Below are 72,089 nucleotides of genomic sequence, written 5' to 3'. Positions count from 1 at the left end.
CAACATTTACATACCATTCAAAAGAGACAACAGAAAAGCCAAAAGACCAGAACACCTCCTCGCCAGCAATCAACACCCAGATATGCAAAGATTAACACCATGATTAACACCAGATGAACAATCAAACAGTACATTATACCTTAATCAAGGAACTATTAACTCAGGCAATCAACCAAGCAGCAAACAACAGCCCAATCAAAGAACTCCCAAGGAGAGAACAACATCCCTGCCAACAAGCCATGGTATATACACTGAGAGCAGGGCCCACTCCCTCTTTGCATTGAAGATGTTGCCTAGTCTGGCAATGAAATGTCTGCAAGAAAACAACAAGGCTCAGAGAGCACCAAGGACTCCACAAACTCCTTTTTCTAAGCGGATGCTGATGAATCACTGTTCTCATCCATTCTTGGGTCTCTGGCCTGATTACTTTTTCTGTTGTCTCTTGTCTTGTTGGATGGCATTCATTCAGAACGTTACACATTTTTAAAAATTATCCCTAGTTCTTCCATTATCAGCATTTGCTGGAGCAAACATGATTATATAAATTCCTACTTTCATATGCACTGTCTACAACCTAAGTGCCACCAATTCATAATTTCTGACATACATTTTTGGGCCAAAGCATATCATCTAGAAGCACATAATTTTTAGCAAATAACTAAACAAATTCACACAAGCACAACAGATGAAACTGGAAGACGATATATCCAGCAGCTACAGCAATTTCATTTATTCATGATGCAGACTTTGGTTACTCATGAATTCTGAGGATGTGGCCAACGCTGGCACCTAACATCAATAAACACATATCGCTTTGAGTCTATAAGAAGACAATAACCAGCAAAGAAAATAATAACAGAGTCGTAGTGAATGAGCAGCCTGCCTGACAGCCCCTTATGCCAGCTGGGAAGCTGCCAGCTCAGACATTGGAATACACGTCTCCTCCAGCTGAAGAACATGGGGTATGGCACATATGCAACAAGCAGAGCCCTCCAACCCCCCCCCCTTTTTTTTTTCTTCTTCTAGAGATGAAAATGCTTTGCCTGTTTTAAAAAAAATCAAGCAAAAGTTGAAAGGCTGCAAACCAGTCAGATTTTTTCCATCTTCCCTCAGACTCAGATTTAGGCTGGAATTTGTAAGGAGAAGGATTTTCCAGGTAGCAGAATTGGCACAGATATAATATCTATGCTGAGAGTTGTTTACTCATTTGCAGAATAGAGAATCTGCTAAGGTTTTGTGTGTCCACTAGTTCATATTTTACTGTCTTTGGTGACTATTGTCTCTATACAATCAATCAATCAGTCAATCTTTATTTTACAGCCAACAGGCCCAAAACCAAGTTACAAATATAATCTAAACTTGACATTAAATAAAACAATTTAACAGATAAAATGTTTAATAAATATTACATGATACACTTAAAAGCCCAACATTGATTTGTTACTAAAAATCTTGTTTTTATAGCCCTAGTTAAAAAACTGGCTGTTGCCACTGTGATCTCAAGATTTTCATCCAGAAGTAAAAATTTTACATACTCAGAAGTATCCCTTCCTGGTTTAGATTTTAAAATAGGCCAGATAACTACCTGCTGAAGACTCTTATAAAATTCACAGTACAATAAAATATGATCCACTGTTTCAGGATCAGAATCACGACAGGGACAAAATCTTTGAGAGATGGGAATTTTTTGAAATCTACCATATAACATACTTGATGGCAATACATTTAATCTGGCTTTCCACTGGAAGGCAAGTGACAAGAGGAATGGCTTCCAAGCTATTACACTGCAAGTCCCAACTTGGCTATGTCATCAGGCCTGGGGACCCCAAGGGAACAATGAATTGTTGAGGTGGCTCCACTGTTGTTAATATCTATTGCTCTTTCCTTGCCTTTTAATTATAATATTTCTATTTTTAACTGTTGATTGTTTTAATATAAATGCTTTTAATGATTTATTGCACACTACCCAGAGTCATGTTTTGTGAGATGGGTGGCTATATAAATATGATGAATAAACCAACAAACAATGGCAGGAGGCAAAGCTTGGGTGTAGACCCAGAGGGCTTCTGGGAGAGGAGGTTTGAGATCTCCAGCCTTTCACCTTTGTGCTTAGCCTGGCTGCCACAAGAGGCATTCTGGTGCATTATAAAATTCTTAAGTCCCAAGGAAACTCAAAACAGAACAAAAACAAATTCAATCCCTTCTTCCCCTGAGGAAAGAGGCTGACAATAAGCCAATAGATTTTTGTCATTTTTTTTTTTTTTTGGAGAAGTTATTTATATTGCTGCACTTTCAAATGATGGTTCTGAGCCACCCCCCACCCCCACCCCCACCCAGTCTCCAAGCTGACACTGAAGAAATGGGGAAAGGATGATCCAGATAGAATTGTGCTGTGAATCTCCCAAGCTATAGGCAGTACTAGGCAAGGGTCAGAGTTAGGGTGAAAGCATTAGATGAGGGTTAATGCCCTCTGCCCCACACGCTGCCCAGCTGCCATCCCACTTTCCCATCCACGTTATTTCCTGCTGGTGTCTCACTTTCTGTCCTGCCACCACCTTTGCCTCTCATTTGCCACTGCTCTCTCTACAGGCCCCGCATCAGTCCTCCCAGGGGACTGATCTTACGACCCATTTCTTACAAGGAAGAACAGATGGGGCTTTTTAGTTAAGCTTAGTAAGCCACCTACAGCCTGACTGATTCAGGAGGGGCCAAATAAAATACGCTTTCATGTAACATTTATTTCTGGAATGTGTTGACGTAAGAAGCTGTGATGACCAGCAACATTGATGTAGCAACTTTAAGTCAGATTTGTCCAGTTCATGGAGGGTACCCCCCTCAGCAACTCTTCAACTCAATAACTAAACAAAACCTCTGCCTTCCCAGGCAGTATATCATTTTCTATAGATTTAGAAGAGAAAGCCTATTATATTTCATGGCTTGCATGTCTGCTACTCTGTGGTTAGCTATCCTTGGGAACCCCAGATTGTCAGACTGGATGGACATTTTGTTCTGTGTTCTTACCTGAAGTTGGAACCATTTTTCTATGTAACTTTACCCAGCCCAACTGTTCCAGGGCAGATCTGCAAGCCAAATGATGCTGTGCAGGAACAACAGAATAGCCCTGGGTTATCAGCCTATCAGTTCCAGACAAACAATTAAGACAAATCAACCACGGTGTCCTCACTGGGCCATTACAGCTATAGTCTGGGGAGAATTAAGAATGATAGGTTTTATATAAGAGGCAAGATGCTACAATCTTACTGTATCGTTTTTCATATAGATTGCTACAAAAAGCTGTGATGCAAAATACTGCTGGTTACTGCACTATGGTCAACAGTAGTGAACCACAGCAAAATTCAGTGGCTGAATGCATTTTGCAGCAAAGGATGCAAAAACACAGATCCAGTAAGAAACTGTAAAGGTGTTATTCCATCTAGCCTACTGGCCTGGTTAAAGGCTGTACATGTTATCTGGCAATAAACCTGACTGATCTTGATTTGAGCTGGCTTCTACATAAATATGTACTGTATAGGTTTGGCCTGGATGTCTCTAACAAGCTATAGAACATATATTCCATTCTTGGTTAATTTTGACAAAAGAACGTATCTTTTTTGTGGCTGCTTGTTTTTAATTCCAGAAAATGTATATTGGCTTTCCACTACAACTTTCCCCAACAGATGTTCTTAAGTATTCCTTGCTCAATAAGGGTATACAAGTAGTAGCTCCTATACAATTGAGAATCCTAGGAACTCAAGAATCTAAATAGGCCAGAGGAATCTCTAAGATGAAGATGCCTGCTTGGAGTCCCCAGAAGCCTCCAAACTTATCACTAAATGTAACTGTAATGTGACAGCAGGATAAAATATTAAATATATGACTGTAGAGTAATGATCATATAGCCTACATTTACTGCTCATTACATGTACCTCTGTGTTATTTTTTTACCAGGGCAAGAATGGGGTGGGGAGGTGTGGGAGAGGAATATCAAAGGGATAGAGGTGGATCACCCTTTACTTCCTCAGAAGAGCTTTGACCCAATCTGCCCACTGCAGATTTATTTTAGGTCTTTAACGGAAGAAAGTGTGGGGAAAGAAAGTATCAGCTAGGCAGGCACCAAAAGTGCCAGCCAAGATGGTTGCTATCCAGTAAATCAGGATTAGTCCTGAGTTGTGGCCATCTGGGACCAGACAGATGCATAAATAATTGACCCATGGTTTGCAGCAAAACATGCCCTTATTTCTTCGAACCCTGCAGCTATTACACTTACCAAGAATTATTTATGAAGTTTGAACACTTGCAAGCCAATCACAAGCCATAGTTGCATACAGATATGAGTACTGGGTCTGTACTATATGATCCTCACTAGTTAAAATACTTTTGTTTGTCATATCAGATTCAGACGATTTCCCTGCTAGTCACTTACAGCATCTTCCAGAACCGCTCAATTATCATTCCGCTGAGATAGCAATAGCCAATATAGCATCAGTAATGAAGACAGGCTTTATATGGCCCATCCATGACAGGGTGACACTAGAAGAGTTTATCAGTCACTAGATGGGAAATGGCCCTAGAGCACTTACTCTTGAGGGCAAGGATTGCACTGCCTTGCTGGTTTGCTCAAGTCTCAGATAAAGTGTTTCTCATGGATGGAGCCAAAAGCTCCATTGTGGTTCTGCACTACAGTTTTGAAGAAAAGATGTGGTTATGAAAGAGAGGAAGAGGGTGAGGTTTCCTGTTATAATGACCTTGGCTATATTTGGATAAACTAAGCAACAGTGGGAATTCAGACATGCATGTGTTCAATGCACAAAAATACCACAATAGCAGCTCCAGACATGCAGCCCTAAACATTGGAGGGATCTTTACAACACCGATCACTGGGCAACCAAAACCTGGCACGCTGAGGCTTAAGGAGATTTGGAGATTAAAGACATAGTCACTTAAGCAAGGATTATTTTACTGAAAGAAATTAAAATTTACATTCAAAAGGTCAGGCTAAGGCTTATGATTTAAAAGAAGAAGGAGCCAAACAGACATTTCTAATGCTAAAATTCATTCACATAAAACTTTCTGCAATGCTGAGAGCCAGTTTTCTGTAGCTGGACTAGAAATAGGGCCTTTGTCTGTATTCCTGATATATTTGTACATTGGAAGCCTTATGATTCTATCTGCTTTAACCACACAGTTAGTTGGACTACCAGAAAACATAATGAATGATGTGAATTAATGTTGAATAGTGATTTTTGGATCTACATTCTCATGAGGTCAGAACAGTAACCATTAGAAAAAATCCTTTAATAAGCAGTACATTACTTAAAAATACGACTAGAGCTGCAGAAAGCCTCAGGGACAGAAACGGTGTGCCAGTTTTCAAGTGGCTTCCCATATTTGTATGTAATAACAGCTTCTAGCTACCTTCTTGAAAGATGATGCTGTCAAGGTGATGCTGTCAAGGTAATGCATGCTATATGCCAGCAAATTTGGAAAACACAGGAATGGCTATCAGATTGGAAAAAATCAACTTATATCCCCATACCAAAAAAGGGAAACACTGAAGAATGTTCAAACTATCGAACAGTGGCACTCATTTCACATGCCAGTAAGGTAATGCTCAAGATCCTGCAAGGTAGACTTCAGCAACTCATGGAGCGAGAATTGCCAGATGTACAAGCTGGGTTTAGAAAAGGCAGAGGAACTAGGGACCAAATTGCCAATATCCGCTGGATAATGAAAAAAGCCAGGGAGTTTCAGAAAAACATCTATTTCTGTTTTATTGACTATTCTAAAGCCTTTGACTGTGTGGACCATAACAAATTGTGGCAAGTTCTTAGCGGTATGGGGATACCAAGTCATCTTGTCTGCCTCCTGAAGAATCTGTATAACGACCAAGTAGCAACAGTAAGAACAGACCACGAAACAATGGGCTGGTTTAAGATTGGGAAAGGAGTACGGCAGGGCTGTATACTCTCACCCTACCTATTCAACTTGTACGCAGAACACATCATGCGACATGCTGGGCTTGAGGAATCCAAGGCTAGGGTTAAAATCGCTGGAAGAAACATTAACAATCTCAGATATGCAGATGATACCACTTTGATGGCTGAAAGCGAAGAGGAACTGAGGAGCCTTATGATGAAGGTGAAAGAAGAAAGTGCAAAAGCTGGCTTGCAGCTAAACCTCAAAAAAACCAAGATTATGGCAACCAGCTTGATTGATAACTGGCAAATAGAGGGAGAAAATGTAGAAGCAGTGAAAGACTTTGTATTTCTAGGTGCGAAGATTACTGCAGATGCTGACTGCAGTCAGGAAATCAGAAGACGCTTAATCCTTGGGAGAAGAGCAATGACAATTCTTGATAAAATAGTTAAGAGCAGAGACCAGTCCCTCCTCCAGGAAATAAAGCCAGACTGCTCACTTGAGGGAATGATATTAAAGGCAAAACTGAAATACTTTGGCCACATAATGAGAAGACAGGACACCCTGGAGAAGATGCTGATGCTAGGGAGAGTGGAAGGCAAAAGGAAGAGGGGCCGACCAAGGGCAAGATGGATGGATGATATTCTAGAGGTGACGGACTCGTCCCTGGGGGAGCTCGGGGTGTTGACGACTGACAGGAAGCTCTGGCGTGGGCTGGTCCATGAAGTCATGAAGAGTTGGAAGCGACTAAACAAATAAACAACAACAAAAAGAGACATCACACTGACAACAAAGGTCCGCATAGTTAAAGCAATGCTGTTCCCCGTAGTAACATATGGCTGCAAGAGCTGGACCATAAGGAAGGCTGAGAGAAGGATGATTGATGCTTTTGAACTGTGGTGTTGGAGGAAAATTCTGAGAGTGCCTTGGACTGCAAGAAGATTAAACCAGTCCATCCTCCAGGAAATAAAGCCAGACTGCTCACTTGAGGGAATGATATTAAAGACAAAACTGAAATACTTTGGCCACATAATGAGAAGACAGGACACCCTGGAGAAGATGCTGATGCTAGGGAGAGTGGAAGGCAAAAGGAAGAGGGGCCGACCAATGGCAAGGTGGATGGATGATATTCTAGAGGTGACGGACCCATCTCTGGGGGAGCTGGGGGTGTTGACGACTGACAGGAAGCTCTGGCGTGGGCTGGTCCATGAAGTCACGAAGAGTCAGAAGCAACTAAACGAATGAAGAACAAGAGAGAAAGCTACCTTCTGAGTGGAAGCTGTAGATAGGATCAGCCCAAGGTAAGCTGACTGATAGCACGGGCAAAACCCAGCTGGACTGGTAATTGAGGTTCATTTTATTGAAACTATGGTCACTGGTCTAAGGGATGCAGAGGGATGATGTGGGATGCAAAGTAGTACTAGGAAGAATGCCTGCTGTGGCTGACTTACTCCTTCATTCCTCCAGATTTCAAAATTTCCCTGCTCTCCTGGCCAAAGCTGAGAATTTCTGAAAATTGGGCAACCCATTTAAAAGCCCCCCCAGATGGGGGAGACAAATTCCTGGTATATGGAGCAAGGGCCACAACTAGGGGGAGGCAAGCGGGGCATGTGCCCTGGGTGCTGCGCTGGGGGGGTGCCAAAATGAGCACTGGGGGGTGCCAAAATGAGTGCTGGGTGGGCGCCAAAATGAGTGCTGGGGAGGCGCCAAAATGAGCAGTGGGGGGGAACCAAAATGAGCGCTGGGGAGGGGCCAAAATGAGCACTGGGGAGGGGCCAAAATGAGCACTGGGGAGGCGCCAAAATGAGCACTGGGGAGGGGCCAAAATGAGCACTGGGGGGCACCAAAATGAGCGCTGGGGAGGGGCCAAAAAGAGCACTGGGGGGGAACCAAAATAAGCGCTGGGGAGGGGCCAAAATGAGCACTGGGGAGGGGCCAAAATGAGCACTGGGGAGGCGCCAAAATGAGCACTGGGGGGGCACCAAAATGAGCACTGGGGGGCACCAAAATGAGCGCTGGGGAGGGGCTAAAATTAGCACTGGGGAGGGGTCAAAAAGAGCACTGGGGGGGAACCAAAATGAGCACTGGGGAGGCGCCAAAATGAGTGCTGGGGGGGCACCAAAATGGGCGCAGAATCCATGTTTACCCCGGGTGACAGAGACCCTAGTTGTGGGCCTGTACGGAGCAACAAATGCAGCAACGGTGTGTACCATACGAGTAATGCACCCAGGCACACTGTGTCTTCTTACTACTCAACAAAGTTCCTGCAATATTGTCTGATGTTCAAGGCATGGCAACCAGCAGATCAGACCAGATTAGAGCAAAGAATCTCAGAGGGGAACACAGCTCTGGTTAAGGCCAAGGAAAGGGTTACAAGGATGGTCCTTGAGTACCTGTTTTACATTTGGCAGGTATAAAATAGTTCTATGTTTGGAAAAAGAAACCTCTAAAAATATTCTCCCCCACAAAATCAGATAAAATCCTGTGCTGAATAGTTTGTTTATTAGACTTGCCTACTTTTGAATCTGGAACAACTCAACAATTCACAGCATAAATAACACCAAGTGGGTATACAATTAGAACTGTCCACGAGGAAAAACATTAAACCCGACAATCAATAAAAATAACCACCATGGGCAGTAACTGTAGTGAAGAGAGGGATTTCCTTCTTCATTACATCACAATTAATGCCCCGCCTTAGCTCTTCTGCCTTGGGATCAGTTCTGGACTCAGTGCCACAGTATAAAAATAGTGGCCATCATTTTATCCCTAGGCTGTTTCAGGAGATAAACTCTTTATAACTAAAGACGCAAGCACACATATAGAGTTCTGTTAACTTGACTGGAAGTGCAATGAAGTCTGGTGACATTCTAAAATTCCAGATTTACTTTAAACTAAAGCTGAGCAATGTGTTTGGAAACTTTTTCAGCTGGGACCCAAGATTTAGAGAGGCAGGGCTGATGTACCATGAAACTGCCCTGTTGTCCACAGCATCAATATAAAGGGAAGGTCTCTTCTACACACAGAGGTTGCTGGAGATCTTCTGCGGCTGATGCTCCAGAATCAACCCTCCACTGTAGCATTACATTGTTGCCTTTGGAGCATTGAGGCTGATGGCTTCCCACTGGAAGGAGCTCCAGCTTTATCCAGTCATCTGGTTCCTCAGAACTGCTGAAGGACCACAGCATCTCACCACCATTTTCCCATGTTTTGATGCCCCTGCTCCTCGTTGACTTTTTTCCTTGTTCTTTCCAATACAAAGAAATCTGGTATGGCAAGAATGAGGAAGGGGGCTGGGCACTAGCTCATGGCTAATTTTTGGACCCACCATTATCATCTGGACAGAGCCCTGAATAGTGAGAAGGGTGGCAAGGCCAGCAGCAGCAAGGACGTTAGCAGACTGCATAGAGGTACATAAGGGGATTTGGGGGTGAAACAGGTAGCTGGCCAATAGCATCTTAAATCAGAGAAAGGGCAAAAATATGGAACAATGATAGAATAAAACTGTGAAATTAACCTTATTATTCAAGAATATATATCCAGTCACCACCCACAGTAATTATTTCCAAATAATTATGAACAGGGCACAAATCCAGTTAAAACTATAAAGGTAGAGAAGACTGAAGCAGAAACAAATTAGTGTTTAAATTGTACTTCAAATGCCCCAGAAAAAGGGGATTTGGGGAGAATACAGTAAGCCAATAAGAGATGGAGTGCAAAATTCCTTTCCACAAATATGAATACTGCTATTTAGCTTTGTTTTTTTTAATAAAGCATTTATATTCCACCTACCTTTAAAGTGGCTCTCAACATCAATAACGATACAGGATTTTAGATAACACCTGATTATATTACCTGAGGAACTGTCTCATCCCAATTACACTGACAGTCCCACCTGGTCTGGCAGGAGCGGCATGTTATGAACCCCATCAGCTAAAGAATTCCGAATGGTGGGGTCCAGGAGGAGAGCCTTTTCTGCCGTTGCCCCCACCCTGTGGAACATCTTGCCCCCTGAGGTGAGGTTGGCCCCCACTCTTCTGGCCTTCTGGAAGAGCGTTAAGACCTGGCTCTGCCATCTAGCATGGGGGTCCAATAGTGATAGGAAGCCCTGGGGGTGGTTGGTGGGTTGTGTTGGTATTTGGTTGTTTTGCAAAGAGCAAGCCACTAAGTTACTATGGTGACAAATCACTCTGGCAGAGTCAGAAGGTCAAACTTAAGTATCCTCAGGTTTGGGTGTGAAAAGAATTACCAAATAAGATAAAGCTGCTCGTTGCCTAAGGGGAAGCTTGCCACCAGAAAGGTTTTTTTGTTTGTTTGTTTTCTGTTTAGCCCAGCAGCAGCAGCAGCTCGTTCTCCCAGCTCATTTCTACTCAGAGAGCATGTCCGTGTATGAGCTTGTAAAGCTTTTGTGCCTATCCAGGATATCTGGATATGAAACTGTTTATGTTTTTATGCTTTCTGTAAATACATTTATTTTTATAGAAATACCTGGTGTGTTTTTTCTGATCTCTCAGGCCAAACACTTTCTAGCAATCTGTCACAGGTTGAGTATTTCCCAATCTTTTTAACTTAATATATATATTTTTGTAAGATTTTTTATTCTCTTCTTTACTTGTAAGCCGCCTAGGGTCACTTATACAGTACACTTATACAGGGCGGTGTATAAATGTAATAAATAAATAAATAAAAACAGAATGATAAAACAGCCAACTTTAGAATTATAAAACACTAGAACAACAATTTTAAAATGTTTAAGTCTTAAGACAGCAGCTTAATTTATAAAATGTTTTTTGAAATTAGCAACAATATTACACATGGGTGCCAAGATGCGTAACAAACCCAGGTTGGGGTGGGGAAGGGCATCTTTGAACAGAAGATGTGACTGCATGCAAAAACAAAGCACACTTGAATCAATTAATGAGGGTCATGTGAGCTGTGCAGGAAGGCTTGATTTATGAAGAGTCTTTTAAATAGGAAATTATAATTGTAACAAATGAAAAAAACTCTGAAATTTTGAGAGGCCCCTTCAGACTACGTGGCCCTAAGCTTATGCCTGAACCTAGCTCCAATCTCAGGAATTGTTGAGATACATCAGAACTTTCAAGCTCATTACTGCCAGAAAGTTAAAATGCTAAGCAAGTCATGGGAATTAAAGGAGAAGGGCTAAAAGTGGAGAAAGAATTCAATACCTCACTCAAACATGAAGATCGACCAACAGGCACTGGAAAAAACCTTTGGGCCTTGCAAATGGGCTTTACCAACTTGCTAATACATTCCATGGCCTGGCAATGCAATGAGAGTTATCACCTCTAATATCTAGTTGCTGTTAAAAACATAGCCTAGACATTGATAATCAAAGTTGGGAGCCTTATCTGCAAACTGTGCCTGGCACCGCATGAAGTAAAAGCAAATTTCAGCCTTCCCAGACTGGCTTTCTGTGGTGTATAGGACTACAACACCCAAAACACCAGACAGAATTTGGGAGTTCTGCAAATTACAATCTTAAACAACTGAAGAACACCAGACTGGGAAAAGCTAGTTTGTTCTGTAGCAAATTCATATTTTTTTATTTTATTTTATATATATATATACATATATATATATATATATATATATATATATACACACACACACACACACACACACACATACATACACACACACACATACACACACATACATACACACACACACACACATGTGCCACCCCTCTGACAATTTGGACTTTGGACTGTGTACAAAAATTTAAAAAATCCTTTGGTGCCAGAGCTGTACTATATTCAGTAGCATGTGGTAAGCCAAGAGTTGAGCACCAGCAGCCATGGGACCAGCCAAGACCAAAAGCAGACAAGATCACATAAAAGCCCAGGAGGAACTTCTTGCTCAGGTCAGGATTTGCTGGTGCAGAAACCCCTCTTAGGCTTCTTCCTGTCCAAGGGGACTTACTGGTCTTCCCTGGATGGATGGAGTCAGTCTATTGCCTGGGACACATTTCAGAGACAACAAGGTGCAGTTCTGTTCCACACCACATGGGGATGCTGCACAAATAATCAAATACTCCCTTTCATATCCAGCAGTTGCAGGCATCAAACAGAGCACTGAATGTAGTAATTGTGTCATTTCGCAAGTTATTTTTGTTTTTAAAAATCTGCTTTTTAAATGGATTGTTAAAATGTACATTAGCCTGATGAAACTAAACATTGATGATGAAAAGATGCCTGAGAACTGCTTCTCACGCAACAAAGTTTTCATGCCTCATTCTACCTTTTGACAGACCACACCTAACAACCTGATGGAGGAAATCTGGGAATTCTGATTAATCCACCATGTCACAGGGCAGATCAGGGGTGAAATTATGTTGGTACATTCCTTTTTTGTTACTGTCATGTTTTCAGAGACCGATGAGGTTTCTTGGCCGTGTCTCTGCAACCCTAATTTCCTTTCTAAAAGCTTAGAATTTGGCTTAGAACTAGTGAGAAAAGTTCACTTTCTTTTGTCCCATTGAGGAATATTAGCCAATCTCTGGATGCAAACAGGGAAACAGCATTTCTGTGTGTCCTGCAAATCACCGTTTCCATTGCCCAATACTTGTGCTGTATGTAGTTTCTGAAAACAAATCTGTTTTCTTTTACCATCCCTTTGGATGAATTGTTCATGGAGGCCCAGCAACAGGAGCCTGTTCCTTTATATCATTCTTACCAAATCCTGTTATGCTTGTAAGGCAAAAAAAATCCTGGTCAACTCCATTATGCGCATTACTCTCCGGCAAGAGGTGGCCCTGCCCGTGGGAAAACTGGATGACTTTTTGCTGTTTCCCAGCAATGCCCATCATGTAGTACTCTGCAGGAAGCTGCTCTTGTGGGTATGTTGTTCTATGATTTTAGGCATATTTTCCTGCCTGTGACAGTGGATTCTCAGAACACCACCTTCTTTGAAAGGCAGCAGAGCAATAATGCAGCCCTTGAAAATTCTCATTCTGCCCACTCCTTCTTTGACTCACATATGCAAAAACCAACCAGCCAACCCATTGGCTGCTTTGATAAGCGGTGTGGGGGAGAAGTGGGAGGGGAGAAGGAACCGAATTGGAGGGAGCTACCACTCTGGCTATCGCCCCGTGAATTTCCTTCTCTGCTCGTAGAAATTCAGCAGCATGCTGAAAGAGGCAGAACTTAGAAAGAGCACCGCCAAAGAGAGAGAGAGAGAGTAGCCCTCCTGACTATTATTTGCATCTGGTTTTCCCCCCCTTCTCTTCTCTGCACAGGTAATGAGATGCTTTTCCCCTCTCTCCAATCGATGCATGCCTTTTTTTTTCCTTTTCTGAATAGGGAACAAAGCAGGGAGTTAACTTCTTTGGCTCACTCTTGCATTTTGCTTGTCACTTAAGGGGTAAATAGTACAGCAGATCCTTTCAGAAAGAGCCATTTCCTCAAGCTGCCTGGGACTATATCCCGCCTGTCCTAATGGGGAAACGGCTGACCAGCAAAGTTCCCAGGGTCAAAAGTTACAGTTTAGACAGGAGAAAACTATTTTGTTCCACAGCCAAATGGGAAGGAAGGAAGGAAGGAAGGAGGCAAGCTAAGATTTACCGCTTTATTTTAATTATTGAAGAATCACACCATCTGTCTGGAAGCCCCTTCCTCTTGCACACAGCAAATGTTGCTCTAAGGAATCCCTAAGCAAATAGTGTTCCTTGGAAAGCACCAACTGTGCATCTGCAGGTATGTGTTACAAATTAAGGGAAATATTTTGGATTCCTAAGAAGAGCTCACAGACTACCTTGCTGTGGATTATTGGGAAGTACATCATCTGTTATAGTAGTTGGTACAAGCTTGCAGCAATGAAGATGCACACGTTCAGAGAATTTGCTGGCATCGTGTACTTGAACTTGGTCACAGTGTTGATTCCAATATGGAGCATAATGGATCTGTTCAGTAAGTTGCATCCATATTTTCTATTGCCATCTTCCTTCCATGGCAGAAAGTAGAAGGAATAATGAGAATGCACTTTGAAAATTAGGGACAAGGTAAGAGAGGGGATAGTGCACTCCAGAAATTTGACAGCTTTCACCTAATGTTATCTGATAGCTGATTTATTCTGAATCTCCTTGTTTTACTTTTGAGCAAGCAGATCTGGAACTATCACAAGTAGATCTCTGAGTGATGTGCAACAGACCTGCAAGAACTTCTGATTCCCAATTCTTTAACACGAGGTGCAACAAAATGATTCTATTCTTGCTGTAAATTACACTGCTAATAGAAAGCTTGGGATAAACAGACATGTATTTTTCAGCCGAAAGCTTATGAGCTCCAATCTATTCTGGTATTCAAGACAAATTTCCAATCTCAGAATTCACTCTAAAGTGAGAATTGAAAAGTAAAAGAAGCAGGTATGAGTTTCCTAATATTGTATGATGGAAGGAACAGCTTCAGAAATGAATTCACTTACATTCTTTCCATCATTTCAAAAGCATCTAAAAATATACATCTTACTGTCAAGCATGCTTCTTTTACAAATGCTTGCTAATTTCGCTTGAGCCACAAACTCATAAGTGACTGCTTTTTGCAGTGAAAAGAAATAATTTTGACAACATCTCTTAAACTTTTATAATCTTAATATATATTTGTGATAGATGTATTTACCATCATCTTGCTATGTTGTCTTAATTCTATGTGGATGTCAAAGATATAGAGGTTAAAACTATTTTCTGTGAGAATGTACAATACTAGGTGTTGTTGAAACATGAATATTTAGGCTGGCTGTAGAAGAGGGATGATGAAAAGTAGGATTATCTAAATGAGAAGTTATTTCAGCTGGAGGACAAGCACTGGTTGCCAAAGGCAACTTTCTTATTCCCATTAGTTATTGCGGTCTGGAACCATGCTGATTTACAAAGGAACTACACACACTAACTACTGAAAGATAATGCAATCCTACTTAAAGTTGGATGATAGTAGGAAGGAAATCACATGCGAGAGCAAGGAAGAGAGACATCTTCTAAGGAAGAAATCATAGATAAGAGAGAGAGAAAAAATAAAATGCTCATAGTTGGAATATAGAAATACACTGACAAACCCAATCAATCAGCTAACTAATCCTATTTAAAACTATTTTTTTCTTCAGAAGTTGCCCTACCGTGTTTTATTAGTTGCAAAGTGCTTTTGAAAAATTTGAACTGAATGACAGTGTAGAAATGTTTTAGACAAATAAATATTCTGGAATATCTTAAGCTCACTCCTACAGAGACTTTTTCAATCGTCTGTCTGTACCGAAATCAAATCAAGCTTTTTAGGGGGAAAAAATCAAAGTGGTTTTTCTCTAGATCACCGATGTATCAGAATTGCAGAGGTCTTAGAACCTTTTGTGCAACAGCGGGAATAAATTTCAGTCCAGTCTATTTCAGTGTCAGAGATTCATATATTATTCAATTCTGCCAAAAATTTTGCAATTAAAATAAGAAAAACTATCAGAAGATGCACATTTGTTATGGTTTGTAACTTTTCTGATGTATACTGGGGGCAACTTTTTCCAATATTTGGATCTTGTAGAAAACCTGCCTAATGTACAGAAAGTAATTTTCTCTAACAGACATTCTGCATGCATTTTCGACATACCATTTTCAAATATGGGCATCTTGGTGCAAGTGTTTGAGTAGCCAATTACAACCCTCCCTGTCTATGCTACAATAGTCCATCTTGGCAGATCTCTCCAAGTAAGTGCACACATTGAAATCTATGGTAGATTTGCTTTTATACCCCAGTGGAGCCAAGCTTAAAAGCCATGGGAGACTAATACTGGTAGTATTTTCCCACTGTATCTGTCACTGAAGTCACTCATAGGTTTGTTGAACATCTGCTGATGAAAGGTCTCTTCATTTATTAAACAGTGGCAAAGAAGACCCATTTGAGTCTATTGATGGGAGAGGTGGGACAAGAACTGACAAGGTCCATTTGTGTTCCATGTCACCCATCCCAAACTAGATTTTCCAGCTTTTACCGTGGTTGGGAGGCTGTGGGAAAGATTCAGAGTAACATGCACATGCAGAAAGAATTTGCCCATCTATATAACTCATATGGATGAAGCAGCAGATTGCCTCCCTGCTTATTAACAAATTAGCCTTGAATTGCATTATGTTATGTGAAGGGAAATGGGAGAAATGGGGGAGAAGAGATTGACTTGTGATGTAAGAAGCATAGCTAATGTGATTCATTTCAACCCCTACCTTTTTCCTGGATGGTTTGCAATGGTCAATAAATTGACGCTAGTTTGATGGTTTTAAAAGAAGATTGCAGAATGTATGAAAGGTGAAAGGTATATGCACACTTTTGTGCATATTATCCAATAAGGACAGTTAAACACAACTTTTATGTTCAGAGTCAGTGCATATGAAAATGATGGGAGTGAAGGCAAAAGTAAATTAGTCACTCAGCTCCAGTGAGAGGAGAGATGGGCATCCTGGAGGTGCTTTGGATGTGAGATGCAGGCTGGAGAGGAGGAGACCTCTACATCCTGCATTATTGAGGAAAATCATCCATGAAGCTGATTTCTGGGGGAGGTGTGTGGGAGAAGCATAGACTCACTTGTTCCCAAACACAGTTCAAATGGGCACTTGCAGTGTCTTTTTTCTGCTAGGTCTTCAGGCAATGAGTAAGACAGGCTTAAGGTACCTTTGGGTGTACCGTGGTAACATACTATTTCCCCCTTACTCTATCACCATCCAAGAGCAGCTTCAGCATCTGTTAGGCTTTGTCACTTGTTATTTTGAGCCAAGTCAGGTGACTGCAGTTCCTAGAAATGGAGGCCACTCAGGCAGGCTAGGGATGGGCAATGGGGAGAGCCACTTGCAGGACAGTAATGTGTTCAGTCAACTCCAGGTGAGGGCTCTGTAACTTGCTATTGGGGGAAGGTCCTTGATATACACAGCCTGTTGTGCTTGAACAGGCTTTGATTTTTATCACACGGATGCACAGAGCAAAGGGAAAATGAAGCAGAAACACTGAAATAAAAACCGCTTAGTGTGTAGGCATGTGTTAATGTTTGTGTGGCAGTTGCAAACAGCAGGATCACAATCCCTTCACTTTACATCATTCTACAGTCTCTCTTTCACACACACATACACATAAATAACACAAAAGCATGTCAGGATCCTGTCAGAGTAGGCTAGGAAGCGGTTGGCCCAGGAGATCAGAAAAATCACACACCAGGCATTTCTATAAAAATTTATTTACAGAAAACACAAAAACATATTTACAGGCTTGTGCATGCACACATGCTCTCAGAGAGGAGCGAGCTGCTTACTCCAGCTGCAAGGCTAAAAACTAAGCAACAGTCCTTCAAGCTGCCTTCCCCTCAGGCAATGCAACTATTAACACCTAAACTGAGGACAATTAAATTCAACCTCTTCAATGCTTAAGGAAGTACTTAATTACTATGGTAGCCAAGAGCAGAAAAAAAATGCCAACACTCCCCCTTTTTTTATGCTAACGAGTAAGACACAAACCAATTTTCTTTGTCAACTCTGTATGTCTTGGTAGAGCAAGAGGTTTGGTTAAAATATCAGCAATCATGTCTTTTGATTCACAATATTTTAACATTATTTCCCCTTTGGCTATCATGTCTTTGATATAGTGATATCTAATATCTACATGTTTTGTCCGATTCTTGCAGGCTTCAGATTTTGCCATAGCAATGCAAGCTTGATTATCCTCATAAACAGTTATAGGCTGGTTCACTTCCATGCCTATGTCTTTTAACAACTGTTTAAACCATACAGCCTTGTTACAGGTTTGTGCTAGAGAATAAAACTCTGCTTCTGCAGTGGAAAGAGCAACAAGTGTTTGCTTTCTAGAATGCCAGCCTAAGCTTGACCCAGCAAATTGAATTAAAATCCCAGAAGTGGATTTCCTGTCACTGACATTTGCTCCCCAGTCCTAATCGGCAAAAGCCTGCAATTTCTCAGTTCCAGAGGCATTTAGCTTCAGGCAATAATTCTTTGTGCCTTGCCTTAATAATAAGGTTAATACCTTATTAACCTCTTCAATGCTGCTTTTCCAGTAGATGTAGGCTTCTCTACCTGTCTACTTAAAATGGCCACAGAATTTGAGATATCTGGGCGAGAATGATTTGCAATGTACAGTAAACTTCCAATTGCAGATCTATATTTCTCTGCCTCACTTAACTGAGTTTCTCCTATATATTTCTGAAAATCTGTTATCATCGGAGTAGAGACTGGTTTACAGTCTTGCATATTAAAATCCTCTAGGAGCTTTTGAATTTTACTACGTTGGCTTAACAGAAAGCTACCATCCTTCTCCCTGTGTATTTCCAAGCCTAGGTAATTTGTTACTGTTCCAAGGCTTGTTAATGTGAAATGGCTTTTCATGCAGGCTTCAAAATCAAGCCTTTGTTTTTCTGTTGATGTGAACAGCAGCAAATCATCAACATAAATGCACAGATACATACAGCCTTGTTTGTCTTTCTTCACATATACACATGGATCTGCTTTTCCTTTTACAAAACCAAAATTCTGCAGTTTTTCATCTAATTTTTGGTTTCAGGATCTAGCAGCCTGTTTTAACTCATAGATTGACTTTTGCAGTTCACAGACCAGATTCTTCCCTTTTTCATAGCCAGGGGGTTGCTGCATGTATAATTTGTGGTCTAAATCATCATAGAAAAATGCAGTCTGAATGTCATAGTGATGAACTGACATTCCTTTGAGTGCAGCAATTTTTAACAGTAATCTAATTGATTCACCTTTAGTAACTGGTGCAAAAGTCTTGTCAAAGTCTAAATCTTTCCTTTGAGTGAACCCTTTTGCAACCAACCTTGCTTTATATTTTTGGATTTTGCCATCAGCATCTCTTTTCAGTTTAAAAACCCACCTACAACCTAAACAGCGTTCATTGGGAGGTAGATTTACCAGTTTCCAAGTTTTATTTTCTTTCAAGGATGCTAATTCCTGTTGCATGGCAGAATGCCAATTTTGTGCAATCTCAGGTGGTAAAGCATTCACTTGTTCTAAGGACTCAGGTTCTGTGAATATGTGAAAAGCCTTTACTGTTTCAGCCTGAAAACGTGATGGAGGAACGCCTTTATTACTCCTCTGAGATCTGTGAGGTAATACAGGGCTTAAATTTTGACTCCTATCATTTTCCTGAGAAGCATCTGTCTCATCAGACAGATCTTCAGTTTGCTTTTCTGGCTTAATGTCCTCATCAAGCAAAAGATCACTATCAGCAAGTCCTTGCTGTTCTGTTGTAGATAGATCAACTGGAGAGCTAGAATTTAATCTCCCCCAGTTTTGTTCAGCAAAAGAAGCACTTTTGCTAATTATTAATTTCTCTCCCACTATGAACCTGTAGCTCCTTTGGCTTTGTTCATAGCCAACAAAGATGGCTTTCCTTTCCTTCTCTGTTGTTTTGGAATATGAACCCATGCAGTACTACCAAACACTCTAAGATGGTTTACCTTTGGTTTCACACCATAAAACAAATGGAATGGAGTGTCCTGAATCACAGAGTTATACAGTCTGTTTTGTACATAACAGGCAGTAGATATTGATTCTGCCCAAAACCTGAATGATAACCTGGAATCTTTAACCATGCATTTCATCACATTTTGCAAAGTTCTGCCCTTTCTTTTAGCAACACCATTTTGCGGAGGGGTGTAAGGGTTAGAAAGAATTTGTTCTATCTCCTTTTCCGCTAGGAACCTTTTGAATTTGTGAGAAAGGTACTCTCCTCCTCTATCACATTGGAGTGCAGATACAGGCCTAGGGAATTTTCCATTTGTCCATGTCACAAAACTTTTAAATTTCTCAAATGCCTCATCTTTATGTTTTAAGATGTAGATAAATGTGTATCTTGAGAAATCATCAATGATGGTCATTGCATACCTTGCTTGTCCAAGACTTGGAGCAAAAGGACCAATGTCAGAGTGTACAATTTCCAAAGGTCTAGTTGTAACTCTGTCACTGTGCTTACTCACAGGAGCTTTTAGTGTTTTGCATTCTTTGCAAACTACACAGTCTAAGTATTTATCACAGGGTTTTATCTTTAGGTCAGCACACAGCTGTGGCATTTGTGCTATATACTTGAAATTAGCATGACCAAATCTCCTGTGCATCAGGTGTACACATTGGTCATGATATGGAGTGTTGCCAACTGCAGCCTTGCAGCTTGGCTTCCTTGCATTTTGCACAATGTACAAGGAGTCTTTTAAAATACCGGTAGCACACAATTTTCCATTTTTACGTATCTCACAACCATTTTTCTTAAATGTTATGACATACCCTGTTGCAGCCAATTGTGCCACAGATAAAAGGTTTGATTGTAAATTTGGCACATACAACACACCTTTCACAGTTTCTCCCAAGCAGGATAAATAAAAGTCACCTTGTCCCATAATTTTGGTCACAGACCCATCAGCCAAAGATACACTTTGTCTTTCAGTTTTAGACAGTGACACAAAAGAGCTTTTACAATTACATAAATGACAATTGGCCCCAGAATCTAACACCCATACATCAGAATTACCCTTCTCAGCAACCTGTGCAATTTGGGTTGTCTGAAGAGCCTTCTTCTGTGTTGCCCTTGTGTTCTTCTTCTCTGTCTTTCTACTCTTGGGTCTCAAGGCACAGCCTTTCTGCAAATGTCCAGCTGAACCACAAGTGAAGTACAGCTTTTTTATCAGGGTAACTTTACTCCCTGCTGTTGCCTTTATATACCAGTCTCTCAAAGCGTCCCAAAGTTGCTTGGCAGACTGCATCCCATGCACTAGCTGATTGTCTTCAACTCCCAGGATAATGGTGGCTCTAGCCCACTCATCCTGTCTCAGCCATTCAGCACTGGGATTTTGGGGGGTTTGCTCACCAGTTGGCAGCCAAAGATTCTTTCTGTGAAGATACATCTCCATCTTCACACCCCAATTCAAGTAGTTGGTCTCTGATAGGCGCTCCAGAGGCATCGCTGAGGGCTGGGAGGTAGCCATGGCTTCTTCCTTCTTTTGCAAGTCACCTCAGCTAGCTTCTTTGTCCTGTAGACCGGCAGTAGCTGGAAAAACTCCAGGCGGCTCCAAAGAAAAATCTTCACAGGTCTTTGCTACCTGCCTTTAAAAATGTGCATGAGGTGTGGAGCTGATCTCTCTGCTTTCTCTGGGGTTTTACTGGGCTGCTTTACTGGGCCCATAACCTGTCAGAGTAGGCTAGGAAGCGGTTGGCCCAAGAGATCAGAAAAATCACACACCAGGCATTTCTATAAAAATTTATTTACAGAAAGCACAAAAACATATTTACAGGCTTGTGCATGCACACACGCTCTCAGAGAGGAGTGAGCTGCTTACTTGGGTGCAAGGCTAAAAACTAAACAAAAATCCTGCAAGCTGCCTTCCCCTCAGGCAATGCAACTATTAACAGCTAAACTGAGGACAATTAAATTCGACCTCTTCACCTGGCCAATGCTTAAGGAAGTACTTAATTACCATTGTAGCCAAGAGCAGAAAAAAAATGCCAACAGATCCATCCTTCCTATCGAGGCTAGCCATGCAGCAGTATAGCCCAGAACGGTTGACAGTAACAGTGGCTCCTCGGATGAGTTTAAGGCAAACCTTATTCTAGGCAAACCTGAAGATAGCAGCAATTGGACCAGGGCCATCCTTTTGCATACGAAGTATGTTTTCCACCAGCAAGCGAGGTAACAGCCTGTCCTTTCTAAATTGTTAATATATAATGGGCCTTCGTGCCTCACCTTTTTCTAGCTTAGAAGCAGAAACCTCCAGGTTTTTACTAAGTAGAACTCCTTGCATCTGCCTCCCCTTGCTCATTGGTATGACAAGAGTTCTTGTTCAGCAACAACTGGGGCACAAGGTGTCCACCTCTCTTCATAGGACCTTTCTCTTACTTGCAGCACTTCCCAAAGCATGTTTAAGGTAAAGGTAAAGGTTTCCCTTGACATTAAGTCCAGTCGTGTCTGACTCTAGGGGGCGGTGCTCATCTCCGTTTCAAAACCGAAGAGCCGGCATTTGTCCGTAGATATTTCCGTGGTCATGTGGCCGGCATGACTGAATGGAACGCCGTTACCTGCCCGCCGAAGCGGTACCTATTAATCTACTCACATTTGCATGTTTTTGAACTGCTAGGTTGGCAGGAGCTGGGACTAGCAACGGGAGCTCACCCCGTCACGCGGATTCAAACCGCTGACCTTCCGCTCAGCAAGCTCAGCAGCTCAGCGGTTTAACCCGCAGCGCCACTGCGTCCCTTGTAAAAAGTAAAAAGCATGTTTACTCACAAGTAAATTCTGTATTGGAGAAGTGAAAAAAGAGGGTGGTATGAAATTTGACTGTAAAACGGCTGTGGTTGATTTTTAGAAAACAATGTCTGATTCATGTTTTTTTGGAGTGAGGCAAAGGGGCTATTCCATCTCCAAGCAGTGCTCTGAGGTCACTTTTCTCTTAGGTTTTTCAACAGTGATAACCTGGGACCCAGCACAAGGACCTCATCTAGACTGATTAGAAACAAAGGCTCTTGTGGCACCTTTAAGCCTAACACACTTAGTTTGGAACAAACTTTCCTGGATGAGAGTCTGCTTCATCAGAGGCATGAAGTGTAATATTCAGTTAGTAGATATATTATACGGAGCGGTGGGGAGGAGAAAAAAAATAGGAGAATCAGACGCCAATGAAATGAAAAAAAGAACTGATGATAATACAATTACAGTTTAAATGCACACAAAATAAAGATGGTGACAATCCAGAATAACAGTTGCCAGAAGAAAGCTGTGTTAGTCCACTGAAACAAAAACAACAAGCGTGGTGATACCTGAAAACCAATACTGTAGATTCACTGTGGTATATTCTTTTTATTGAGGCATGAAGATTTTTGTAGAACGTGCCTCTCATGAGGTATAGGCCGTGAACTTTTTAAGGTGCCTCAGGGCTCATGATGGTTTTTGTAATAACGATGACTAGTGCTCCTAACACAATCATCATTCCACAACCTGGAAAACTCCTGACTTTGTCTGCGGCCCATGGAGCCCCAAGCCTGCCATTTTTGGCAATGACCAAGCATCAGCTGGGCCAAAGGAACAGATTACTGATAGCAGCAGGAAAAAACAGTCTTCAACAGAATAATAGGGCAAGGTTATGCTCCACCCACTTCACCCCCACAATCAGCATCTCGACATAATTGGAGAAGCAGCCTCCCCAAAATGAAGAGAATGTGTGCATGAATGAAATAGACAGAGACCTACAGAGAGAACAGGCATGCATGAATAGGTATGTGAGTCTCCTGAAAAGTTCCTTCAGTGCCAACGTGCCTCCATCTCTAACATATTGTTCACAGGCATACAACGACCTAACAGAGACTGCCCTTTTCCTGCGTGGTGCTGCCCTCAGTAACTGGAAAGATCAGGCTGGTAGTTTTCAAACATTATTCATTAACTTGCTTATCAAGACATCAGGCAGTGCTTTTTGCCAGGTTAAAACAGAGAAACAGATGAATTTGGTAAATATTTCCTCTCCCATTACAAGTTAGATTGTGCAAACAGTTAATAGAACCATGGTGTCTGGTGCTCGGCCACATCCAGAGATCTCCAGAGCAATCCCACTGTGGATACTTTAGGGTACTAATTCAATGTAGCTAGGGGGACCTTCTGTCCCATGCAATTGCTGCTTTCAGAAACCAAAATTATTTTACAAACCATGTTCTTGCTTAGGAATGCTTGAGGGATTTGATCTGTATGAACAGATCTGACTTTTATCTCCTGGGCAACAAAAAGGATCAGAACTTAACAACACACCAGCTTTGTCCACCTCCCAGTTGTGCACACAGCTCTTGGAAGTTAAATCCATGTATGTTTAAAGCAGCCTGAATTTAAAGAAAATACATTTCTGGATGTGTTTGTAAAATATTTAAAACTATTTCTGAGTATGTATCGAAATGTGACTTTTCAGGGTTTTTTAAACAATGGGGTTAATGAGAAATGAGATAGTATGGATTTATTAATTGTGGGTGAATGTTTTGCAAGCAACAGGCTGATTCTTTATCTCTCGTCTGTCTTGTCTGTGGTGACTAAACGGTAGCAGCAAAGAGGTGCAGGCATATCCATATCCTCTTACTCATGAAAATGTTGTAGTTATCAAGCCTCAAGGGACACTATTGTAGGAAATGCTATTTACAGATCTTGGGTGATTCCCGGAAGGCTTGAGAATCTTCTTCCCAGATTGTACTAAATGTTGAAATACCCTGCACTCCAGTACTTCCCTTTTGAGAAGCTTACTAATTGAACTCTGAGATGTGGTACTTCTCAAAAGGGAAGTACTGGAATCTACGAGTGCAACCATCCACTCAATCCATCCACTTTCCCAGGCTGAACTGGCAGGTCTGTAAAAAGACTGTAACTGCATCTGGCTGAATACAGTTCCAATGCCCAAACAACTGAGAATCCCAGGTCATCAGAACTCATGATTGTTCAGTGGGTTATGGGTAGCTGAATGCAGTTACAGAGAGCCTCCCAAATGTTGTGTATAAATATAGGCAAGTTTAAATCTTAGAATGCCTGAATAAGGCTACTACAAGTCCTTAACAGAATCTAGAAGATGGTTTGGTTGCCAATCCTGGTTTTCTTAGGAAAATTGCATAAAAATAAGTCAGGAGAAGGCACGAACATAGGATTATAGGGAGGACTGCCTTGAATAGACAGAAGTCAAACATTGCATTTTAAGTTTCCTTGGCAAATACTAAGCTATAGCAAGAAACTGTAAGCTACCTTTGCACACAAGGTTTCCAGTTTCCTGTCTGCCACATCTAAGCTGTTTCTCCACTGTGATGTTAACACCTCTGCATGGGTGCACACAGAAGATTTATAACACCTTACACATGCCTCAGCCACTTGGAAGAAAATACAGTGTTATTATTCTCTAAGGAGAAATGCCGGACAGAAGGCACATACTTTTTGGCCAAGTTGTAATATCAACTTGTTCGGATAGTTGGCAGACGAAAGCAAATCACTTCATTCTGAACATATATTTTTCCTCCTCCTCCTTACTCCCCACCTCCTCAAAGAATATATTTAACATAATTAGAATCATAATGATGTCAGGGTAAGAATATATATGGACTAACTGTAGAACATTTACACTTACATTTTAAGGTAAAAGTCATTATAATAATATCACCTAAAAGACAAGTAAAATATAGGAGCTATGTAGCAAATTGGCAGCCAAACACTGTGGGTACAATGTGGCAAAATCCTATCTTCAGTCCAATTATTTGGTATCAACTCAGGGCTAATTCATACAATTATTATAATGCTTCAGAAATGTAGGCTGGTATTATGGAGAGGTATAGCCCATGTTTCAAGGATGAATGAATACTGGATTGGTAAATGCTTAAGTTGAAAGTCAGGGCATAGTCAGCCGCATTATGAAGATACCATAAGAACAGCCTCGCCGGACCAAGCTAAGAGCCATCTCGGTTCAGCATTTTCTGTCTCACAGTGGCCAACCAGGCATGGCTCTCCCCTGCCAATGTTTTGCTGCAACTGAATGTGCAATTCGACACATGCTGCCACCAACCTGGTGACAACACTGACCCATAGCCCTGATAGTCCTGCCCTTCATGGATTTATCAAACATCTTTCTAAAGCCATCCAAGGTCATGACCATCACATCTTGTGGTAACAAATTCCACAAGATAATTATGTGCTGTGTGAAGCGTACATTTTTTTGTCTCTCATCAGCTTCATTGGGTGGCCCGTGGTGCTAATATTTTGATACAGTGAGAAAAATATCTACCTAACCTATATCTTCTTGCCATATTCGATGTCATTCATCTCAGTCATGTCCCCCTTCCTTTGCTTCCCACCCCTCAAGCTAAGGATCAGGAACATTTGAGACTTTTCTTCTACAAAAGCTGTTTGGAGCCCTCTTATCATTTTGGTTGCCCTATTTTGCCTTTTTTCCAGCTCTATTATATATTTTTTTCAAGATTGGCAACCAGAACTATATACAGTTCTCCAGATGTGGGCACAACATAGATTTGTATAAGGGCATTACAATGTTGGCATTTTGATTTTCAAGCACTTTCTTAATTAACCTTAGCATGGAATTTCCTTTTCTCACAGTGGCTTCACATTGAGTCCACATCTTCATTGTGTTATCCTAGTGATTCTTAAAGTGTAGTCTGTGGATTACTGGTGGTCTACGGAGGTGAGTCAGGTAGTCTACTACAGCCACCCCATATTCATGGGTTAGAACCTGCTCACCACCTCAGCCCTGTCTCTCTACATGGGTCACCAGTAAGGTGGCAAAAGCCCACTTCAGCCCCAATGCCCAAAATGTGATGCCATCTTTCATAGTATGCCATAATAATTAGGGGAGCCTTCCCAAATCTAGTAGTCTCCAGAAGGGTTATATCTGAAACTTTCTAAATTTCCTTTGATTAAGCTGACTGGAGTTTGAGGGAGTTCCAGCCTGGAGACACCAGCTTGGGGAAGGCTGACAATAAGGTGCAACATGATTTCTGGGCGTGCAGAGCAGCAAGGAAGGATCTTATGCAAAATATCAGCTGATTCCCCCTGAATTTTTACAAAAGATAACACAGAATCTTTTCTGCTAACCAAATGTGACTGTTGTTTTTTTTCCAGCCAGGTCTATTCATTTGAAATATACAAAACTAGGTACACAGAATTAGGACAGACTCTGAATACCTTGCTGAAGTATAATATTACTGTTCTATCCCTGCTTGCCAATTTTGAATTAGCACACTTCTCTCTAGCATTCCAAGTCTCTTTAGCATTTCAGTGCTTCTAAGAAGGATCCTCTTCTGCAAGAAGAAGGAACCTATGGTCTTATGAATATTATTGGAATCCAGAATCTCTACCATGCCAATGGCCAGCAACATCTGGAGGACTACGGAGATTCCCCATTCTTTCTTTCAAGGGAAAACCTGTGCCTGAATCTGAGACTTTATGTAAATAGGGGTTTTTTTTATGCTGAGATGTTGCCTCTTCCTTAAAAAAAATCTTTCTTGACTTAAAATTCGCAGCCCCCAAAGAATAAGATCATCTGACTTTATACATGAAGCACAAATATTTTTCTATAAAAATTCAATTTCTTCTCTTTCACAAATAATATGAAACTTCACCTTTTGATGTAAAGCATCTGCAACAATGGTGGAAAAAAGAACAACAGATCTGTATTACTTTTTTTTACAAAAGGTCATTATGTCTCTTTCCAGAGAAAAGAAAAATTCAAATGCTTTCTTTTCAATTCTTGATCTTAAAGCCCCAAGGCTTTAGAACAAACTTCATTTCATGAGTACATAGAGCAAAGTGCATAACTTCTTCCAAGCTGAAGAATCAGTTGGCCTTTGAGTGGTATGTTGGGGGCCACACTCCATAAAGTGAGATTAGGACAAGAAGTAAATCTGATCACATTTCATCCAAATTCAAATTTAATTACATGATTGAAAAAAATTCAACAGTTTCTATGCTTGCATCAATACATCTTTTATTTCTTTCTCTCATTAGTGCTTATGAAAGTCCTTTCAACTTCAGAAACTGGGCATCAGAAATGAAAAAGAAGATAAATCTAATCCACTAAATGCACTCAAATCTTCTGGAGAATTGTATTCTTAATCAAAACATGAGTGCCCTTCCCAAGCTTATAATTCTGGCGAGTGAGCTCAAACTATTTTGGATTATTCTTCCTTTTTGGGGGGGGTATGTTTGATGCTACCCTCCCAAATGACTTCAGGGTTTTACAAGTCTGTATTGTATATGTTTAAGCTTTCTAAAGGCCTTTTTGAATTTTCCATCCATGTTCTCCTTAATCCAGATATAAAGAATTTCCAGAATTATGTAGTCTGTTTTCTTACATTCTGCTGCCCAAGGCATTTGGAGGAGAAGCAGGATATAAATCTAAGAAACAAACAAATATCGCAGATCCTCTTTTCTATTCCACGTATATAACCTGATCAGATTGGACACTGAATCTTACAACACTGGTGACAAAATAGTATTGTCTGCTGTACCTGAGATGGATTGATTGATTCACTGCCCAACTCCGCCTCACGGGGGACTCTGGGCGGTGTACAATAAAACAAGGTTAAGATTTAAAACCATTCAATACAGCAATACAATACAATAAAAATATAATAAAATCTAAATGGCGAAAGGTCTTAATCAGTCCGTGAGTGTAATAGGCCCCTCAAAATCACTTAGGGCACTAGCCATCCCCAGGTATAACTATTCCCCCTCCCATTCCAAGCCTGCCTACAAAACCAGGTCTTTAGCCTTTTTCGGAAGTCCGGGAGCAAGGGGGCCTGTCTCACCTCTGGGGGGAGGATGTTCCAAAGGGTGGGAGCTACAGCAGAGAAGGCACAATAAGAGATATGATAAGAATGTAGTTGAAGGGCCCTTCATCAGAGTGAACTAGCTGGGGCTCAAAAGGAACACCGGGCAGGCTGATATGATGTCCCACAATACCTCCTGCCTGAAACCGGTGCCTCATTCTGCCAAGTGCTAGACTGGCCTTGCTTGCTTGCACATGAAATATATACAGAACACCATTATATTTTGGATACATACAGTAATATTCTATCCTCAATAACAGTCTACCATTGTTACTGATGATAAAGATTCAGGAAATCTTCATATGATTTATGACTGACTTTTCTAACATTTGGATACCGATATTTGACTCTTCTGTATTTTTATGACTTCTATTTTGTCTCAAGCTACCTCATATATTTAAAGCAATTTCTCTTACAATTTTGTACCCTATATTTAATTGATTTAAGTTTGCAGCTTTTTTGGGGGGCAAAATCTCTTCTCTTTTGTATTTATATTATATTTTATAAAAACTCATGTCTGGTGTAAAAACTCTTCAACCCTTATACACCTGGTCAATGCAACCCTGTCTTTAGAGAAGAGAGGTTTCTGTGAAACAAAATGCCTGATGGCTAACTGTGGCAACGACTAGGAGAGGGTTCAGAATGTTTCATTTTCCTTCCTGTGACCTCAGTGAAAGAATAACAACAATACCATCCCTAGGACTGGCATAATTTAGGACCAATTTTGTAGGCACGTTGGCAGAACAAATGGTACTTCTATCCTCCTATGAATCCATCAAACTTCTGATTGCCCTAGGAGTGCCCTATTTTTCCCAACATCAACCAGGGAAACACTGATTTTGGTGCTATCCGAGTCAGCAGAGACCTCCACCTCTTCTTTGTAGGGCTCACTAAGGGATTTTATATATTCCCACGCCTGGATTTAATAGAAAAGTCTTGCTTCCATTAGCACACAGTTTGTGTTCTTCTTTACATGATTCAGTACAACTCCATCAACTTCACAGTGCTAATCCTACCCCAGGTTTCTCTGAACTGCTGATCATTTTCAGAAAATGTGGGGATTACTGAGGCTGGCAGAAAACAAAAGGAATTAAAACTTCAAGGCAAAAGTTCTTAGAAGAAAATTATTGCAGAAAATTATTGCACTCTTTCCCCAATCCCTCTGTTCAGTGGTTAAAACCACAAATCATTGGTGCTGGTCTAGAAAGTAAATAAACCCCAGGAAGACAAATTAATTTCATTTTGTCAATTCTTACAAAAACAACTGAGAAATCCAAAGAGAATATATGTAATAATGCCTATGGCCTCAAGCTGGGCAGTTATTGAAAGTATTGATTTCTATCATTCAACAAAAAGCAAAAAGATTTTTTAAAAAGGATGATTAAAACTAGCCTCTTATGCCAAATAGGAATTTGCTATCTGCTAAAGAAATATGCCCCCATATCCTGTAGGGATACTCTGTCCCAACTCCTTTCTTTGCCCCAGTGGCCAAGCCAATATTCACACAACGGTCCCGATCTACCCCTACAGATGAAAATTCACAACACAATATGCTGTATCCAGGCACTGTTTAAGAGCTAAACAGATATGCAAGGCCAAAGAGCATAGCACAACTCTCTGCTTAAAGAGAGCACACATGGCCCTCAGACAAGGGCTCCAGGGAGAAAAAAATATTTGAGAGGAAGCTGAAAGTGAAGTCCAGGACGAGAGCAAGGGAAACCACAGATTCCCCAATGACAGCAGTCTGCAGTGACTCACTCTGTAGAGCAGGCAGTTGAAAAACATGAAGTGGGAACAGAAAAATACTCCTACTTTGTTTCACAGAAAAAAAAAATCTTAGAGCCATTGTTTCTTCACCAGGCATAAAACCAGGTCATAGAAGCATGGAGCCAAGGATTGCAGGAGAAAGTTAGATGAGTAGGAAAGCTCACATTTTACATGTGTGAGAAAAAATTGGGATTGAAGTTAAGGAGGGACCATGAATTGGGCCGCTCAGTCCTTTTGGCCCACCATCTGTCCCAAGGAATCATATAACCAAACCCACCCCTGCTTTGTTTTGTCTGATAAGCTAGAGGAGTGTTTCTCAACCTCTGGAACTTTAAGATGTGTGGACTTCAACTCCCAGAATGCTGGCTGGGGAATTCTGGGAGTTGAAATCCACACATCTTAAAGTTCCCAAGGTTGAGAAACGCTGTGCTAGATAGTTCAACATCTTTTGTCCAAATGGTTCCAGCAAGTTCTAAAGCTCTAACTCTGATAGAACTTATCAGTGTTTGGAATGAACCACTGTAGGTGAGAATGCAGGTCAACAGTATTCTGTCTTCTCTAATGTATGCTGCGAACAAATCCTTAAAGAATATATAAAGAAAGGCTCTTTAATCCTTTTTGCGCTGTGCCTTTAAAACAATTTGGAGTTCAGTTCCCCTAATCTCTGAGCTGATAGGGCTTGTGATGTAAAGGGCAACAGATGGAGAAAAATTCTTATATGAGTAATCTAAGGAATAAATTTACAGAACTTCCTTTTATTCGTGGCAATCAGGATAGCTTATTCAAATGGAAATCTTCTGCCTTTTCTTCATTGCTGAGTAATAGTAGTTTAAATAGAACCCAATTTATATTTTCAAAAGAAACTAAGTAGTTTTGCCAAAATTTTGAAACTTTTTCATTTTGCAAATGTGTTATACACCTGCCCCAATGTTATATGATGTTCCTCAATTATCTCCCTCACACTGTTCCTGTAGAAACAGGAATTCCTGTTGAAACACAAATTATGAAACGGAGATATCTCTGAGACATCTTGATAGCTACCTATCAGTTGATACTATTCTGTTAAATGAATTTATATTGATTGAGCTCAATCAAGCTACTGGGCAGAGTAGCTCTATCCATAGGAAGGAGGGCTTTGAGTGTTAACAATGCCACGCTAGCTGTGGCTGGCAGGAGAAATCATTCATCTCTTCTTTCTCTTTCAAGATGGTTCTTTTCTTGACCAAGCTTCCCTTCCATTGTAAGTAATAGGAAAGAAGATAATTAGACCAGCTAAATTGCTGGTTTAAATCCCACTGTGAGTTGAAGTTTTGGGAAGGGTTGGGCAGGAGTCTGTTAGATCTTCACCCCCTCCCTTTCTATCCTTGTCCAACCCCCACCCCACCCCCACACGCATCCTTTCAATATCAGGATTTCACAGTCTTGAGGGAGGGAAATCACAATATTATATAGCCTAAGAAAACTCTAACATTAGAAATCAACCACCTTTTCAGGCACCATTGGGGTATCTTGTGTGATGGCCCCAAATCTTGCATGATTTCAAAAAATCATCTCAAATTTGGTGAGATATTTTGAGAGATTAATTAAATCTTATGAGATATGGCCATCTCACAAAATAATTTTGATTGAGTTCTTAGGCAATGAATAACCTAAGCAATGACATAGAGAAATACTACTAAATTTCTTGTGTCTTTGATTCCTTGTACTTTTTCTTCTGTAATTTTCTAGACAATACTCTAATTCAAATCTCCTGGTAATTTTCATCTTCCTTCATATATTCTGTTTCTAATAGAAATATTCCAGAATATGATTTTAAGTGGGTTTTTTAAATCATCTACCTTCTCTTCCATGATTGTAACTGATTCCTTAATCATTAGACTTGTTTTCATGAATTGTATTTTTTCTTCCTTTATTAGAGTCCCCCAATGGGAGGAGATGGGCAGGCACAAATTTAATTAATTAATTCACCACAAAGAGTGGGGATTGGGAAGGGCTCTCTTTCTATAGCTTCTGCTGAACTTGGGTAATCCTGTCATTATATGATTTACATTCCAATCAGAAGATTTTTGAGCTCTAGGCAGATGATTTCCACTTCTTTTGCTTCCTGTCTTTTTTTATATTTACCAGGAATTCATTTTATCAATAATGTTACTTATCTTATTTTCATTATTTTGGTTGTCCACCAAATAATTAATTGTTTAATTTCCTAATATTCTTTGTATATTATTTCCCATTTTTCTTTCTTTCATACCCATTCAAATTATTCTCAATGCCTTCCATTCATCACCATAACACTTTCACTTAATTATCCCTCAATGGCAAGCCACTTAAATTCATATAATGAATGTATTCATTTGGCAAACAATATCTCTTCGTTATTTATTTATTTATTTATTTATTTATTTATAAATTTATTCACTGCCCATCTCTCCCCAACAGGGGGACTCTGGGTGGCTTACAATAAAACAAAATTAAAATATAAAACCATTACAATTAAAAATACAATAAAAATATAAATATAATAAAATCTGCATGGCGAAGAGATCTTAATCAGACCTTCAGTGCGGTAGGTCCCTCCGGATCACTTCATGGCGCTAGCCATCCCCAGGTATAATTATTTGCCCTCCCATTCCAAGCCTGCCTACAAAACCAGGTCTTTAATCTTTTGTGGAAGTCCAGGACCAAGGGGGCTTGTCTCACCTCTGGGGGAAGGATGTTCCAAAGGGCGGGAGCTACAGCAGAGAAGGCACACTTCTGAGACCCTGCCAGATGAAATTCTTTTACAGACGGGGCCCGTAGCATGCCCCCTCTGCACGATCAGGTGGGACGGTTGATGTAATGGGGAAGAGGTGGTCCCTCAGGTAATCTGGCCCCATGCCATGTAGGGCTTTAAAGGTGATAACCAACACCTTGAATTGGACCTGGAAGCAAACTGGGACCCAATGCAGCTCACGCAACAAAGGTGTTATGTGTGCAAATTTTGGAGCACCCAAGATTGTCCGCACAGCCGCATTCTGGACCAGCTGTAGCTTCCGGATATTTTTCAAGGGTAGCCCCATGTAGAGCGCATTACAGTAATCTATATAATGATGAAATATGATTAAATATAAATAATTAAGTCATCCACTTGGCTTACTTTCATTAATCACTTCACCAGTTAATAGGTCTCTTAATTTATACATGTAATCTAATTGCAAATCCATCAAATGCAAAACATTATGAATGAGTCACGCAAGAACCTTCACTCTGGGTTCTTCTACATTACCATTTCTTTCACTCTCCAGTCACCCTAAAGCAGTCTGAAAATTAATTTCCAGTTATTTTCACTGCAGCTGCTCAGGAAAGAAAGGAATAAGCTGACTCTTATGTCCCTGGCCAAGTCTCCTAGTCCATGGATCAGCTGCCCAAATTGGAGAGGTGGCAGGCCAAAGGGCAGAGGAAGCTTTTTAACTGCCTGGATCAGCTCAAATACTGTAGCTGACAGCCTGAACAGTTGACAGGCATGGGGACACTGCCCAAGATGGCTCTCTTTCTGCTGCTTCACCCCATCTTTCAGCTATAGTTTGAGCTGCCTGTGATCACAGTTTACCACTCTTCTAAACCTATGTACAAAAGAAGCCCAAACAACTACTGACAGGGCAGGGCAGAGAGCAACACTCACATCTGCTTCACGGGGAAGCCTTTACCATCAATACCACCACTGGTTAGCTTTACTTGTGCCGATCCATAACAGTGAGCCAGGGGTTGGCTCAGAAGGGAGGGGTGACATGTCAGGCTGATCCCACCCCTTGGAGTTCCCCTGATAGCATGCCACTGACAAAATGGTTGGTGAAGCAGATCAGATTGTACCCATGGTAAAACTGTGTCTATTTATTGGCTGCTTAAGGAGGAAAGTGTTGCTTTAATACTGGAACAGCTAAGGAGAACTTAAGGCCATCTGGGGTATGGGCCGGGGATGAGACGAAGGCACTATCATGGGAACAGTTATCAGGGCATATTTGTGCCATGGTTAGATACAAATGGGAAAAGGTCCATCATCTGTTTCACCATCTCTCTGGCATGGATTAGCAGGTGTCCAAAGCACCAGCCTGATCGTTTTGCTTTGCTTTATTTTCCCTATGTCTTCAAAATATTTCATTTTACCTTTTGCAGTTCTCATTAGATAATAATTGATTCGTGAAAGGTATATAATCTTTTCTTAAAAACAACATAGTCTTCATATGTGAAAGGTAATTTCAAAATATTTTAGGCTACAATCTTAGAAAAACTTGCTCAGAAACAGTCTTTTCCCTTGTCTCAGTACAACTTGGGAAAGCAGCTGGGGAGCATGCATTGGCCTAGAAGAGTCCTGCATGCTATTTTTACAAAGTATGTACATGCATTACATACATGCAAGTTGAACATATATGCAGGGCTTTCTAATGCTGATATGTTGGTCAGGAACATCCATAGGGAGATCAAAAAAGTCAAAATGGTGGCTATGCCCATTCATCAAAATGGGTGGAGGTTGTTCACACAAGTGCAGGTACCATCTTGACTGTTTTTACTTCTCGCAGGATGCACCTGCCATGGGTACTTATAAGGATCATCTGGTCCCACAAAATATCACAGACAAAGCTCTAAAAATAGTAAAGTTAATAGCTTTTCCTGAAGAAAGAAAAACAGAACTTACTCAGTTGAGCAGCAATCCTGACTGAGTTTCCTAGATGGAAAGAATATTTCTTCCCCTCAACCCTGGAAATTCCCTTCTTTGAGACATTTTTTTGTTGTTGTTTATTCGTTTAGTCGCTTCCGACTCTTCATGACTTCATGGACCAGCCCACGCCAGAGCTTCCTGTCGGTCGTCAACACCCCCAGCTCCCCCAGGGACGAGTCCGTCACCTCTAGAATATCATCCATCCATCTTGCCCTTGGTCGGCCCCTCTTCCCTTTGCCTTCCACTCTCCCTAGCATCAGCATCTTCTCCAGGGGGTCCTCTCTTCTCATTATGTGGCCAAAGTATTTCAGTTTTGCCTTTAATATCGTTCCCTCAAGTGAGCAGTCTGGCTTTATTTCCTGGAGGATGGACTGGTTTGATCTTCTTGCAGTCCAAGGCACTCTCAGAATTTTCCTCCAACACCACAGTTCAAAAGCATCGATCTTCCTTCGCTCAGCCTTCCTTATGGTCCAGCTCTCGCAGCCATATGTTACTACTGGGAATACCATTGCTTTAACTATGCGGACCTTTGTTGTCAGTGTGATGTCTCTGCTCTTAACTATTTTATCGAGATTTGTCATTGCTCTTCTCCCAAGGATTAAGCGTCTTCTGATTTCCTGACTGCAGCCAGCATCTGCAGTAATCTTTGCTCCTAGGAATACAAAGTCTTTCACTGCTTCTACATTTTCTCCCTCTATTTGCCAGTTATCAATCAAGCTGGTTGCCATAATCTTGGTTTTTTTGAGGTTTAGCTGCAAACCAGCTTTTGCACTTTCTTCTTTCACCTTCATCATAAGGCTCCTCAGTTCCTCTTCGCTTTCAGCCATCAAAGTGGTATCATCTGCATATCTGAGATTGTTAATGTTTCTTCCAGAGATTTTAACTCCAGCCTCGGATTCCTCAAGGCCAGCTTGTCGCATGATGTGTTCTGCATACAAGTTGAATAGGTAGGGTGAGAGTATACAGCCCTGCCGTACTCCTTTCCCAATCTTAAACCAGTCTGTTGTTCTGTGGTCTGTTCTTACTGTTGCTACATGGTCGTTTACAGATTCTTCAGGAGGCAGACAAGATGACTTGGTATCCCCGTACCACTAAGAACTTGCCACAATTTGTTATGGTCCACACAGTCAAAGGCTTTAGAATAGTCAATAAAACAGAAATAGATGTTTTTCTGAAACTCCCTGGCTTTTTCCATTATCCAGCGGATATTGGCAATTTGGTCTCTAGTTCCTCTGCCTTTTCTAAACCCAGCTTGTACATATGGCAATTCTCGCTCCATGAACTGCTGAAGTCTACCTTGCAGGATCTTGAGCATTACCTTACTGGCATGTGAAATGAGTGCCACTGTTCGATAGTTTGAACATTCTTTAGTGTTTCCCTTTTTTGGTATGGGGATATAAATTGTTTTTTTCCAATCTGATGGCCATTCTTGTGTTTTCCAAATTTGCTGGCATGTAGCATGCATTACCTTGACAGCATCATCTTGCAAGATTTTGAACAGTTCAGCTGGGATGCCGTCGTCTCCTGCTGCCTTGTTATTAGCAATGCTTCTTAAGGCCCATTCAACCTCACTCTTCAGGATGTCTGGCTCTAGCTCACTGACCACACCATCAAAGCTATCCCCGATATTGTTATCCTTCCTATACAGGTCTTCCGTATATTCTTGATCTCTTCTTCTTCTGTTAGGTCCTTGCCATCTTTGTTTTTGATCATACCCATTTTTGCCTGGAATTTACCTCCAATGTTTCTAATTTTCTGGAAGAGGTCTCTTGTCCTTCCTATTCTATTGTCTTCTTCCACTTCCGCGCATTGCTTGTTTAAAAATAATTCCTTATCTCTTCTGGCTAACCTCTGGAATTTTGCATTTAATTGGGATATCTCCCCCTATCACTGTTGCCTTTTGCTTTTCTTCTTTCTTGGGCTACTCTAGTGTCTCAGCAGACAGCCATTTTGCCTTCTTGGTTTTCTCTTTCTTTGGGATGCATTTTGTTGCCGCCTCTTGGACAATGTTGCGGACTTCTGTCCAGAGTTCTTCCGGGACCCTATCTACTAAGTCCAGTTCCTTAAATCTATTCTTCACCTCCACTGCATATTTCTTAGGAATATTAGCGAGCTCATATCTAGCTGATCTGTGGGTCTTCCCTAATCTCTTTAGTCTGATCCTAAATTGTGCAAGAAGTAGTTCGTGATCTGAACTACAGTCAGCTCCAGGCCTTGTTTTTACCGACTGTACAGATGTCCGCCACCTTTGGCTGCAAAGGATGTAATCAATCTGATTTCGGAGTTGTCCATCTGATGAAGTCCATGTATAAAGCCGTCTCTTAGGTTGTTGGAAGAGAGTGTTTGTTATGCTGAGTGAATTGTCTTGGCAAAATTCTATCAGCCTATGTCCTGCTTCATTTTGTTCTCCCAGGCCATACTTACCTGTAATTCGAGGTGTCATTTGACTGCCCACCTTAGCATTCCAGTCTCCTGTGATGAAAATAACATCTCTTTTAGGTGTGTTGTCCAGTAGGTGCTGCAGATCCTCATAGAACTGCTCTACTTCAGCTTCTTCAGCATTTGTGGTTGGGGCGTATATTTGGATCACTGTGATGTTAGATGGCTTGCTCTGAATTCGAATTGAGATCATTCTGTCGTTTTTGGGGTTGTATCCAAGCACTGCTTTAGCCACTTTACTATTAATTATGAAGACTACTCCATTTCTTCTGTGGTCCTCTTGTCCACAGTAGTAGATCTGGTGGTCATTTGATGTGAAGTGGCCCATTCCAGTCCATTTCAGTTCACTGACGCCCAGAATGTCTATCTTTAATCTTGACATCTCACCAATAACCACATCCAATTTGCCCTGGCTCATAGATCTTACATTCCAGGTTCCAATGGTGTGTTGATCCTTAGAACATCGGATTCGCCATTCACCACCAGCACCGTCGGCCGCTAGCCGTCCTTTCGGCTTTGAGCTAGCTGCGTCATCACGTCTGGGGCTAGTTGAACTCATCCTCTGTTCCTCCCCAGTAGCATTTTGACCATCTTCCGACCTGGGGGTCTCATCTTCCGATGGTATACCGACATATCTCTGGTTGTACTGATCCATTTAGTTTTCACGGCAAGAATACTGGGGTGGGTTGCCATTACCTTCCCCAGGGATCGCATTTAGTCTGACCTCTCTGTCATGACCTTCCCATCTTGGGTGGCCCTTCACCGTTTAGCTCATGGCATCATTGAGGTGCTCAAGCTCCAGCACCACGACAAGGTAACGATCCTTTGCTGAAGTTGAGACATTTAGTACAATGAAAAAAGCAAAGGCAAGCTTTCACTTCAGAATGGCCAATCTGGATTTAGGAATTATGTCAGCTGTCAGAAAAATGATCACCATTTTCCTTTCTCCTTCTTGGGCTGAGATGGGGCTGAGAAGGATAATTTTTAGAATAAAAATAAAAATATGATGCAGCATATTCAGTTTCAGCCCAAGAGAGACAGGATCTCTCAGTGATTATCCTAAACACAGGATGTGATGAGTGTGGCTTTTGAAATGATTTATTATTCCAGTGTCTCAAGGTTTAGGACTTTCCTCACTTGTCCCTAGGCATGGCACAAACATGCCCTGGCAACCTCCTTTTTTCTGCTTTGTTCCCATGGAGTTGCCTTCATCTCACCCCAACCCACAAGTGATTTCTAAATGTATCTTCCCTCCTTATTCTGACACCCTCTAAGGACAGCTTCAAGAGATACAAAATCTCTTAGGCTTTGTCACCTATTACCTTGAAGGAAAGTCAGGTGCCTGTAGTGAGTGGGAACAGAGGGCAGAGAGGTAGGAAGGATATCAGCCATGGGGACTGCAAATTTCACAGTTTTCTGCCATTTAAAGGATGGATGAATAGCACTTCAGCTGAACATTGGGGAAAGGCACTTAGTCTTTTTCTTTCTTATTCAAATCCAACTCTATATCATAGTAAAAAAGGTATATCTGCATTTGTGTGTGTATAAATAGAATCAGCAGGAGAGCCAGTTTGGTGTAGGAGTTAAGGCACCAGACTAGAAACTGGGAGACTGTGAGTTCTAGTGCCACCTGAGGCACAAAGCCCACTGGGTGGCCTTGGGCCAGTCCCTCTCTCTCAGCCCTAGGAAGGAGGCAATGGCAAACCACTTCCGAAATCTTGCCAAGAAAACTGCAGGGATTTGTCTAGGTAGTCGCCAGAAGTCAACCCTGATTTGAAGGCACAAAAAAAAAAAAGGTGGCTTTCAGCTCCGAATGAGATAAAGCAACTATTTTTGTATTTCCTTGCTGTTTGTATTTAGAAAAGTTACTGATACAATGCCCTGGTTTCAATACATTTTGGTTGGGTGTTACTTTTCACCTGGCTTTTTCCAGACCAGAGAAGGTGGGAGGAGATGGGGGAGAGAACAGTTGGAAGATATAATGCTTGTGGGCCATTTGGGATTTGATATTCCTTACATGGATCCCAATTAATTCAAAGGGTGACAACTAGTAGAGCAAGTATAGATGGCATACTCTAAGAAATGAAATTTGTGTATTGGGGAGAACTCCCTGACCTCAACATTTAATTTGTACTATAGATTCTGTACTAGCTATGGGGAAAGCTACAGAGTGTTCTGGTTTGGTCTGGTTCATGAAAAACATTGTTACATTTTTTTTCTAGGACGTGGTATTGCTTGATGTTGACAAAATGTGGTGAGCAGCCCATTTAGAAGGGCAAAGGAGCAAGAGCACAGCTCTACCACAGCTCAGAAGCAGGGCAGACTAAGCACAGACTGGGCACCTCCCCTTGCCAGGCGAGCTGACCAGGAAAGCAGCAACACCCCATTCAGGAAGCTGTCAGTGAGGGTGTTGTCTCACCAGCCCTGCCTTCTGCTACATAATTTGCCCCTCACCTTACTTGCTAAAGAACTGAACAAATACTTTGATGTTTTATTTAAATAACATCCCAGGGAAGCTGCCATCACAGTGGCTGGGTTTTAGGAAACCCAGTTTAGTTTAAGCTTAAAAAATACTTGGATAATTTGTAACGTACCATGGTGTGGGCGCCCAGGCATTCTTAGCCTTTATATAAACCATAGTATGACTTAATTGCTTGAGTTATGCCATAATGATTTGTTAAGCCAAGTTTAAGGTTTAGCAACCTTAAACCTGGCTTTTTGTGAAGCTGCCAACTGATCCTCATTATTCTGGGGAAAAAATCTCACTCCATTAGGAAACTAGTTTGGAGGTCTCATATTGACTATGGCGGTCACTAACAGCAACCTCACTCATGCATATCAAAACTGTTTCCAGCTTTCCTAGACTCTGAAACAATTTAATTCTTTTCAGAGGAGTTCTGAAGGCTTCTGAAATATTGAGGGTGGTTAACCATTAATTTTGGATTAATATAGTAGCTACATGAATATTACCTCTTTAAAATGAGAAAAGAAAGAAGAAAGAGAAAGAGAGAGAGAGAGAGAGAGAGAGAAAACAAACTTTTACCTAGATCATATGTAGTAGTAATATTTTCAGTTCATTTCTTGAAGTACATTCCTTCCATAACCAAAACGATGCAATCCACAATGCCTGTGGGAATCTCAGGTTTACAGGACTGTAAAAAATAGTTACGTTTAGGGGGAAAAAAACAAGGCATCACAGAATGCACGCTGAACCTTGTAGAAGTGGAAAAGAAAGAACAGATGGAGGCAGGAATGGAATGGATTGCCTAGAACCCTGAACCAAAGTCCCAGTATTGTTGCAGAGTAAGAAACCCTCTTCAGGGTTCCAGCCAATCAGTTAAGCCAAGGCTAGGCTGACCAGTCCATCCTGTCATTTTAATATAAATGTCCATTTTGTCCCATTTCCTAAAAAAACTTACTTAAACATTTGAAAGTTCCCGCGAACCTGTCAGAATGCAGTCTGACTTTGAGTGGAAGGAGGGGGAGCTCAGCAGAAATGGCGGGAAAAAAGCCGCAGAGCTCAACCTGGGGGGAAACCTAAAAAGAAAAAAACAGGATCAGCTGATAGGCGGTGATCAAAGGGTGAGCCGATTGGCTCCTGCCTTGAAACGGCGGGAAGAAAAGAACGCAAAAGCACAGCCAGAGGAGGAATGGCTTGTCGGGGACAACCGTTCACTAGACTCTCCAGCCCAGCCTTGCCTTGCCTCTCGCAAACAAAGGAATCCAAAGATTCCCAGCCCAAGAAAACTGGAGAAGTTCCTGCCTGCTGATCCAGCCCATCACCCAGCCCTGCCCTGTTTTGCCATCCCAATGTCCTGTTTTTAACCCTGTCCCATTTTGCCATCCCAATGTCCCATTTCTGTCTCAAGGAAGTATGGTCAGCCTTACCAGGGCACAAGAACAAACAGCACAATGACAGCTCGTCCTCAAGTTCTCTAATCAAGAACATCTTATCAACAAATATGCAGATATAGTACCAAAGGGATGGAAAATACACATCAGTATAAAAATGCATAGCAAACATACAGTTCATTTGAAAAGGACTGATTTAGGTCATTGGCCAGGCATTAAACCTCAATGAAAGATTTTTTTCCTCCCTTCTTAGCACAGGTTCATTCAATCCACATTGTTGAGGCAGCTGTCAAAGTCTGAGGAAGAGAGGCCTTAAGAAAAATCTTCCATCCTTCTTTTCTGGGGTACATTAAAATAATACGGTACCCTTCCAAATATATTTAACTGTGTTTTTAAAGCTGGTTCTCATCAGTTCTTGTGTTAATGTAATGTAATTGCATCTCCTTGGAACTAACTCAGCTCAAAATTTGCTCCATTCTTCTGGTGACAATTCATGCCATCCCTCTAGTTTACTTTCTTTCACATTTATCTTTTCAGTCTGAATTCCTGTTTCATAAAGGTAAATGAGCAAAACAGCTCTTAAGACAGGGTGGAGTAATTCAGAATGTAACCAAGGCGGAAGAGAAGCTCTAAGCAGTTTCACTCCAGACTCCAGTTTTCCATGAAATTCTGACCCTGATCTATTGCTACAGAGCCCTAACATGCTACAAGTTACAGCACCATGAGAGCTGTGCCGCAAAAGGGAGAAAACTGACCAATTTATACAAAACATAAATACACACCCACACACACATAATGCATATATATTCATGTGTGGTGGGGAGATGAGAAGGGAGTACAGGATTCATTTGCTCAAATGAGAGTGACCCTTGCAATCAGGCAAAGCCAAGTATCTCTTGGAAGAGTGCAGGAGAGAGATCTTGGAAAAGATAACCTTACTCCCACAGCTTTCTCCATCTCATTAGGCCAATTCAGACATTATTCTACTCGGAGTGCTCAACATAAGAGCACTTCAGATAATTCCATCCCTCACTGGCATCCTTGTGATATTGGCTCCTTGCAGACTTCCCACATTCAGCATGATTATCTGCAGGGAGAAAATCTACAGCTTCTGTGCAAGTCAGGAGACTGCATTATGCATTATCGGTTTCTTGGCTCATGTGGAATCTTACACATAGACAGCACACTGTTTGTAGGCTTTTTCCCTGAAAAAAGTCACAGTGAACATACAATGCCTGCAGGGAGCCAAGATTATCTGAGCATTTATTGTTCCAGGTATATGAACATCTAAATGGAGTTTTTGCTTTCTGTCTCTCATGGTAGCAATTGTATGATAACGTTTGTGGGCTATCTGCGTAGATGGTTGGCTTCATGGCTTTTTTTAAAAAATGGAAATACTAGTAAAGTAATTTCTTCTGCTTCTCCTTGCCATCAAATTCCATATATTCAGGAAGGGCTTTTCATTATGCCTTACAACCTCCTGTTGAATTATGAATATTCTTCATAATAAGATACCTTTTTACTGCACTTTGCAGCATATTCAGTCAGGAAAAAAAAGCAAAACAAAAAGTCATGATGAGTGTGTGTATGATTTTAAAGGCATGAGGCTTGAAAACCCCAACAATGATTTCTGTGAAATGTCATGCACTTTTCATAACAATGTAGCTTTCATGTGAATTTCATCCAACTTAAAGGACTGTAGCTTAAAAAGATCAATTTCTATGCAATTTATCAAGAAACTGATTGTAGCTTTTAAAAATATATCAGCTTCTATGAAATTTGGCAGCCTTCATCTGTTTACAATAATCTAGCCTTCCTGCAAATTTTACTCCATACTAGAGAAAAATTGAAATGTTAAACCAGAAGTACAAAATCTTTGCACTGATTCTATGAAACCTGTCATATTTTTTCCTTCATAACTATCTACCTACCCTGCAGATTTGGTCTTGATTAAAAAGAAGCATTATACCCATTTAAACATTGGTGTTTTCACATGCTTAATAATGAAAACCATTAGCTCTGTTTTTCCGAATCTTCTTCTGGAAGTTATTCTTTTGAATAACCCAGAGCTGATAAATTCTGGAATTCCAGATCCAGCTTTCAGAATGAATCAGGTGGTCTCCGTACATCCCTACTTAGTTGTTAGTAGTCCAACTAATTTATAAGTTGTAGTTAGTACATTCTAATACATTGCTCCTTTTGAAGCTACAAGACCATCTCTACTTTCACTCCACCCCAGTATTTTTCTTCTACTGTTTCTTTCCAATGGTGAGTTGATTGTTGTCTTTTAGTTCAAGACTGATAATAAAGAATGTCCTAATTGTTATTTCCTTACTCTGAACAGAAAATACATTTTAAATTTCATTCCAATTCATCCTAGTCACAAGATCTATGAAAAGACTCTTTGCAGTTAGAGTTATGTATGGGGAGGCTCCATTCAGACCTTCCCAGGAATATAGACAAATTACAGATGTAGTCATGAGCTTTTCCATGACGTTCATATCTCTAGATAGGTATGAGTCAACGTTCTAGTTCATATGATTATCCAACTGTTTCTGCACAATTTTTTCTGCAGTGGAAATACAATCCATACATCTCATTAACACCCTCTTCCATTATCCTAAAATCAGCAGATTAAAAGTTAGAAACTGAGAGAAAAACTGATAGATTTGTCCATCTCTGTTCACCATAACCAGTACACCCCTGTGAAAAGGAAAAGTGGGGATTAAACAACAGCAAATTTAATGCTATATTTGCCGAACATAGAAATGCATTTTCTTCTATTGTTTATCTTCCCTGGCTACTCTTACCCAACTGCATTCTAGCCAGTACTAAGGGGGAAACAACCATCCTGGTGATATACTGTATATTCCATTAGCTTTTAACCGCATCAGATCCACACTAGGTTTTACTAGTAACCACAGTGATGTGGTGTCTCTGAACCTATACAGTGATATGTGGTTGAACTATCAGTGTGTGAGTGTGTGTGTAGTAGTAGTAGTAGTGGTGGTGGTGGTGGTGGTAGCAGCAGCAGCAGCAGCAATGTTGTGTCTTGGGAATTTTTAAGGAAATTATTGAAATCCCTGTAAATAATTACCCAGATGTCCACAAAACAAAGTCTAAGATCTGTTTTAAGCTATTGAGGAAGGATCTCCCACTTTGCATGTGAATTGTCTTGTGTCCAATCTTTGGCATATTCGGTTAAAATAATCTTGTGGCAGAAGATTAGAAGGTCTTTCTTTTCACCCGAGACTCCTAAATTTCTCTATTTGAGAATAAGTCTCTCCCTAATATCCTGAAAGAGAAAGAATCTAGCCAGTCTGAATAGATAGTTTTGGTACAGTATATACATACACAAATATGTATGGATATATGTGTAAGTGTATATATCTATACATATACATATCTGTACACATACAACCACCAGTTATAAGGCATTTTATGTCTCCTGTATAAATCACTTAATTCTTAATTCTTCCTTCCAGATTCTACCAAGGAAAGGCATGAAATATGTCCCTCTTCTCTTCTGCTGCTCTTACTTACTTTGAAGAATTTTAAATAGTAACATTGCTAAGAATAATTATATATCCAGGACTTTCCAAGCCCTTCTTTGATGTGATTTATGATGCAACATTTGGTTATTAAAACATCAAGCAACATAAGCTATACTAATAATTTCTCTGGAAGGAGGAAATGTAGAGTGATGAAAAGCTGCAACCAAACCAAAGGAATCTGGAGAAAGAAAAGAAGAGCTTTGTCACAATCACATTAAAGAGCAGCAAAACAAATGCACCCGGGGAGTCTGAAAACCATTGTATAAAAGCAACAGCCCTCCTCTGTAGCTTCTTCTCAGATGTACACTGTCGCTAAAATGTGGAGATTCCCTTTAGCCATCATGGACTGATAAATAATGATAAACTATCCTCCCAAAATTTGTCGTCCACTTATAAGAATTGTTTATGAAAGTTTTGGTCTTTTTTGTAACTACTAAATCAACCAAGGACTCTTCTGGGGAAAAATGAACAGGATCCAATTTGTTTCAGCAAACTCATAGTTTTATAGCTACATAGTAGGAGAAGGCATCTGATTGCTAGCCAACTTTTCAGAGCCCACTATCTTCCTGATACTGTCCCATTGGTTGTGACATGGGAATGGATTGTGAGACTGGCAAAAGAAAGTAGCTGGACTACGATTCTTTCTACGTATCTGCGTGGCAGCTGTCGTGTGAGTCTGCATGGAGGAAAAGTGATAACGCTCTGTGCAACCAGCATGAATTCCACAAGCAATATAGAAGGTTCTGTCTACCTTTGGGAAAAGGTGCTGATTGGAGCTGTTCTCACAGTCCTCATTGTTGTGACTGTGTGTGGCAATGTGATGGTATGCCTGGCTGTCTATTTCAATCGACGGCTTCGCAGCCTAACTAATTGCTTCATTGTCTCTTTGGCCTTTACAGACCTGCTACTAGGCCTACTGGTATTACCCTTTTCAGCCATTTATGAGATCTCCTCCCATAAATGGCTCCTGAACACTACTTTCTGCAATGTCTACATTAGCTTGGATGTCATGCTGTGCACTGCTTCCATTCTCAATCTCTTCATGATTAGCCTTGATCGCTATTATGCTATTACAGCACCCCTCCGCTACAACACTGTGGTCACTCGTCTACGAGTAGTTGTAGCTATGATCCTTATCTGGGTAGTGTCCCTTATGGTTTCTTTCCTACCAATCCATTTGGGATGGAACACCAATGACACAACTATCCAGAACCAGATCCTAACTAATGGGAAGCAAGAGTGCAAACTGGAAGTCAATGCGATGTATGTTCTGGTGGATGGCTTGCTTACCTTCTACCTCCCCTTAATTATCATGTGCATCACATACTACAGGATATTTAAAATAGCCAGGGAACAAGCTAAGAGGATCAACCACAGCACTTGTTGCAAGACGGTCAGAAATACATTGCCCACAGTGAAAGAACACAAAGCCACTGTGACCCTTGCAGCTGTGATGGGAGCATTCATTATATGCTGGTTTCCCTATTTTACTGTGTTCACATACAGAGGTGTGAAGGGTGCAGTATGTGACCCACTGCTGACCATTGTCATGTGGCTGGGCTACGCCAACTCAGCTCTGAATCCCATCTTATATGCTGCGCTGAATAGGGACTTCCGGACAGCTTATCAGAGATTGCTCAAATGTCGACGGATAGGACCAGATGTCAGAGACACTTCTCTATCACATGAGATGAGAGACAAGACCTGCAATCAGATGGCAAATCTATATGAAAATAAGCATCTAGAGACACACACAATGAATGGGAAGGTGAAGCCTCTAATCGAAGAGACTATAGAAAGGTAAAATTCTCTGAAAGGCTCAACTGTTATTGGTTGCTTTGGAGACAGAAGAGGTGCTGAAAATTTCTGCATCCTGTTTAATGGCACTCAGATCAGAAAGGATCATCACCTTTTGGCAGCCTTGGGAAAGCAATGTGACCTGTTAACTCCAATTCTGGTCAGTCTAATTAAGATCTGTCGTGGGGTAGTTTTAAATTGCCATTAAGTTTTAAATGGACACTGAGGATTGTGAGAATGAATTATAAAACATGAAAAATGAATTGAAGCTAGCACAAAGGTTTTTAAATGATAGGGAAAAGAGAAGGAAGACAAGTTATATTTTAGTGCAATGATATTTGAAATTCTGCCATCTTTGGTTGTCAATGAATTACAGATCCCCACCAGATATGTAAACTCTCTTAAAAGCAGTAAAGTGTAAATTTTCATCATGTCATCCATTCCAACATTCTTTTTTAATTTGTTGTATTCCATTAAATCTTTGCTGTCTCTTGGTGACTCTATGCATAAAAAGTCTCCACGTCATACAAGTATTGCAGTGCATTTCTGTGGCTTCCAATCTATCCATCTAATGCACTCTTTTTTTTCCTTCCATCTACCTTGTCCAGCATTATCATATTTTCCACGGATGCATCAGTCCTCATGATGTGTTGAAATTACAATAATTTTTTTTCATGATCTAGTGAGCATTCTGGCTTGATTTCCTCTACTCTCAAATTATTGATTCTCTTGGCTGTCCACAGTATGTGGAGCACCCTTCTCCAGCATCACAGCTTAAAGGAGTCAGCCTTCTTCCTCTTGCACAGAGTCCATCCCTCGCATCTGTACATCATAACAGGGAATGCCATTGAGTTGACTATTCTAACTTCTGTCTTGATGGAAATGTCTCAGTCTTTCATGAGGTTATCTAGCCTCCCCTCCCCCAGTGCCTTTTTGCCTAGTTGTTATTCTCTGAATCTCTTTTGCACATCTTTATTGATTCTGGAGCCTCAAAAATTGTAATTATCAACTACTTCTATTGTCTCCTTTTTTAACTTAAATTGTTCCAGTTTTCCAGTTAACATACTTTGTTTTCTTAATGTTCAAGGAAAGCCCTGCCTTTTCACTCTCCTGTTTTATTTTTAGAATGACTGCTCTTAAGTCTTCTTCAGTTTCTCCAACCAAGGTAGTGATGTCTGCCTATCTCAGGTTTTTGACATTCCTTCCACTGATTTTGACACCAGTCTCTTCCAGAGCTGTAGCCCATATGATATATTCAGTGTAGAGGTTAAAAAAGGTATGGCAATAGAATGCAGTTCTGTCTGACTCCTTTTCCAGTGGTAAACCATTCAATGTTATCAAATTCTGTTCTTACTGTGGCTTCTTGCTTGTTGTAAAGATTTCTGATAAAAAAAAAAAGATGTTATGGTATATCCATTGCTTTGAGGAACTTCCAAAGTCTTGAATAACACTATCAAAAGTTTTGGATAGTCTATAAAAAGAAGTAGGGATTTTTTTAATATTCTCTTGCTCTTTCCCTTATGCACCTAAATTAGCTGGATGGTCTTATGTTCCCTTGCTTTTTCTGAAGCCAGCTTGTTCAATATGTCGATGAAGATTCTCAATCATCCAGGTGGAATTGTCTGTAGATTGAGTCATGGCAACTGGATGATTAAAAATATCCCTACTTCTGTTTTATAGACTATCCAAAACGTTTGATAGTGTTATTCAAGACTTTGGAAGTCTCTCAAAACAATGGATATACCATAACATCTGATTTTTTTAAATCAGAAATCTTTAAAATAAGCAGGAAGCCACAGTGAGAATGGAATTTGATAACATTGAATGGTTTACCACTGGAAAAGGAGTCAGACAGAACTGCATTCTATTGCCATACATTTTCAATTTTCAGTACCTTCATTTGAGGTAATTTGGTTTACCATTTGGTTTATCTTCATCTAAAAGAAAAAGGACACTCATTTGAGGACAATAATGTTCACATTTTGGACAGAGAAGATAAGTGGTTTGAGAGAGGGGTTAAGGAATCCATACATGCCAAAGTGGAAAATCCTTCCCTCAATAGAGGTGGAGGCCTCAGACACAACTTGTCCCCCATTTTTCATGCTGCTCTTTCATTAGTCCCCAGGAAGATTAAGACCACTTCACAAGTTCACCAGGAAGGCCACACTTAATGATCCACTTGGGGATGAGCGAGGGATTTAGAAGTAAGACATCCCAAAGACAATCCACACCTCCATGGCACAATTAACAAGCCATTCAGGTGTAGGGACAATGCAGCCACCCTGGAAGACATATATGGGGTCCCCTTATCAACCTTTGCCCAGACTGAAGAAGCTGCTTGGACAAGCAGCGAAAAGTTTCAACCAAAAAGAAAGAAATCCAGTTGCCATGACAGCCTACAGACCAGCTTGTCCAAATGCTGTTTCTCTCTCCTTATAGGGATCTAATCTTTTCCACAGAATTTTCAACCATATCCTGTTGGCATTAGGGCTATTCTTCTGTAATTAGAACATCCCTTTAAATCTCTCTCTTTAGGAATTGGGATATAGATAGATCTTTTCCAGTTTTGGGGCCATGCTGTTTTTTTCCACAATTGTTGGCTGAGAGCTGTCACGAACTTTATGGTTTCCAGGCCAGCCTCCTTCAATTGCTCCACACTGGGCTTTCCTATTTGCCAGTTGTTTTATAGCCCATCTGACGTCCTCCTCACCATTGGTTTCTTGTTTTCTTCTCTTTCAAATCTGAGTTGGTTTTTCAATGAATTCCATCCATCTTTTTTTCACATTATGTTCTGTCCTTAATTCCTTTTCATACTTGTTCCTTATGTTATTGATACAAGGTTGGGACATTCTCGTGCTTTCTCTGATTTCCTGTAGTGGGAAGATGGATGCAGTGGGAAGGAGGAATAACCTTGAGGCACAGGAGGAAGAACTGCAACCAAGACAACAGTCAGATAAAAGAAATCTGGTCTACCTTGGAGGGCTGACACTTCCTTAGATAGATCCCTTGCTCTTCCAATTCTGTTATTTTCTTCTATTTATCTACACTCTGAGTTCAGATATACCTTGCGGCTGTCATTGGAAGTTTGCATTACTGTACATTTTTCAGTTTTCCCAAGATCTCCTCTGGCTCTTGCCAGTCCTTTCCTTAGCTATTTCTATGGTCTTGTTTGGTAGCCAGTGTGTTCTTCGTTTCCTTTCTGGCTCTTGTGGGCTTTCCAGCTTCCTCTTTTACAATCATTCTAACATCTTTGCACAATTCCTCAGGCTTAAGGTACAGAAGATCCAGGTCTTTGAATGTGTTTCTAACCTCAGTCTTATATTCTTCTGAAATGAATTCTAGGTTATATTTCAGTGGGATTGGAGCCTTTCTACTCTTTTTCAGTCTGATGCATATTTCTGTGATTACTAGCTGTTCTGAACTACAGTCAATACACAGCACTGTTTTTCAATTCAGCATAGAGTTCTTCTACCTCTTGCTATATAAGACATAATCTATTTGATTACGGTGTTGTCCATTTGGGAACATCCAGGTGTAGAGCCATCTTCTGTATTGCTGAAATAATGGGTTAATGACAAACACAGTAGTATATCATCTATTGTCCTGCATCATTAAAGGTTCCTAGTCCAAATTTTCTGACCATTTTCAATACAAGTTCCTCTCCAACTTTAGCAACAAAGTTGCCAATAATTATTAAAACATCCTTCTTGGTGTTTGATCTATAACTTGTAATCTTCCATTGAATTCATCAACTAATTCTTCAACTTCTGTCATTGGTGCATACGGCTGTATAACCATGAAACGGAGTGGCTGTCCTTGACTTGGTTGTAAGCCACTATGCATGCAGCGATATGTTTTGAGATAACAATTATTACTCCACTTTTTTTTGTGAGGTTAGTTTCCAGAATAGAAAAAATTGAATTTATCTGATTGGAAATGTCCCATTCCTGTACATTTTAGTTCACTTACTCCTAGAATTTCTGTCCTGGTCCATATCATTTCAGATTTAAGAATATCCAGCTTTCCTTGGTTCCTACTGAAAATGTTTCATGTTATGATCCTGTTTTCAACAAGCTCCAAGCTTTTCTTTCAGTTTATGTTCCATCACCAATCGAACTTCCCAAAGGCATGTCATATTGCCTAAATCTAATTGATAAATCTCTTAACTCTTCCCCAGTATCTAAAGAGTTACCTCCAGACCTGGGGTCTCATCTTTCAGCAACATGACATTATTTCTTACTGAGTGCAGGAATTCAAATTAAAGCATTCCAACAAATAGCTATCCAGCCCCTCCAGGAATACATCCATTGCAGAGAATCCCACCACTGATGGGTGACTGGTTCCCCTATTGAACCACTCTTTCCATTAGGAGGTTTTCATAGCATTCAACCAGAATTTCCCTTCCTGTCCCTTAAATCCATGATTCCTTATCCTACACTTTTTGATAATAGATAAAGGGCCTTGGCCTCCTTTTGTATGTAAAAAAAAATGCTATTATATCCTCTGTGAGTATTCTTACTCTGAGCCTTAACCATTCCCAGTTTCCTCAATCTCCCATCATGGTCCTCTGACATTCCTTGTGGCCACCCTGAATCTGTTCTAGTTTGCCTGTATCCTCCTTACAGTATGGTGCCCAGACTATTCTGCCCAATGCAGAAAAAAGTGAAACAATTGTTTCCCAGATTTTATATCTTTTGATGCAACTTAAAATTGCTTTTGCCTTTTTTTGCAACTGCATCACACTGCTGACTCTTCCTAGGTTTCTAGTTAGCTACTGTTTCAAAATCAGTTGTTGCTAAGCCAGGCCTTTTGCTTCCTAAGTGAAAAAAATTGCACATCTCTCTTAAAATTCATTCTGTTGTTTTCAGTCTATTTTCCTGACATATCCAAAACCATTTGCTCAGTTACAAAAAGAGAGAGAATCTCCTAGAGTAATTAATTAAAAAGAGCAAGTGAAGCATTTCAATACTTAGTCCCCTAATTGCATAAGGATCTAAGAACAAAATAAGCAATTCTGCTTATCTTGATTCTAGAGATTGCATTTCTAAAGGTCCAGAAAAGAAGGAAGGGGTGTGTTGCTTCCCATAAGCATTTAGGAATTTCACATCCTCCCAAAAGATGTAACCTGATCTCAGCGCTATAACTTCACTTGTAGAAATATTTCTCACTTGGCAGTTAGCACTTATTTTGCTATCAGGATTTCAGGAAATGTCAAGAAAAAGTGGATTCTGCTGCTTGATCTTAAATAGAGAGGCCAAAAAAATACTTTTCATCTTCTGCAGAGGTGTTTGGATGCGAACTGTCAGAATGGGTGCATGCTTCACTCCATGATGATAATCAATCCTGAAAAACATTCATTTGCAGCACAGAACTTGGCTGTGTGGGGGGTGGTTGCTTTGCTTAGGAATTAAAGCCAATTATATGCTTTTATTGTTTTTATCTAAAAGAAGCTGTGAGAAGGGGAAACCTGAAACATCATGGAAGGGAGATCTGCTTTCATGATGTAGCAAACTTTTGCTCCAGACACCCATGTTCAGGTAACTATAAAGCTGCCCGTTGTTCACAAAATGGTTCAACCATTCACCCCTGCAGTGAAGAAGGGGAATTACCTTGGGCGTATGAAAAACTTCACATGTCAAAGGCAAACCTTTTATCTATCTAGCTAACATGTTGTTGTATTTTTCTCTTGAAAATAATTCTCTCACAATCTGGACACAATACTGTTATCTTCCTTTCACAGATCCATTTTTACAAATAAAGAACTGAAGTGGTACTTATCCAAACAATGAGCAGCTGTGCTTTTATTATATAGATATAGAATGAACTCAAGCATAGTTATAACTGAGAGAAATGGGCAGTATGCTGTGTTCAGAGTGGCTCGTTTAGTGGAATAAAAATACATAATTATAAACAGTTGGTTGTAAGGAGAGCTAACTGGGTTCTTCTTGTGCCTATGCTATCTTGTAGGGGTTGAGGGTTACTCATGCATTTTAATTTGAAATATGGACCTGCACCAAAGATCCATCTGCACCCAGCCTAGAGCAGGAATCCTGTGCTTTTGGCTTCAAGAGTGGAGATTTCAGGAAGAGAAGCTTCTGTAATAGCTGTAGTCTCTCCCGTATGAAACCTTTCTTTGCTGTGCAATAAAGGCAAAGGAATTCCATGTCATCTGCCAGACCCCAAATCTTTGCAGATTTTTTGTTGTTGTTTATTCATTCAGTCACTTCCGACTCTTCGTGACTTCATGGACCAGCCCACGCCAGAGCTTCCTGTCGGTCATCAACACCCCCAGCTCCCCCAGGGATGAGTCTGTCACCTCTAGAATACCATCCATCCACCTTGCCCTTGCTCGGCCCCTCTTCCTTTTGCCCTCCACTCTCCCTAGCATCAGCATCTTCTCCAGGGGGTCCTGTCTTCTCATTATGTGGCCAAAGTATTTCAGTTTTGCCTTTAATATCATTCCCTCAAGTGAGCAGTCTGGCTTTATTTCCTGGAGGATGGACTGGTTTAATCTTCTTGCAGTCCAAGGCACTCTCAGAATTTTCCTCCAACACCACAGTTCCAAAGCATCTATCTTCCTTCTCTCAGCCTGCCTTATGGTCCAGCTCTCACAGCCATATGTTACTGCGGGGAACACCATTGCTTTAACTATGCGGACCTTTGTTGTCAGTGTGATGTCTCTGCTCTTAACTATTTTATCGAGATTTGTCATTGCTCTTCTCCCAAGGATTAAGCGTCTTCTGATTTCCTGACTGCAGTCAGCATCTGCAGTAATCTTTGCACCTAGAAATGCAAAGTCTTTCACTGCTTCTACATTTTCTCCCTCTATTTGCCAGTTATCAATCAAGCTGGTTGCCATAATCTTGGTTTTTTTGAGGTTTAGCTGCAAGCCAGCTTTTGCACTTTCTTCTTTCACCTTCATCATAAGGCTCCTCAGTTCCTCTTCGCTTTCAGCCATCAAAGTGATAATGTCCAGGGAAACAGCCAGTGCATACAGTATCGTGTCCAGTGCAGGAATGTGTTTACCATCACCGTCATTACCAGAACTTTACGGGAATGTAGATTCTGAATACCTTTGATAACAGTCCTTGCTATTGTTAAAGATTTAGATCTTAGATCTGCATTATTCTGGTTCATTTTTCAGAGCATCTTTGTTCAATAAAAACTTCCTAAGAGGCATACTGTTTATTAGCACTGATCACTTTAAATGCGAGGGAGAAAATTTTACCTGCATTTTTTTTTCCTAGAAGCCATTCAATTATACAACAGAGGATTTGCTTTAGGAATTATTTCAAAGAAGAAGAGAATTCTGGAGAAATTTTCATTGGAAGAATCAGGTGTTCCTGCATTTATGTAGCTGAGAGGTGTATGCCCTACTTTCACTGTACCATCATTTCTCCAGCAATCCTCTGTTTCCTCATTTCAGTTAAACCCTGAGGGAGGCTTCATGAGCAAGTCCAACTATCGAGCTTTTTCAGTGGCAGCCCTTCCGTCACCATTGGGGGAAAGCCTCTCCTCAAGAAATTACTGATTACTTTTTTCTAGCAATCCATAAATGGTTATTCTAGGATTTACATGAATAATATTGAGAATATCCATAGAGGTTTTTGAAGAAAAAGCAGTGGAAAGGGCAGATACTTGTTTATTCCAAAGGCATTTCATCTTACTCATATTTATTTTTCAGAAACAAAATGAGCTAGCTTGAAGTAAGATATGATAATCTGCATTTTTAAGCAGCAAACCGAGTCTGTACCTTTATTTAATTGTCAAATTTCATGTCCACCAATTTCACATCATTTTCATTGAATCATAGAGTTGGGGGTCACCTGGTTCAATTCCCTACCCAATGCAGGATCTGCTAAAGCATTTCAGAGACTATCCAACCTATTTTTGAAAACCTCCAGTGAAGGAAACATACCATTTTATGAGGCAGCTTTTTCCACTGGTTGCTATAATATTTAACTTGAATCTACTTCCCCACAGGTTCAACCCCTTGGTTCTGGTCATGCCTTCAACAGAGAGTACATCCACTCCCTCCTCTGTATGACAATCTTTTTGATATCTGAAATCTGCCTTTCCCTCAGTCTTCACTTCTCCAAACTGAACATACCCAGTTTCTCTAACCACTCCTCACAGGACTTGATTTCCAGTCCCCAAGACTTGCTGTAAGATACATATAATACCCTGCTTGGGGTGGGAGAAGTAATAGCTCATCTTGGGGGTGGCTAGCACCATAGATCCTTCCCACTGAATAAGAACATTGTCCCTTGGGTTTGGTATTTATCTTATTCTTATTTATTGATGTATTTATTGTAATTTATATTTTATTATTTTAATTCTGGTTTTATTGTAAACCACCCAGAGTCCCCCTTCTTGGGGGAGATGGGCGGTAATAGAAGTTTGAAAAATAAATAAATAAATATAAATATATATCTTGCAGATAGATGAGTGATGCTAGTAGACTGATATGATTATTATTATTATTATTATTATTATTATTATTATTATTATATACAATGTGAAATCACAGATGCCAGTTTTTTAGCTGCTGTTGGCCTTCATTTGCATCAATTCTTCCCAAGAACCTAGGATGTCATAATGTATCAGCGTAGTACATGTGCAGATCCTTTTGTAATTGACAGGTGGAAATTTTGTCAATGTGCAGATTTTCTAAGTGCCATCCAAGGTTTTTTGGTATGGCACCCAGTGTGCTGATCACCACTGGGACCACCATGGCCAATTTATGCCATAATCTTTCAACTTTGATTTTCAGATCTTGATACTTCGTGAAATTCTCCAATTCTTTGTTTTCTATTCTACTATCCCCTGGTATTGCCACATCAATTATCTACACTTTCTTTTCAACCACAGTTAAATCTGATGTGTTATGCATCAAGACCATCAGTTTGTATTCAGAAATACAATATTTTAAGCTGCACATTTGACTACTTTTTCAACTATATGTTCCCACCAATTTTTTATTACTGGCACATGATAATTTTTGCAGATGTTCCAGTGAATCATTTTGGCAACTGTGTCATGTTGTTGTTTATAATTGGTTTGTGCCATCTTCTTGCACAAGCTGAGCATATGTTCTACTGTTTCTTCTGCTTCTTTGCGCAATCCTCACTTCAAATCATTTGATGATTTTTCAGTTCTGGCCTTGATCTCATTAGTTTGAATAGCTTCCTCTTGGGCAACCAAAATCAAGCCTTCAGTTTCTTTTTTTTAATGTCCGAGTTGTAAGCCATTGCCAGGTTTTATCTTTATCCACTTTCCCCTTGATCTTTTGTAGAAATTGACCATATAATGCTTTTCCTTGCCAGCATTCTGTTTGTGTTTTTATTATGTTGTTGCTGTTGTTGTTGTTGTCATTTAAGCTAAGAGGGAGGAAGCTGAATCTTCTCATTGTCCATCTATTCTTAACCACTATAATGCAAATACTAACCCTTGTGGGGCTCCAAAATCTGCTCAGAAAAAGATAGCTGATGCATATCATTTGGAGGGCAAAAAGCCTCTGCCTTTCCGCTCACACAGGCTGCACTGTTAAGCCCGCTCCCCAACCAGTTTACATAATGTGGCAAGACCTGAGTGGGGTCTGTAGCTCAGATGTTCAAACTAACCCTGGAAGCAATCTTTAGATTGATGCTTTGGCCTGTCAGACATGAGGAGATATAAGCTCACTTTTCCTGCAGATGTAACTACATTACCCGTCTGCTCTGAGCTGTAATTCTGATTTTCCTCATTTGTTCATCTTGAGTCTGGAACTGAATGACATAGACCAGAGTTCATGGAAGCAAGTTTGTCATTGGGCAGCTGAGGTACAATAATAATAGCCTGAAGGTTATATGAGCAAATATATCCTAAAACTATTGTTATTCTATGTCACTGACAAATGTTCTCCCTTATTCTCCCCACCCCTACCCCTCTTTCTCCCATTCTTATTTTAATGTTTTCAGCTCTGGGTCTTTCCCTTAAACTGCAGACAGGCCAGTCCAGGCTAGGCCAGTAAGAGTGGTCACTGTGACATAACTCTGTCCTCTTCCAAAATCCACTGAAAACAGAAGGACACAGTTAGATTTTCTGCTGGGGAAATAGGGTCCCTCAGGTGAGTATCTGGGAAGTCACATCTTAGAATGCAGTAATCTTCCATTTTTTTTCCAGCTCCTTATATCTGACAGGTCATGCTGGTCTCTCTGTAATATATTTGTTAAGTACTATCTCTATATGAGCATTAGTATTATGACACTTGTTTTTCTTTATTAGGCTCAAAAGGAAAAAATATAAACGAAGTAAGTTAGCTACTTTGAAACATCAGCTTCAGGACATGCCAGATAAAGCTAGACCATAAACCTGAACTTTGCAAGACCAACAGATACAAGATCTGATATTATATAGAAATATACCATCCTAAATTTAATAACTCAAGACAATTTGATCAAATTGATTGCAAGCCCTCGGTCGAAAAGGAGTTAGGTCAACCATAGACAAAAGGCGTATATCAGCAATTCAGTGCTGCCAGTCAGGTATCCATCCATTCTTCTGTAGCAAAGATTCCCTTGGTTCCATCTGTGTGCAGACCATCTTTAGCTCTTGGTTGTTTATAGAATCTCTATGCTCAGGATGCACATATATTTTTGACAAGCAGTGAATATTGTATAGATTGTATTAATGCATGTCTTAATTTATAGAAGATGTTCTATGGGAAGGTGTGCTGAACCAGTTATACTTGAAGCCATAAAGCCTGAGAATGTGCATGAGTATAACATGTTTTAGACATCAGTGTAATCTGTTATTTCATCCTTATCAATTTTCCCAAACTCAACTTCTATCAAAGTCAAGGAGGACTCTGCCCATCTGAAGTTATGGAATAGGCCACAAACCTGTTTAACCGCATTTTCTCCTCTTCCCATGCTGAGTTCCTTTATTTTTTATTTCCAGAATGAATAATGTTCAAAAACTTGACCCAGACAAAGCCTATGAATTTTCAGTTCCCCTGTGACACACAATGAAAGAGCCTCTTTTGGGCTTCTAACCCTGATCACATGAAAAACACTGATAATATGAAAATAAGGTCAGATATTCTACATTAGAAAAGAAAATGCTTTATGACACAAACAGCAAAACTAGATAGAAGCTTCTTCCTCTGAATTGTTAAGGGGAGGAGGATATTTGCAAGACAGCATGAATGATTTGTAGACTTGGAATGCATCAGAACTTACCATTTCAAAATGTACTTTCCCTAATTAGAAATAAGGCAGTTTTGCAGAAGAGGGAGATCACTCTTTCTGATTTTTCCACTTAAGTATTCTTGCTGTTGCCTTCATAATATTTGGGAACAAGGTCTTTGGAATGCACAATTGTGGAATATGAATATCAATGATAGTGTTCTAAAATAGTGGAATAGAGTAGGATCTGCTGCCACTGAAGTGATTCATTAAATTTGGGGGAAGGGAAGGATTTCAAAAATCTTCTAAATGTCCCATCTTTCTTCTACCACATGTTAGATACATCTCATCCCCCAAAAAGGAACTCAGAAATCCAGGCTAACAAATGTTGGAAATCAGGAGTTGGGAAAGAGCAAATAATAATAAATAATTGGCTGCTTGACAAGGAAGTACTTTTCCCCAAATTTCCTATTCTTTTTCTGTGGAATGAGAGATACTGAAGAGATATCACAACGTCACATTGTCAAGGATAACTTTTATTACTTTCTTTACTGTATTCAGGATGCTACAGAACAGGAGGGCATGTAACTGAGTGGCAAATCTGCTTTGTCCTTTTGGTATTCTCCCCATCCCTTTTTTGGAAAGAGCAGTTCTGCACATCTGCGGCATTGCTAGTGAGAAGAAAACTGCTCTCTGACATGTCTAGTTGAGCACCTGATTCCCACTGCTTTCACAGCTGTTTTTTGCACAAGCATCAGTGCTCTTCTTTATTCCTTTCACCAACTCCTGTGGTCTTGCTAGGCTGTTTAAAAGCCATCCCAGAGGGCCTGTGGTTCACTAGATGTTTTTTAGAATATCTCATCATTTGCAACACTTTGGGGCAAACCCCCTTCCGCTAACCAAGAATACAGGTGGCATTCAATCTCTGCAAAGGATCCCAATAATGCAGGCTCAGAATTGCCTCTGGATCTAATCCATAATAATGGTGGAGCCTGAGTCACACCTGGAAATTCAGTTATTCAGAATTTAATCAAGATATTATTTGCTGGGAACCTGGAAAACATGGGCAGGGTTTAACAAAATAAGGTCAGAATCACCTCTGCATACCGTCCCATGACCCTCTTCTGCTGATAACATGCTCTTTCTGTTCTGCCTCAGTTTTATTGACAGTGTCACAGGGATTAAAAAGCAGAGGTCACCTTGCTGCTAAAAGACAGATACAATTGTTGTGCTGGCTCCACACAAGGCAGTTATAGCCTTGTACAAGATCTCATGCAAACAGAATCCCTGCCATTGTAGGGAAGGGAGACTTAAGACTGCACCGCTATCAGCAGCTGTTTTTGAGTGTTTTACTCTCTGGCAGCCCTTGGAACAAACTAGCAGAAGTAATAAATCATATGCCAAATTTTCAGCCTTGAAAGTCCAATTTTTGTGCAAGTGGTTCTTGGCCCCAGCATATCAATGTCACAATCAGTAGCGACCTTTTGACCACATGCATTACAGAGATGTAGAAGCAACAGGATAACAGTAACACCTGAGTGATACCTTTTGAATAAAAATAAGCACCACCATGGGCAAAAGTGGAACTTTTGAACATGACCAACCTGCTTGACAAGCCTGTAACCCTCATTCCTGAGGCCAGCTTAGGTCTGTTCCCCAGATCATTACCTTTCTTTTGGGAATGCTCTTCATGTTTCAAAAAGGCTGGACAAGAGTTTCTCAAGAGTCTAGTTTACATCCAGCTCCAGATGGCCCTCTGCTTTGACTTTGATTCATGTCGTTTGCCTTGAAGAGAAAGAGCATTGACACATTCTGCTTCACATCAGGGAGGTCCCTTCAATAGCCTAAGGAACATTCAGTGCTCAAACTTACAACAATGTACAATTTAATCTTACATGAAAAAGCAGCTGACTGAAGCTAACACTGAATCTAAAGTGATGGCTGCAGTTTGACTGTTTTGTTGCTGTATCAGTTTCAACATTAGCTAGTATTTCCCTGTATTACATATGATATTATTCCATAATATATGTCTGTTTGTAGAGATAGAGATATATTTATGTGAACATATATTAAAGACACCATATCTGCTGTCAAAAGACAGGGACTTACCACAAAAGGCTCACCAGAAGAAGGCTCGGATGTAAAGTCCTATAGTAAATCAGCCTGTCTTAAATTGGTTTTAGCAGAGAAGGGCTTCTCATTCTGAAGATGGAAAGAGCTCTGTCATCAGCATCATCGTTCAGGATTAATGGGTCATATTGACTGTTTAATAAAAGCAAAGATAGGCTGTCAGGGCTTACTAGCATATTTCCCAAAGGAGCTGCAGGGAAAAGGGAAGAGGGGTCTGAAATTAAACCATTGCCATTAAAACCAGCACTGCTTCAAAACAATAAATTGAAACATTAAAATGAAGTTTATTTTAAGCACAGAAAAACAAAATAGGTGATAGGCAAATTTAAAATCTGCCTAGGCCTAGAGTAGTTACCATCATCTCATTCAGTTCTTTTCTGAAAGAAGACAGTGAGGGGCCAGGTGAGCATCTTTTGGGAGAAACCTCCATAAGTGGAGCATGGTTATTGAGACAAACCTACTCCTGGCTGTGAGCCAAACCTACCAGTGGAAGTACAAGCAGGGTTTCTCTAACTAATCTCAGTGTATCTGTTGGAGACAACTGGAGGAGAGGCATCACAAAATTATGAGGCAGCAAGACTCATGGTAAACCATGTCAATGTGAATCATCTCAGCTGTGCAGTTTCTAAAATGTAATCTGTGCAAATCATGGCAGCTACAGTATATGCACAGGTACCTTATAAAGATGTTAAATTCACATGGCGCTTCTGCATGAGTATTTCTTAGCAAAAATATAGAAGCAGGCATGCTTGTGTGCTTCTGAAACATTCAGAGGAGAGTTGTTGTTGTTGTTTATTCGTTCAGTCGCTTCCGAATCTTTGTGACTTCATGGACCAGCCCACGCCAGAGCTTCCTGTCCATCATCAACACCCCCAGCTCCCCCAGGGATGAGTCCATCACCTCTAGAATATCATCCATCCACCTTGCCCTTGCTCGGCCCCTCTTCCTTTTGCCCTCCACTCTCCCTAGCATCAGCATCTTCTCCAGGATGTCCTGTCTTCTCATTATGTGGCCAAAGTATTTCAGTTTTGCCTTTAATATCATTCCCTCAAGTGAGCAGTCTGGCTTTATTTCATGGAGGATGGACTGGTTTGATCTTCTTGCAGTCCAAGGCACTCTCAGAATTTTCCTCCCAACACCACAGTTCCAAAGCATCTATCTTCCTTCTCTCAGCCTGCCTTATGGTCCAGCTCTCGCAGCCATATGTTACTACGGGGAACACCATTGCTTTGACTATGCAGACCTTTGTTGTCAGTGTGATGTTTCTGCTCTTAACTATTTTATCGAGATTGGTCATTGCTCTTCTCCCAAGGATTAAGCGTCTTCTGATTTCCTGACTGCAGTCAGCATCTGCAGTAATCTTCGCACCTAGAAATACAAAGTCTTTCACTGCTTCGACATTTTCTCCCTCTATTTGCCAGTTATCAATCAAGCTGGTTGCCATAATCTTGGTTTTTTTGAGGTTTAGCTGCAAGCCAGCTTTTGCACTTTCTTCTTTCACCTTCATCATAAGGCTCCTCAGTTCCTCTTTGCTTTCAGCCATCAAAGTGGTATCATCTGCATATCTAAGATCGTTAATGTTTCTTCCAGCGATTTTAACTCCAGCCTTGGATTCCTCAAGCCCAGCATGTCGCATGATGTGTTCTACATACAAGTTGAATAGGTAGGGTGAGAGTATACAGCCCTGCCGTACTCCTTTCCCAATCTTAAACCAGTCAGAGGAGAGTACAGACTAGTATAAACTTGTCCAATATATATTATATGTTGTGTTCTACCCAAAAAGAGAACCTTAACTAAAACTCAACTGAAGACACTTATTTGTGATTCATTTTGATGAAAAGCTCTCCTTGTTCTGTAGTTTCTGAGATTTTTCAAGGCATAAAAGTGAAACTCACTGCAAAAGGCAAAAGGAGAAGAAGAAAAAGAATAGCGTGCCAGAGATCACCTCCTGAAAAGTATCTCTTGTTGCTTTTAAGCAAAAGAACAATTTTGCCTTTAATGATCTCCTTAAAAGCCGGGTCCAAAGGAAGAAAAGTATTTTGTGAGAACATGAAATTTCAATGCAATGAGGCTTAATCAAGATTCAGAGAATCTGCAAACAACAAACCTGCTAATATGTGGCTTAGCTGTAGATTGAAGTGTTTCATTAGACTTGCCAAATTGTGTGTGGATTTATAGTTGTTTCCTCTTACTTATGTCTCTAAGCAGGCCTAGCAGAAAACCCACTTTTTAAATTTATTTTTTATTTATTAAATTTTGCCACAGCCCATCTCCCCCCAAAAGGGGACTCTGGGCAGTTTACAACAAAGATAAAAGCATTAAAATACCATAAATAAATATAAATTCAAATATAGTATTGAACATTACTTGCTAAGTATGAAGCTTTTGCAAATAACCCATCATTAAAAATGGATAATGGTCATCAGTTTCTGCTTCTCCTGTGCATTCTGAGTAGTTCCCTGAGGCAGAGATGAAATCTGTTTATATTTCTTTCTTTTTTTAATGGGCCATCCATAGCAAAGAGTACTTTCAATAGCTGAATTTTTACTTTTCCACTGTTTTTTTTTTTCTTATTGTTTCATTTCCTCTATGATTGAGCCTCAGTTTTTAGGTTTGCTACAAACACGCCTGGTGCAAAGCATCTGTGGAGCAGTTACATTTTTTCATAAGTTATTCCTCTTTCTTACACAAGGTTTTCATTACTAACTCTGAAGCTGTTTGTTGAGGGACACCACTACTCAACACTCCTGGCCCCATAGATTGAGATATGTGAAACTGACAGCCTAGAGGGAACTGATTGCCCATTCTCTATAACTCTGATTAGAAAGTTCTGTAAATCCTGCTTCACCTGGGAATGTTTGCAAGTGAGATTATTAAATTATGACTAACCTTTTCCTTATTTAATAGAATATTTAATAAGTGATATCTGAAAACAACTCAGGCCACCTCATAGCATAGAGCAACTTATATCAAACAGAGGACCATTCATTCATTCATTCATTACATTTATATAGCCTTTAGCAGCATAGCAGAGGCTGCCCTCCAAAAGAGTGAGGTGACATCAAAAAGATAGAAAGTGACAGGCACAGGACAAAGAAATACATGCTGGCATTCCTTCTTTTAATCCATTTGTTAATTAAATCAATTGGTGAGTGCCAGTCCCCAGACAACCCAAAATTATATTGAGGCATATCCTCTGAAGTCACAATTGATACCTTTATTTAAAATCTATTTTTAGAATGATATTTAAGTCTACTTCTTTTGCTTCAGCTGTCAGACCAGAGTGATATGGATGTTACATTAAACCATGCCCTCTTGTATGAGGTTTTGCATGATTTCTAAGAGGAGGGAGCGGAAATTCCTGTTTCTTACACAGTGTATATCCTGTGTGGTGTTTTGACTTAAAATATTTTTATTTAAAAATATTTAAATAAATAACTGTGTTGGTTGTAATGATGATGATAACAACAACATCCTCTCATAAACACAGAATCTGGGAGGATATCAGGGGTCACAATATCAGGCGGCCACGTACAGCCCCAGGCCATGGGTTGCATATGTATAGGATAGAGTATATAGAATAGAACAGAACAGAACAGAACACTTTATTGGCCAAGTATGATTAGACATACAAGGAATTTGACTTCAGTGGAAGAGCTCTCAATATATTTACATAACATCAAAAATAAACGATAGTAAAGTAATAATGTTATTTACTAAAACCGTACAATCAAGAAAGAAAAAAAAATTGAAGGAAATAACACTACAGCTATCAACCAACACACACTCATATTTAAAAGGAGAATTTATGGACAGCATACTGCATCTATTGTCCAACATACGTTCACATCCAACAGAGCGTTACCGGTCACATCCCAGCAGCCATGTCTTACCATACATTGTCAATCATTATATCAGGCTACATTAATTAGGAGTTCAACAGAGCAATGGCACGAGGAAAAAAACTGCTTCAATGTCTAGATGCTTTGACATACAGTACTCTGTAGCGCCATCCTGATGGTAGAAGTTGAAACCATTTATGTCCAGGATGCAAAGGGTCTGCAGATATCTTCTCCGCCCTCCTTTTGACCCTTGCAATATACAGGTCTTCTATAGAAGGCAGGCGGATTGCAATAATTCTTTCTGCAGACTTAACTATCCGTTGAAGTCTATATTTGTCTATATTTGTCCTGCTTGGTCGCGGAACCAAACCAGACAGTTATAGAAGAACGGATAACAGATTCAATAATTCCTCTGTAGGACTGTACCAGAAGCTCCTGAGATAGATTAGACTTCCTAAGTTGACGCAGGAAGAACATCCTTTGTTGTGTCTTTTTGATGATAGTTCTGATGTTAAGCGTGGAACCCCTCCCTCCATGCACACCGACATTCAACTAATCTTTTTTTCTTGCTGAGCAAAAAATTTCAACTTAGCTTTTACACAGTTGACATAGCTTACAGGGTCCTGAAGAAAGAATGGGTGAATTCCATTTAGGATATAACCTAAAAAAAGAACCAATCTGAAAAGGCCTGTTGGCCCTGCTTTCACCCTAATAGAAGTACAGTGTATTTTCATATATCACCCATAATGCAAGGAGTGCATACAGTATAAATGTTCCCTGCATATCATCTGTATAGAGCAGCATTTGCTGACTCTCAAGACTTGTTTGTATTCTTTTAAAGGGTAAAAGGTAAAGGTTTCCCTTGACGTAAAGTCCAGTTGTGTCCGACTCTAGGGGGCGGTGCTCATCTCCGTTTCTAAGCCGTTAGAGCCGGCGTTGTCCGTAGACACTTCCGGGTCATGTGGCCAGCATGACGACTCGGAACGCCGTTACCTTCCCGCCGAAGTGGTACCTATTGATCTACTCACATTTGCATGTTTTCGAACTGCTAGGTGAGCAGGAGCTGGGACGAGCAACGGGAGCTCACCCCGCCGCGCGGTTTCGAACCGCCGACCTTCCGATCGGCAGCTCAGCGGTTTAACCCGCAGCGCCACCGCGTCCCTCTTTTAAAACACAAGGCTAAATAGTATAGACCCTATACTCAAATTTGCCTTTGCAGTAAGTAGTTCACTTCTGTATGTTTCTTTTCATGGGTGGTTTTCTATCCCATGCATAAGCCAGGATTAAAAGAGTATTTCTGGGTATGAATGCCTATATGGGAAAAATTAATAACTGGACCTTCATGTGGGACCAACCAGTATATATAAAGTGTAGGAATGATAAAACGAGACTGAAGTAGCAAAGAGGTGCTAAATTATAGTTCAGAGTGCCTGCATTATACCTCTTATTAATACACATATGACCTAGAAAAAGACTCTGAAAAATGAGACAATTAAAACAAAACCTGAAAAATTATTGAAAATTATCTTCCAGTCATACATCTGTGTTTGGGTTTGTTTTTCAGCTCTAGGAATCAGAATCTACCATGTGATACCTCATCTTCTACTATCCTGCACTTCTGTCAAAGTCTTTGGTTGGCCAAAGTTCTACCTAAGAGGGAGATGTGGATCCCAATGTTTGAGGAGTCAATAGCAAGTGGATAGAACACACAGCAGCCTTCTGCACCCTGTACAGTTATCTATTGTGTCTTCTCTTAAAAGCCAGCATGTTTTTCTATGGCATTGAAGATGAACCAAAGATGAATTGGAAGTTCTTGCGTTTCACTGTTGAATGAGGTTTGTTGTAAAACAGTTGACTCTGCTATGTAATGTGTGCTGTTTCGCACATGTAGAAGAAAGTGGAGATGGCTTTCTGAATGTCCAAACTCTGTAGAAAAAAACTTTCATCTACTTCCTATCAATTCATTAAGATTATTTCTATCCAAAAAAGCAGAAGAATTGCATGAGCGCAGGGAAGAAATACTGGCTTCACTGGAGTCTGCAGAATTTTCTCTCTCCGATGTAAGGGTTCTAAAATAATCCTGGGGCTCTGTTCTCTGACAGCCGTACTATCAGAGTCTTCTAGTATCAACATTCCTGATCATTCACTTTTAATACCATCAGCTGTTCAGACTCTCTTTCTCTTTGACCTAATCTACAAATGGCATATGGCATTCACTCACAATGTCTTGCATGTCCAATATAGTTCAAATAACAGATTTTGAAAACCAGGAATACAGGGAGGAAAGGAATAAGGCAGGAAAAGAAGGGTGGGTTTGGGTAAAGCAAAGAGGAAGAAGAACCATTGCTTGCATTGACATGTTCATGACAGTATAAGTTCTTCCTATTTACTTTCCTGACAGAAAACAATGTATATCCTGGAAATATTTCTTTCATTTAGACATGCTAGAATCACTTGCACATTGTAGAACATCAGGTAAAACACATTTAACTTAAAAAAAAATGAGAGTTTTGAATATTTGATAGACTCAGTTGTTTTTATGGACAAAATATTAGGTTTTGTGTATTTTAGTTAAAAACACTGAAACAGAAGCCAACTAGTAAAATACGTTTTTAAATGCTATTTCATATTGTCATTCTTTATATTTCATACCATGATAACTTATATCAAGAACAGAAAAGCCTTTCAAATGTTGTTCACGTGTACTATCAAAATCCATTGGGCTCCTCCTCCAGATAGCTTCAGATTAAAAACAAAATTATGACTGAAAGCTTTTAAAAAAGAGCAAAAGAGATGGTGGCAATGTAGAAAAAGATGCTATTGTTAAAGGGTGAAATGTTTTCTAAGAGAATGTCCTATTTGTCCGACCACAGAGTGCTTTGCTGATTCCAAATGCCCTGTCAGCAATAGAGCAGTAGTAAGAAGAAGCAGTGTTTGCTGTCTTTCCTGATTTTTTTATTTTTTCATATGCGTATGCTCTTAACATAGTAGTGGTCTAAAGGACCTGAAGGCTTTTAAACCCAGTGAATCCTCAGTTTCACTCAGTCTGCCATCTTTGGAGCCTTTCTAAGGTTCTGCACTAAAGTATAGTGAAGATTCAGAAGGGAAAGTCTGATGTCTCAGTTTAATCTCCAAGATTGGAGGTTCCCTTCCAAATTCAGAGAAGGGCCCTATGGCTCTAGGATGCTGCCCCAGGGACCTGTTTAATGACATCCTTCCAAGAAGATTTGTTAATAACTGTAAGGCCAGGACTACCAGACCTACCTTGCAACTTACAGGCTTACACCGGAGGAGCTGACTCCTAGGTAGGCTTCATCTCTTTGTAGTATTTAAAATTACTTGCCAACTCAACTTCCTTCCTGTCCATACAAATGCCTAGATTTAATTGGTATTCACCATGTTACTCTTAGGGTAAATACAATATATAGTGTTTATGGATTTCCAGGAGCCAGATTCATCCCTAACAATAGGAGCAATTTGACATTAGGACCAACCACCCAGGCTTCCCTTTAGGTTATGTAAAGGTTAGACAGTCACCTGTGGGTGATATTTATTCTTGCAGTGAGCAGATAGTTGGGCTGAAAGAATAAGAAATGACAACGAGTTTCCTTACATATTAAAAAATAATGCATGCTCCTTTATAAAAAGAAAAGTAATTGCGTGAGGAGGGAGGATTGAGAACAGTTGGAAGTCTTAACTTGTTCATCTCCGACAATTTTTCTGTTCCAAATGCCCCCATGGAGGTTTTATGATGATGATGATGATGATTATTATTATTAAGAACTTTATTCAATTTCAACATATACTGTATAGTTACAATAATTTCTTTTCTACATTTTCTATAGAAAAATATAGAAAAGCAAGAAAAGATAGCTAAAGAACAAAGAAGAAACTATAAAAGAAAAGAAATGAAAGATGGTTTCCCATTTCTCCCATGCAGGTATAAATACAATTTGAGATGTAATCTCTTACCCGTAATTAGACCATATTAATATTGGTCTGTGTTCTGAAAGGAAGCTTTCAGATTTGGGAATCACTAGCAAAGATGTGCAATAAAAGGCTTTCAAGTGCCACCTATTGTCAGATTTGCTGTCTGTTTCATTTCCTTTAGCACAGGGGCATTGCCTGTATGATACCTGGTTCGTCACAAAGCATCTGCAAAATGCAGATCATATTCAGTGAAAGAGGCTGACAATAATCTATTTATTAGACACACCAAAAGACAGTCTTTCATCTTGTCAGTTCCTGTAAGTACCTATGCTGTGCTACTGAACAGTCTTCACCTTTCCAGGCTCAAGCTGAGAGTGAAAACTACATTATGGAATTTTCAGTCTAAGGGGAAATGTGTATTGCAAGAATCTCTCATACAGTATGATGATGATGATGATGATGATGATGATGATATTTTAGGGCAGGACACAGACATTTATAGGTATCTTCTGTTTTGCTCTTCTTGGATCCCCCATAATTTCTTTTTAGCATGTACTATAATTCTTCAGATATGTGACATCAAATCAGGGGCAACTGTAGAGGGGTCAAGAAAGTCAGGATGGTGGCCCTGACATTTCAAAGCCCTGCCCCTTTTCTACATGCATTGCACATGCCATCTTAATGTATACAAGGACTGGGGACTTGGTCAGGGGGTCATGGGCACCACCTTCACTTTTTTACTCCCCTTCAAGGGCACCCTTGCATTAAATATGTACATGTTACACATTGCACAGATATTTGTGCCCTTCATCTTTAATCAGAATACCATTACAACATGTAAAGAAGAGTTGGGCTAACTTAAATTAGGGTGACTTAAATCACTTATTTGAATAGGTTAAATAAATGGGCTAAGTTAAAGAAATGGGCTAAGAGTGACAGAATGAATTAGAGAAATTATTCACTTAGAAATTGACTTATTTTTTAGATTTCCATCCCACCTTTATTTCCAGACAGCTCAAGAATGTGTACATTCCTAATACTCCCTTCTCTTACTTTCCCCACAACAACAATCCTGTGAGGTGGGTTGGGCTAAGAGAGAGTGACAAGCCCAAAGTCACCTAGCAAATTTCATGCCAAAGGCAGGCCTAGAACTCAAGGTCTCCTGGTTTTCAGCCCAGCACCTTCACCAAAACACCAAACTGGCTCTCATTTTCTCATCTGCCAAATGCACAGATATTGAAGGGGGATACCAGACTTGGGGAAAAAAATCTTGGAACTGTAACAAACTAGACATGACTCAGAGATCTGACATTGCTATAAAAAATGCCACCACGCTTTTAGACCACAGAAGTATAATTTTCAAATCAAGGGAAGAAATGCCCCATTCTATGCTGTAGTTTTCCGACCCTGCCTCAACTATTATATCTAGATTTGGCCACAACTATTTAAGAAGGGCTAGACAGAGTGGAGCAAATTTAGCCAAGGATGATCAGGAAACTGAAAACTATGTTCTCTAAAGTGAGAATGAGGGAACCGGGTTTGTTCAGGCTTGAGAAGAAAATATTAGGAAGGATGGCATAGCACCTGAAAATGTGTCACAAACAAGAAATCAAAATTTGGTTATCATTCCAGAATGCACAGCATGAAATAATGAATTTAAGTTATAGGAAGGCAGATTCCTGATGCATGTTTGGGAAAACCGCCTAATAGTAACACTGCTTGATAGTGCAATTAACTACTCAGAGAGGATTAATGGAATGTGTTTAACCAGAGGTACACGGAGATGAGTTAAAGTCTTTAGATTTGTTTATTAAATGTGTATTCCATTATTCATTCAGGAGTTCAACATGGTGTACACAGCAATCCTTCCTCTTGTTTTTCTCCACACTAATAACCCTATGAGGTAAGTTGGATCGAGAGAGAGTGATTAGCCCAAAGTCAACCAGGGAGCTTCTGGGCCAAGGTGAACTAGAACCTGGGTTTTCTCACTCCTGGTCCACATCCTAACCACTGCACCACACTGTATCTCAGTATTTGAAAGATGTTTCAGACATCATTTACAATTACAATAATGTGGTAAGTGAGTTGAAGTCAAGCCAAAGTCAGATGAATGCTTCCAGTCACTTTGAGAATGAGTAAGCCTGTGAACTCTGGGAATAAGCTAGCCTTCTCATTTTAGGGTCTAGCTTTTAAAGAGTTGACCCAAAACCCAGATGGATACATGGGTTGGGCATGGTTGTGATTGTGAGGGTGCTGCAGGGAGAGGCAGTCCCCAGATCATGCCAAGAGAAATGTACAGTTGGTGGAAACTGAAATTTCAAATCCACATGAACTACTGGTTTCAAATTCCAGTTTGTGTGAATCTGAAATATTTGTACTGCAGGATAAAAGTATGCTATGCCTTTTTTGTAGTTGTCCCTCTTTTGGAATAGTGCTCCATTCATGGTCAAGTCAGCACAAACTGAGTGCATTTAGGAAAGCTGCCAAGATCTGACTGTTCCAAAAGGTTTTGGGGGACTGATGCCATAGCACGTCTCCTTCCTGCGGTAGATGATTGGGTACCAACCAGTTGTGTGAACTACAGCTCTCAGAAATCAGTGTGATGGCCATGCTGTCTAGGAAACTGGGGGTTTAAAGCCACATTGGAAGGTACTCACATTGAAGAAGTCTACAGTCTGTGACCTGTGATAATCTCCTAACAGCTTGCTTATAATTCTTGCCTATGAGAACTCATCTTTGACCGCTGTACCCCAATGAAATAAGAAAAAAAAGGAAGGAAAGCAAAAAGTCTTCATTTTTAAGAATTACAGGCTAATCTAATGGCAAAAATAATTGCAAATGAAGTGATTATCTATCATGCAAAGAATCGTAATCTTAAGAAAGAATCACTTGCAATGGTTGTAGCAATTCACCTTATTCGTCAGATCAGGTTTTGCAGTAGGTTTGCTTTTTTATTAGATTGCACTCAGGAGAGGAGTAGTTCTGATTATTTTTAATGTTGGGCCACAACTGTCACCTCAGGAAGATATCTCTCTCTTTTATTGCATCTAATGAGGTTTATTCTTATGGCCTCCCAAGCTTCTTCCACATATTATTACAGTTTTTCTTAATCAACATTAATGGACGCAGGACTGATATAAGCCCTATTCAGCCATCCGTATTACATGTAACATCCAGTAAGGCATCTTTGCCAGTTTGAAAGTAGCTCCAGGGCATTTGTGCTTCTGGGACATCAGTAGTGTTGGAGAATTGAGTTGATTCATTTGTGCTTCATCGTCCAACTAGGCTGGCTTGATTGGTTTGTTAATTGGTTGGGACTCCCTTTCCCCATTAGGAAAAACTCTTGCCTCCCCTCATCCGCCAGCCCCCTTAGGAGTCCAAATAAAAGCATGGGTGAAACTGATAAGAGAGTTTTCCCCTCCTCTTCAACGCAGGGCAAGGACAGAGTGCCAGGCTCCTGCATTTTTCTTTCATTTTTTTCTTTCTTTTTTCTGCTGAGGGGTGGTGGAGGGGAGTTGCTGTGGGGCCTTGACAGCTTGGGGTGGGGCAGTGATTTTAACTCCTTGTTCGCCATTTTGGGTCAGCAGCAGTAAAGACAATTATTGATTACTGTCAAGTGAAGAGTAAAAACAGTGGCAGTGTGGAAGCACCCTAAGCTTTAAGTGTGAGCAGGGCAAGTGGGGGCTTGTATACTAGCTTCATCTCACCATCATTCTTGTCACCTTCTGCAGGTGTAGAGGGACCACTTTTTCTATCACAGTTTATCTCCAAGTTATAATCATGGATTTCCAGAATTTGAAAAATTGGGAGAGAGCCTGAAGACTGAAGAAAGCCCTCCTCTGTAGACAGTAATCATCCACATATAGAGAGTGATGAGGGGGAAGATGATGGTGCCAACATGCCCAACCCTTCATCCCCTTCTCAGGTATAGAGTCTACATGCAAGAGGACTAACAGCATTGGGCTATACTGATGACTTGTTTAAAAATACTGTAAAGCTTGCTGTATATATTTAAGAACTCACAGACAGGCACATGCAAGCCCTTTGTTTCTATTTATGTGGCAGTGAAACTCATTGGACCCACATAGTGATTCATTGACCACATGGTGGAGCCATCTACACACAGCTTCATTTTAGGAGACCGTTATGTCCTTGGCATACTTGTGTGAATGACATTTTAGGATCAGATCTTACATTATTCTCATCAGTAGACACTATTTAAAACAGACCCTGCATTCCTTTAAAACAATAACAGCTGCTGCTGCTGCTGCTGCCTTGGCTTAATGGATAGACCAACTGATGATATGTATTCCTATTATTAAACAACATCCTATATTCCTGGTGTCTAAATCTGTTTGTAAAACAGTTTGAAGTCATGGATCATTTGCCCCAAGAAGGCTTCTTCAGTTTTTCCATGGCAATTGTAAGTCTAACTCACTTACAGATACCACATTACATAACTGCAAAGTCAAATGCCCTGAAAGTATCCATCAATCATCACCTAGTTCATAGACATTACATGACCAAGCTCTCCTGATATAAAGAGACCTTTTGTTCACATTTATTTAAAGTCTCCTAGAAGATGCTGATGCTGATGCTAGGGAGAGTGGAGGGCAAAATGAAGAGGGGCCGACCAAGGGCAAGGTGGAT

The 72,089-nt window shown here is 40.4% G+C and overlaps 1 protein-coding gene across 1 annotated transcript; it reads left to right on the top strand.

The window, feature by feature from the left end:
• The first annotated feature begins 13,041 nt into the window (after positions 1–13,041).
• HRH2 (histamine receptor H2) lies at positions 13,042–66,131 on the top strand. The gene is made up of 3 exons (XM_063292119.1): positions 13,042–13,177; positions 44,504–46,372; positions 65,080–66,131. Exons 2-3 carry the CDS (start codon positions 45,288–45,290, stop codon positions 65,210–65,212), a joined length of 1,218 nt encoding a protein of 405 aa, XP_063148189.1. The 5' UTR covers positions 13,042–13,177; positions 44,504–45,287; the 3' UTR covers positions 65,213–66,131.
• The last annotated feature ends 5,958 nt before the right edge of the window (positions 66,132–72,089 follow it).

This window comes from Candoia aspera, chromosome 2, assembly GCF_035149785.1.
Source record: "Candoia aspera isolate rCanAsp1 chromosome 2, rCanAsp1.hap2, whole genome shotgun sequence".
NCBI lineage: Eukaryota > Metazoa > Chordata > Lepidosauria > Squamata > Boidae > Candoia > Candoia aspera.
The sequence above is the reverse complement of the archived record's forward strand: the minus strand, read 5'-3'. Positions and strand labels throughout refer to the sequence as shown.

Coding starts and splice junctions, on each gene's coding strand:
- HRH2 (XM_063292119.1), top strand. CDS start 45,288: ATGAATTCCACAAGCAATATAGAAGGTTCTGTCTACCTTTGGGAAAAG. Junction 46,373..65,079: donor ATCGAAGAGACTATAGAAAG/GTAAAATTCTCT, acceptor TTTCAGCTCTAG/GAATCAGAATCTACCATGTG.